Raw genomic sequence first — 72,089 nt, forward strand, 5'->3', positions numbered from 1 at the left:
TTTAATATATAGGAATATATGTTCTCTTCAGCACCTCTCACCTGCCCAGGTGGAGGTAGAAGAATCAGCCTGTCCGTGCCCTCAGGTTATGAAAGTATGAGATTGGAAGTAACGGAAATAGCGACCATTTGACCACAGTCTTCTCTGGTTCCTCATACACCCCCAAGGCCTTCGTCATACAAACGAAATCTATGCCAGCAATGGGACTGCCAACCACTGTTCTCAAAGGGTCAGAGGGTTAAAGAACAGACTGTCACTCCCTCAAATTCAAACAGAAGAATCAAATTGTTAATGAAAGCACTTTACCTGGGAATCTCACAGTGTTCCAGGATTATAGGTGGTAAAACAATATTCATCCTTTGATTAAATGCTATAAATCTCAAATATGATGTATCCCCTTTCTTTCATCTAGGATAAAACAAAGCGAAGGACATTCATATTCAAGGCTTTATGTATAATAGATAGGAGTAGTGGGATTAAGAGTCACATGGCATGTAAAATAAAACTACACAAATATTTAAATTATTCAGTATGTGTGCCTATGGCACATAACATGAGATCCTGCTGAGTCAGGAGAACTTAAACATCTCTCCGTTATTAACATCTTCATTCCCACAGCTGCCTTTCAGGTAGGTGCACAGCTAGGATTCCCTCCTCAACCTGGCCAACAAGAGAAAAATGTCTACCTGACAGAATTACGAAGGAACTTTGCTCCTTCAGGAAGTTGCTTTAGGATATTTTTTCAAAATTAATGTTGGTTATTTTAATTGATTTAATGAGTTTTTTCTTCTAAAAAACTTAAGGTGTGTCCTTTCATTGTTCAAAAGAGAACAAAGACAATAGTAAACAAGTGACTATTGTATCATAAGATATGACAAAACAATGAAAATACCAATTATCCAGATAGAAGACTATCACTGGTTATACCTCCCCTGTCCCGAGACCATTCCTTCCTCTGAAGTCATTGTTCACAGAGATAGTTGTCTTTTCAGAGCCTCATATTAGGCAAATATGCCTAAAGCATTAGAGTGAACCAATCCTATTTCCATACCTAACATAATGCTGCCACAGTACTCCGAAACACGAGTAAAAAAGAAAAGACTTTTATGAATATAAAGACAGATTTCTTAGAGAAGTCTTCTGACTTAGGAGATCACCATTGGGATTTTAATACTGGCATATAAAGTGGAGTCACTGGAGCTTAGATATCAGAGATCTTATTTGCTTATTAACTAGCAAGGAGGCCAGAATTTACTTTGTAATGATAGACACATCCTAGACTGCTGAGAGAGTAGCATAGTGTAGTAAAAACAAACAAACAAGTCTCCTCTTATGTATTAGATACGTGAATAATAAAAAGACTCAGTTACTGACCTCAAGGAGGTCTTTCTAACTCTCATCTTTCTGAAAATACCTGTGAGACAACATTGAGTGCGCCCCTCCGTGTGAGAAAGCTCAGTGCCAAGTTACAGTATGGAAAGAATACTAAGACTTGTTGCCACTCATTCATTACAATGGAGTCACATCTTTTTTAGGACAGGGTTATAGTCCACAGATAAGGAGAGACATTTTTCTAAAAAATTAACCTTAAATATGTTTGGGGAAATTGTGTGGGGCCATTTTGGTCATTTTTTCCTGCATGGCTTGAACAGATCATTGCTTCTTTGGCTAACCACCCAGATTACACTTCAAACATGTCATTTGAAAAACACTTATTGTTAAACAACGTATGTACATTTGGAAATATGGTTTTGTTTTACTTTTTATAAACCATAAATGGGATCCCATTGTACTTATTAGTTTATTTTACCTCCTCAGGGTGCTTAGGAGATCTTAAATACCTATGACAACTTGTGCTTTCTAAAAATGACCGCAGCAATATTTCTGGTCCCACGTGTCCTTTAAAAACCTTGCCTTCCCCCATCAAGAAGTAGGATCTATTTCCCCTCCCCCTGAGCCTGGATGAGGCTGTGTGAGGGCCTGGAGAAATAGAAGACAGCAGAATTGACACTGCATGACTTCTAAGGCAGATAAAAGGTAATATGGTAGAAACCTGGCTCTCCTTTTCTTGGGATACTCACTCTTGGAACCTAGCCATCATGCTGTGAGAAAGCCCCAAACAGTCCATATTAAGAGACCACCTGGAGAGGTCTACATGGAGTTGAACTGAGGTCTCCAGCCTGCAGCCTCCAGCCAGTATCAACCACCAACATGAAAGTGAAAAGTTTTCAGATGCTTCTAATCCTCAGCCTTCCCAGTTGAGGCCCAATGCATAAAGAGAGCAGAGCAAAGTCATTCCTGCTGTGCGGTCTGAATTCCTTACCCACAGAATCCGTTGGCATAATAAATGGTTGTTTTATACCACTGTGTTGTGGGGGTAATTTACAATGCAATCATAGTAACTGCAAGTGTATCAATATATTCTATTATATTCAATCAATTTCAATCTTTCAACAGTAACATAATTAGTTATAATAGTATTTAGGTATCATAAGCTTATTTTAATCATTCCTGTATTGATAGATACTTAGGTGTTTTGGACTTATTTTTTTCCAGTTATAGACAAGACTGAAATAAATAAGCAGCTACATCTCTATTTGTACACAAATATCAATATTTCTATAAAAATCTATAGTTTTTATAAAACCTATAAATGAGTTAATAAACACATGTAAGATACTTAGAGCAGTGCCGGCACATAGTAACACATTTTATTATTGCTATTTTTATCACTATAGATTGAACTTCTAGATAGCAGGTGATAGTTTGTCCTTGCTATCTTTAGTGACAAGGACCCTAACAATTTTATGTAACAGCTATGCTACAATGTATCCCACTTTCTAGAGTTTATCTCATGGCAGAAAGTTGCAAACATAATCAGTCATAGACTTATGTCCCTGAAAACATCCATCTGCTGCTGACATGACTAGCTCTACAAATCAGCTTTTGAAAAACTTAATTTGCTCCGTGTGATGGAGAGTTACAAAAACAGATCTGCTGGAAATCATCATTTGCGGACTAGAGAGGAAAGAGCGAAGCCACATGCTCCAGTGCGTGGGGCTGTTCAATTCCTTTTGCATCCGCTTGGGCAGACCACTTGGTGGAGTGAGTGAGGAGGAGGTTCAGGACATCACTTTCCCCGGGACAGTTTGTGTCACAAGTTTAGGAATGTGCTTTTCTAGCCGTTGTCACTCTAGTCCACCATCTCTAACTCTTCCCCGGACGTGCTTGTACCTGTCCAGCACTTTTAATCACATTTAAATCCAAATTCCTGGGTAGGATAAAGGGGGTAAGGAGAAAGAGGACTACCTGTCCACCTTCTCTTGTCTCGAAGGGGCAGACTAATCAAACTTAACTCACACTGCAAACAACCAGTTTTCAACAGCTTTTAACGTCCTTCCTCTTCCGATTTTCTCTCGTTTTGCTCCATTTTTAAGGGACTCAGGTAACCGCCCCCCCGCCTTACTCCCCCGCCCCTCCCCGCTTCAGGGCAAACGTAGTACAGCTGAGGAAGAGCATTTTTAGGGGACTCGTGTGCGGCCAGGTCGGCAGGCCACCAGCCGGCGGGCTTCGCGGCCGCTCCGTGGGGGCGGCGGGCTTGGAACAGGGAGCGCCGGTCCCGCCCATCTCTCCCCGCCGCAGCGTTCTGAGCTCCTCCGGCTGAGGAGTTCAAAGCCTAGGACGGTGGCCTGGGAGCCGAAGACTCCAAAGCCCTCGGCAACTTCCCCGCCCCATAGCCCCACCCATTAGCACGCGGCCTCCCCTAGAACCCACAGGAGACACCTTCGTCCCCGCCCCTCCACAGGTCACCTCCCTCCACGCCCCTTTCCCTTGGCCCCGGCAGCCGGCAGGCAGGGAAGTGTCGTAAAGCCAGGCCTAGGAAACTTTACCCGGGGTAACAGCCGAGGCGCTTTACGGCGACGGCGGCTGAGTGTGAACCTTGGCGGTGGTGGAGGCGGCCGCGGCGGCGAAGGAGGCGGCGGCGGCGGCTGAGGAGGAAGAGGAGTGGCGGCAGTGGCGGCGGGGACCTGTGCGGGGTGAGCCGCGCGGAGGGGGCAGGGAGGGGCCGCGGGTGACAGGGCCAGTGGATGAGTGCGGGCGGACGGGGACGGTGGCCGGCTGAACAGCTGGGCGGCGCTGAAGAGCGGGGGGGGTGCGGAATTGGGGGGGCTGCTCCGTGAGGGACGGTTTCTGCCTTTGTTCCCCCCCACCTTCGCCCCCCCCCGCCCGCCCGCCGCCCCCTCCGCTGCGCGCTCGTCCGCCGGGTCTCATGGCCTCCCCTCTCGGTCTGTGTCGCCTCTAGGATGGCGGAGGTACCGCCTGGGCCTAGCAGCCTCCTCCCACCACCAGCACCTCCGGCCTCGGCGGCGGCCGAGCCCCGCTGTCCCTTCCCGGCGGGGGCAGCCCTCGCCTGCTGCAGCGAGGACGAGGAGGACGACGAGGAGCACGAAGGCGGCGGCGGCAGGAGCCCGGCGGGCGGCGAGGCGACGGCGGCGGCCAAGGGGCATCCGTGTCTCCGCTGCCCTCAGCCGCCGCAGGAGCAGCAGCAGCTCAACGGATTGATCAGCCCCGAACTGCGGCACCTCCGGGCGGCCGCCTCCCTCAAGAGCAAGGTTTTGAGCGTGGCCGAGGCCGCCACGACCACGGCCACCCCCGACGGGGGGCCCAGAGCGACTGCAACAAAAGGAGCTGGGGTACACTCGGGCGAGAGTCCCCCTCACTGCCTCCCCAATAATGGAAGAACTGCGCTCCCCAGCCCGGCAGAGGCAGTGGCGGCGAGCGATCCTGCGGCGGCGGCCCGCAATGGACTGGCGGAGGGCACCGAGCAGGAGGAGGAGGAGGAAGACGAGCAGGTGCGGCTGCTGTCTTCATCCCTGACCGCCGGCTGCAGTTTGAGAAGCCCCTCAGGCAGGGAGGTTGAGCCTGGGGAGGATCGGACGATACGTTATGTCCGATATGAATCCGAGCTACAAATGCCCGATATCATGAGACTGATCACCAAAGATCTGTCTGAACCCTACTCCATTTATACCTATAGATATTTTATCCACAACTGGCCACAGCTGTGCTTCTTGGTAAGTGGATGGAATGCAAAGAGGGTGAACCCAGCAGAGAGATCCAGGCTGTGCGGGGCAGGGAGTGTGAGGGCTGAGAGTGGCAATGGATGTATACTCCTGCGTTTCATAGTACGTTACATGATGTAAAGTGCGTGTACACACTACTAGTTATTTAATGAAACTGTTTTGAAGGTAAGACATCTTGAGCCGGCTTAACTTGATATGTAAATGCAACAAGCCTGTATGATGCATGTTGGGGGTCTTGGATCCTGTTTATATTAGCTTATAATCATGTTTAACCGTCTTTAATTACCCTCCCTCATCCTCAGAGCACTTTGCAATCATTTAATTTGAACATGGTTCTGTTCGGATACAGGCTTTATTAATCTCTCAATTACAGCCGTAATCAGGGAAGAGTGTATGCATAAACATGTTTTGGTGAACATGATTGTCAGTAAACTTGCTGTGGCCACATTGGAGAATTAAATCTTACAAGCATTTTCTGTAATTATGGAGATTGTCTCCTTTTACTTCAACAGGACAATTAACGGTTGTAGCCAGCCTGTTTTCTGGTGGTAGATTGTAGAAGGCGCTACTGACGCTTCTGGTGGCCGAAAGACTCCTGAAACTTGAACAAAATACCTTTTTGTGGAATACAGGAAACTAAGTGTGAAATTGTTACTAATCTAATTTTTTTCTTTAAGAAACTGGTCATAAATATACCTAAATACTAGTAGTAACACAGGCTTCTGTAAAGCATAGTCGACAGAATTTTTTTACTTATATGTGAGCAAGAAAGATTTGGCTATGAAACAAGCTAAATAGTTTTGTTTTGTTTTTTAATTTTTTTTGAAAATTTATGTAGTGGTGGTACCAGTCGTTTCTTCCCAATAATACTGATCAATTTTAGTCTGTATGAAACCTTTCACTTAAATATTAACTGAAGGTATATGCTTTATATCTGTGTGCTCACAAGCAATTTGTTTCCATTGAATTTCACTGAGGGAAGGCAACATGATTTTAAGAAGTATTTTATGATATGTAAATGGAGAAGCACTACTATTATGTATTGTTTTAGCATTGACTTAGTTGTACTTAGCAAATCCCTGCAAGACGTTTTGACAGTGCTTCAGAAATCCATCTTTTTGATTTTATATGTTGGTAATCTGAAAATATAACTTCAATATTGTAGATAATGGTAGTTCTGCTATTTTCTATGTTCAGTTTGCTAAACTTCAATTTAGTATGTTTGTTTAAATTGTGGGAACTATCTTATATTCTACAAAACTGCTTTTCCAGGATTCTCACCATTGTATCAAAATAGAAGTTCTTAGGCCTTTGCCAATGAATATGGGAAAGTGATTTTATAGCACTATTATACATGTCATATTAAATGCCAGTGTAATTGTTAAAAATTTATGATTGATTTAATTGTAAGTTTACCCACAAAAGCATACAATTGAGGCAAACCTTAAATTGACATATGTATTTTTGTTAATTACCAGAAAATAGATGTATATATAATATTTAGTCAACTTTGGGTTCTGATATTACCTCGACCTCTCTCAACTTGTGTGCCATTTTAGACTCTGATAAACTTAGTAAATTTTAGTTTTGATATTTCATGGACTCCTTCCAATTCACCATCTAATTTATACTTTAGCTTTTTAATAGCCAGTTTGTTTAACATTAAATTCTGAATATCTGGAAATTCAGATATGTACAGGTGGTTGACATCTAAGATTTACTAGTGCAAATATGTATCTGGGGGTATTGAACATAAAACAGTAGTTAATCAGAGGCCTTTATGTTGGCATTTAAAAAATTTGAGTTTCCTCTAAGAACTAATTTAAAACAAATATAAGTGTATGTTGATTTTAAATCCTGTCATTTTAGAACTGTAAAGAATCTTAAATATAACCTAGCTCAACTTTACTTTTTTTTTAATACAAAAAAATTCAGGACCAAAGTGACTTAAAATGTTTAAATCTTCAAATATTTAGGGGTGTCTGGCTGGCTCAGTCAGTGAAACAGCCAGCTCTTGATTCTTAAGGTTGTGAGTTCGAGCCCCAAGTTGGTGTAGAGATTACGTAAAAATAAAATCTTACTAAAAAAAAAAAAAGCTTCAGGTATTTAGTGGCAGAGAGGTAAAGCTAGAACTTAACCTGACCTCTCATTATAGAAGTAAGAACCTGAAAAATTACATACTCTTGACAGTGAAGATCTTTGTGTTACCAAGTTATGCTTCATCGAGGGACAGTTGTCCTTGCAAACATGAGTAATCTGAAGAGATTGAAAACCTCCAAAATGCTTCTGGTTTCCATATAAACTGTAATGGATCAAATGGAATGTATGAGGTTGAACCTTAGAAAACTGCCAATACATGACCATATCTGACTAACAAAAATGTCAGTTTCTTATGATTCTTCCTAATAATTGTAACAGATGTGAAAGTAGAGTACCAGACAAATGGGAGACATTGTGAATTACTCTATTCTTAACTAATTTATCTGTCTTTTGAATTCATGGTATTTTCAGCTGTTGGTGGCTTTTTGAACTTCTTACTCTTATTACTAGTGATGTATTATAGTCTGCTTATTCTAAATTTAACTTTCTGGCTTCCTCTGTTTTCCCATGTATAGCATTCTGGAATTTGGGAATTTCTGTTTCACACAACTTAAATTTTTCAAGTTTTATAGATTGACAAGCATTTGGCCTTGTAGAGTTAAGTCTTAATCTTGCCAGGAATTTTTCAGTTCCCATCCTTGAAAAAAGAACACATTTGATAGTATGAGTTCCAAATATATGTGCAGAGCTTTTATTTGGAAAAACTGACAAGCAGTTTAGTGATTCTTGTAAGTGTATATCCATCAGCAATTTATCAGAAAAAAAAAATTACAGCATAGGCCTTCCTCACTACCAACATATTATTAGTAACAGTATATTGTATATTGGGCTTTTATTTTTTTTACTGATTTGTACCACTTGATTTTTGCCCCTACAGATTCTTCATTAGGAAGAAGTCAATCTAGTCCAAGTGTGAACTGATATAATACTTTGTTTGCCCGTTACTTCCTTGGTCAGAGGACAAAGATTTGTTTGCAATATCTATCCAATTTGAAAGTATTGTCCAATTGTATTGTGTCTGGTGGTTCTGATTTTGAAGAGACTTTTTTTGGATGGTTTACTAACTGTGAAGTGTAGCTGTCCTACAGTTTTGTATCATAGATTTATGTAGGTTTCCATTTTCCCTGACTTACGAGATCAGGTCAAAAAGTTTTTTAATGTAACATTAGTTCAAACATGTACACACAACCACATACATATATTTTGAAGTGAGTTATCTTCAAATCAGAACAATGCTGTCCCAGTTGTTCAGCCAGCCAACTTTTGTGTATTTTTCAGGTCTTATTTCAGAAAGAAATTTTAGTTTTCAAAAGAATTTTGATAGAACCAGATTGATTCATTGTGAATGAAAATGGAAATAGCAGTTTTAGAGGTTTATTGGTTCAAAATAGTTTTAGATTGTGTGATAAAACAGAAATGAATTAGAGTGGATTGTTGAATTTAATATCCCTTCAAAAGGATTTTTCTGACCCAGTTGAGGTTTGTGTGAAATGGATTAGAATTATCTTGCCTACAAGATTTCTCCACAATTAAAAAAGGACTTTTTAATCATTTTACAGAATGATGAACTGAAAAATGTCACATCAAAATTAAGTTAAAATTAAGTATTAAGTATAAACTGAGCTTTTTAATTTCTTAACCTAATTCCTGGTTTTTGTTGTTGAAATAGCTCCTTCTGAAAATTAATTTTATTAAGAGAGAATTTGAAGTTTTCCTATTTTTTTAATGAGTGCTCTTTATAGCAAACACATATTTCTAGCGAGCTGACACATTATTAAACAATTGGGAGTATTGCCCTATTGATATTTACCAGAATACAGCATTAGTAGAACTTTTCATGAGTGACGGAACTTTTGAAAAACATTTTTAATGGTAACACTGGAAATCTTAATGAAAATGGGGGATGATTAGCATTTATGTAACATGTAACCGTTAACACTCTGGAAAGACATACTAAAATAACTATACAATTATATTAAAGCTTTGGCTTTAATATGAAGCTTTAATTTTAAGTTCTAGATATTCTCTGAGCCTAATGATAATGATACTGTCAGGAGAGTCCTAAAAATGAGACCATTGTATATCTAGTCTTCATAGTCCTTCACTAAAAAAACCCCTGGGGTAGGATCCAAGGAATACCTTAAAAACAATCTTTTTTCTGAAAATCATTTACATTTTTTTCCTGATCAGAGTCTAACTCTACTGTTTATGTAAAAATGTTTGTCTTTCACTAAAACTTTATTAGAATTAAGTTTAAATTTACAGTACTTTGATAAGCAAGTTTAATAATATTTTCTTATATCCTGATGAATAGACATTGTCTTAAAAAAATTACTTCACATATTTCCCCCTTCCCAATTCTTAAGCATGGAGGTCTTTATTGCAAATAATTATAAGCACCTCTTATAATGTACTTGAATATTTGCTTTGTGGGAATCTTGCTTTTTTTCCTCCCTAGGCTTTGATCATAAACATAAGCAGTTCATGCCCTAAACAATGTTGAACCATTTTAAACTGGAACATTTGAAGGATTTTTGGGATTTAGATTTCTGAAATTTCTGTGATTGCTCTCTTACTAGAATTCTTACCTCTTCTTCTCAAAAATGTGACCAATGGTTGGTTGCTGTTTCCCTGGGTAATTGTGCAGTACCTGATGGCAATGTATTCTTCATAACTGTTTGTTTATTTTTAAGGCCGTGGTAGGGGAGGAGTGTGTAGGTGCCATCGTTTGCAAGTTGGATATGCACAAAAAGATGTTCCGCAGAGGTTATATAGCCATGCTAGCCGTGGATTCCAAATACAGGAGAAATGGCATTGGTAAGGAGAATATTATGTCACTAAAAGAATACATAAGTTATTTTCATTTCTGTTTTTTGAAGCAAAAGATTTAAATGTAAAGACGTAGAAATGAGAAAGAAGCTAAGGGAAGAATATTAAGACTGTTTTTATTTCAAAATATTTTTAAAATGTTCTTAAAATTAATTGTTTTCTTTATTAATGTTTGGTTTGAGAAATTGTCTTTCTAGCAAGTAACAGGTGATCAGTTTTTACCTCTAAACAGTTTTTTTTTATCCCATTCAAAATGCTTTGTGTTATACTACGTGCTGCAATTTTCAGTAGCATTATTGGGGCACTTGATCACAGCCCTCCAGGAGCTGTCTATGGCTGGGTTAAGTGGGCCTCAAGGCAAAATTATGGAGAAATTGTTACTATTATTTAGTACTAGTCCTCAAACATATTAGCAATTCAGGGAGGACCAGGAGAAAGGAGAATTGTTTCTTAGTATTCCCAATTTCATCTCTTTCTTGGGTCTACTTTTCCTGGCATTTTCAGTTAATCTTATACTTGTGATTTATAATGGTCATTAGAGTCATCTGGGTGTTTTAAAAACAGATGCTTAGGTCCCTCCTCCTGAGAATCTTGTTTGTCCTGTTAGAAGGAGGACTGGGGCTTCCTCAGGTGACTGTGATGTAAGCCTCGTTAAGAGCCACTGTCCTAGTGTCTGAGAGCTACTGGCTCTTTGTTCAGGATGGGGGATCAAGCACTTGTGTGAGCATGTCAAATTCTGGGAACTAATGAAGCTGAGTAAGTATTTGTGAAAGATTTAATGCCTGTACCAGTATTTAATTACTAGCATTTTTTTGTCACTTGAATTTTTTTTTTAATACAATTGTTATTGTCCAATTTAAGAGTGTTTCACACAATCTGAGATGTCATGAGAAATCATGAATAGGATGACTTAATACATTTGGTTTAACCAACCTTTCTTATTAGAGTTAAGAGTTTACTACTAAGGTTTTTAATGGATTGGACTTAACAAGCCAAGTTTAAGTTTTTGACACATTAAAAAGAGCTGATAAGGGCTCATGGCAATCGATAAGCAGTTGTCTGGCTAGTTCACAGGGCAGAACCTGGTGGCTTGAGGGCTGCATCCTAGCCCTCAGACATTTTGTTTGGCCCGTGTAATGTGTTCTTCCTCATGTGCATGGTTGGAAAATTAAGAGAATTCTTACAGAATTTGGATTTCTTAAAATCAGAGTTGGCAGTTGTTTTACCTTTTACGTACCAAATGTAGCTGACCTTAAACTAGGATACGTTTTGCTGGACATTTACAGAGACACCACTGGCATCATTTGGGAATGCTGGACTTCAGTATGCTCAGGCTAGCTATACAGTTTGTAGGAACCAGCCCAGTATCTTGGGCTGTGTCACAGCAGTTTCTGGTGTGATCTTTGGCAAGATTAGCTCAAGAATCTTGTAGTAACTTCTGGCTAGTTCAAGGGTTTCATGGGCTGTTCTCGCCACACCATATCTTGCCTTTTTCTTTTTCCCTTTTCTCTTACCTTCAAACAGAACAGCACAAACTCCTGCTTGGAGCAAGCAATTACACCTAAGAAAAAGGGATACATACGGAGATAGGTCTTTTAAAAGACCTATATTGCTATGTATAGGTTCTGTTGGCCTCTCAGTTTAAATTTTTTCTCACTTAAGATAGTCTGTATCTGTATTCAAGGTAGAACGCAGCATTTGGTATTTCTGTGCTTACTATAAACATGGTAATTTAAGAAACTAAATTTTCCTTCATTAATACTCATGTCTATATTCTAGGTACTAACTTGGTTAAGAAAGCTATATATGCCATGGTTGAAGGAGACTGTGATGAGGTAAGTCTTTCTAAATTTAAAACCTTTTACCTTGGTCTGTATTCTACCAGTTTTTTTTTTTTAAATAAATATCCCATAATAAATTATACTGCAGATTTCATTGCGAACTATTACTATATAATTGTAGCTTGTGGTGAAAATTATATTCCTTTTAAAAACATGTGAATTTTGACCCAAAACAAATTTTAAGATGATAATGAGAGCTAAAATTTGTTCTTTGTCAAAATGTAAAGGTGAAATCTTAGACATTTTTAATAAATAATTGGTATTCAGAGGAATTGGTATTCAGAGGATTTGTTATCAGTTAAAATCATTTAAGGTAGCTTTTATTACAAATCTTACTGCAATTTCCTTACATATTGGCCTTAGTTTCTCTCTAAGTTACATTTTTTTTTTGAACTGTGGGCCAGCTGTCAGCTTATATGAAAGACATTTCGTGTTTGAAAAAAATCTCTCAGCATAAAATAATGAGAAGGCTGAGGAGAAAAAGACAACCATTTTTTAAATGTAGACCTGTCTGCATATTAACCTAAGAGTGTCTTTTCTCGTTAGCTTGTTTGTACAGCCTAACCGCAGCTATAATTTCTTTGTATCCTACAGCACCGTGCTGTACACATAGTGAGTGCTCTGTAACTAATAGTGACGGTTGAAAATGTGGAGGGAAATAACTATAAACTAGAGAAGTATAGGTGTTTTTAATATAGCAATGGCGACTAAGAAGGAACAAAATTGTATTGTGCTAACAATTTTATGAACAGTACAAGTGACAATTGTTTTTATTATTGGAGGGCAACTATGCCTTAGAGAGTTCTCAAAATACTTGAAATTAGGTAATTTTTTCCTCAAAAGGCTGTAACCTGTTTTGACGCTTTTTTTAAGGTGGGTTTTTTTCTGTACAGAATGTACGCAGTCATTAAGCATGATGTGTATGTGTGATTTGGGGGTGCAGAGTCTTTCATTCACCATCCTCACACTCTGCAGCTCTTCAGTCTTCTGTCCACTTATAGCTACTGTTCATCTTCAAATATATATCCTCCCATTTCTAAGCACCCATCTAAGCTGTGTAATACTTTTTCTTTACACAAATGAAGCCATAATTATTATTCTGCAATAATTACTTTTTTTATTTAACAATATCTCATGAACATGTTTCCATGCCAGAATACAGGGATTTACCGTAGAGTAGTCTCACGCTGCTTGTTCACATTAGTTTGTATTCTGACTGATGACACTAAGTAGTGGTTGTACGAGAAGGCCTGCAGGTACGTTGGGCAGCACAGAGGAAATCATCCTGGCATTTCAGGATATTCAGTGTTATTTCAAATAAGATAATTCACACAGAGTGAAGGATCTTATATTGTTCACAGCTTTTAATATAATGTCAAAAAATGAAAGATGCAGTGACCCTGATCATTTAAATGACTGGTAATTAAAATTTGCAGAAGAGAGTTGGACTACATATGTTGATAAGTATGAGTCCCTATGTTTGGACCATAGCCACACTGGTTTAGTTCATCAGGAGGAGAAATCAAGCTTCATGAAAGAGGAGAAATCTTTGGGTTGATAAGACCATGTTTTGATCCTCTACTTGCTACTGAAGAGAGTGGTTTCCAGCGAGCAGGGATGTTATGAATAGAGAGTATTATGTTCCTTATGGTATTACAACTTTTGTGAGTTATCCTAGTCACTACCTGTGAGACAGGGTAGTGTGCTTTACCTTAACAAATGTTTAAATAGTATTGGTTTTCCTTTGAAAGTTCTGGGGATTGATACGGAGATTTGAGTTATATTTTAGTCTCAAAGTTAGATCCTAAATGAGTGACACATTTTATGGTAGAAATACTCTTTTAATTGTGGGCCTAAAAATCTAATTCTGATTTATTTTTCTTACTTTTGAAGCAAAGAGTTTTACCTAATCTTAGTCTGAAATGGGAATAGTTCCATAAACTTCTTACTTTGTATGATTTTTTTTTTTTTTTACCAGTTTGAATAGCTCTGCGTCTGGATTAGAGAACTCTTCTATGTTTAAAGAAAATTGTGCCACATTGCTCATATAACATATAAAGATTTTGCTCTATGAAGGGATAGAACCTTTGTTTACTCTTTATAAGGCTTTCCCTCTCCCTTTCATTTTGTGTTAAACTATGTCAGCCACAATTCTATCCCATTTTCCCTTCTAATTTTTGATAGTTAATTTGTCTTTATTGGTTCCACTTCCTTTATTATCATTTCACCCCATTTGGTTTGGTTTCTTCCTCCTCAACTCCAGGGTAACTACTTCTCAGTCTTTAAGATCCAATACAAATATCAATAACTTTTTAAAGTTTTCCTTAATCCTTCTAGACAGAATCATTTATGTGGCTTCTGTGTTTTTTTTGGCCTCTCTTTTTGTAAAATTTACTTCATTGTTCACAGTCTGTGCCTTAGCCGCTAAGGAGAGCAGAGATTCCTTTTCTTGTTTACTGCTGTTTCTTAGTACTTAGTGTGGTGTTTGTGATAGAGTACAGTGGTTCTTAAATTTGTTGGCTGATTGGTTCAGTGCTTCCAGCGTTGTATTTGTACCTCTTTTTTTTTTTTTTTAATGCAGTTGTGAATTTCAACTTGTGTAATTATTTGTTAACTTGTCTTCCCCTCTGAACTTTCTATAAACTTTCTAGGAATGGCAGTCATCTTACTTATTTAGTACATAGTAAGATTTAAAAAAAGGTACAGAGTTCATCAGTTGTTAATACCTTTTCGGTAAAAACAAAATCATATGTAAAAACAGTCTTGTGTATAATTCATTGTTCTGAGGAAAACTGAAATTTTAATTTCTAAGAATATAGTAACCAATTATAACCAACATGTGATTTTACTTTTATTAAGTTGGGCCAACCTTCTTTTCTCTTTAAAGTGTTAAGGAATTTTGGCAAATTATTGGAAAGTCATTTGAGAAGAGATTTAAATTACATTTTCCACCACTTAGGTTGTACTGCTATTTTTTTTTTTTTTAAAGAGATTTTTAATTCTACATGCCTGTAGAAAGTTCCATTTGGAAATCTCTAGGAGGCCTTACCATGCACATTCAGTCAATTTTTACTTCCTATTCTGTTTGTAGAATTTATATGTGACCTTGAGTCATGTTTATATTGCTCTTGGTTCCTCTTGTCATTTTTAAGATAAATTTACAGCATATTAAACCAAAATTAGTAATCACGGAGTTGAAATGTAGATTATGTTTTTGTTCGAATAATAATGAAATACTCTCCCAATCTAATAGTTATTTTCATTTCGCCTTACTATGACTTTCCTAACTTTTTATGTCAGAATTAGACATGTTAAAACAGCTAACTAAAAGATCTTTTTCATTTTCTGTATATTTGGAGCTGTCTATAAAGTTATAAAAAAAAGAAACAAGTGGATTTGTTGCTTCCTGAATGAGAAATGCATTACCCACATTGCTAACCTGGCTTGACTTTGTCCCCCCCCCCCGGCTGCCAAACATGTAGTAGCTACTAGGACAAGCATCTTGGGTTTGTGTGTTACCTTAGGGGAAATAGTAAGAAAAATACATATAAATAGCATGAATAGTTTTTTAGAATGTGGGATTGCTGGATCATATAGTAGTTCTGGTTTTAATTTTTTGAGGAGTCTCCGTAACTATTCCATGGTGGCTGTACCGATTTACATTCCTGACAATAGTGGCCTAATTTATTATAACCAATAATAAATCTGTTAACATATTAACAAAATACATATATGTTGATATGTACAAATACATCTCATGTATTTTTATGATTTTTTGATATTGTACAAAGAACTTTTATTATAATGTACAAAGATGACTTTTAAACCTTTTATGTTTAACAGTTCTATATTGACTATTTTTAGTTTCACTGGAAACATATTTTGTCTATGAGACAGAGGCTGTAGGTAAAGAACAGAGTAAAATGGAGAGATTTAAGCTGTAAGGACTTTTGGTTGAGTAGTTTGTTCTAATTAAAGAACTGGTTATGAGAAGCCTGGGTGCTAGATCCATCTTCTGTCACTTAGAATTGTGATTGTAGGCAAGTCATTTAACTTGTTATAGTCTGTCTCTTTGTCTATGCAATCTGATGGTAATGCTGATCTTAAAGGAATGTTAAAAAGAGCAATAGTAGTATTCAGTCATTGATGGAAGGTCTGTGAAGTGCCAGACTATAGGCTAGTGCTTAGGTTCTAGCAGTGAACAGCTTGCCCTCCCTCCAGCAGTTCCAACCTGCAGTATTAAAAAAGTCTTTCTAAACTGTAAGTTTGGCTTATCCTGACAATCGTTTGTTGCTAAGTGAGTCTGTGGAACTTCACAGTAATCCTTTTTCTGTTAAGTAGAATTCTACTTTGCCAAATTTCTTTGGGACCAAAGTAGCCTCATTATCCTTTGGCTTCCTATGTAATACTCCCATGATATGGACTGAAAGAATAGTTTTATATTGAGTTTTCACTATAAACCCAGATTCTCTTTTAGTGTATTTATAAGAATTTGAGTGATTATTAAAAAGTAGTTACTTTTTTTCTGACATTTTCTATTTTGTCAAATGATCTCCTTGTTTAGAGAATGTGAGTGTACCGGGAGAATCTGTTCAATTTAACTAAGGTTAGCCCTTTGTGTAATTCCGTTTTTGTGTAATTGGGCTGTATTTCACTAATCTGTTAGGGTGCCAACAAACATGATTAGAGCTCGTTACCACACCTTACATGTGTATTTATGTAGCCATAATTAGCTTCGGATGAGTCTTGAATATTTTCGATTGCCAAATATTAACAAACATAGGCTTAGATCCCCTTTATTGTGTCTTAAGTAGGTTAGAGCTCCCATTTGCTGCTTTCTTTTACTCTGGGAAACAAGCAGGGGGAGGCACATCAGAGTGGATACTATTAAGCTGCAGTTCAGATTTGGAGTCTGGTCTGTTTTTGCAGTACTGGTGGCCTTGAGTTTCATTCTTTTGTAAATTGGAGAAAATCGTATCTATTTCATAGGGTTATTGTGAAAATAACATAATGACAAATGCATGTAAAATGACATAACACATGTAAAACGCTTTACAAAGCATTTAGTAAACCTTCAGTAAATATTAGCTTAAAAAAACCCTTACATTCCTTTTTCTGTGAAATCAGGTTCCAAGTTTTGAGTTGTCGTACCTTTATTGCTTCACATATTAATTGTTTTGATACATTTTAGCTAGCTCTGATTAGGTGGTGGCCTAAAACAGAATTCTAAGAGTTCCCAAGAGAATTGTTCAAAATTGAAAACCTGTATTGATCGGACTGTAGTGTCCCATACTGGAAGATGACATACATTACTTAAAAATAAATTCCATTTTTTTAAGAGCAGAGAAAAGTTGTTGACTTTTATTCTTAAACCAATTTATTTGTTGTACAACATTTATTTAAATGTTCCTTCTTAGTAATATTTTCTCTTGCTACTGAAATATTCATTACTTGTTTTTAGATCTTTTAAAAGTCCAGATTTAGCATTTGATTTGCTTTAATGAGTTGATTGTTTAGTAGTTGCTTTAAGATGATGCTTTCTCTTTCAGTACATAGGTCATTTTAAAAGTTTGGTAATACTTTTGTTTATGTAATGTTTGTAATATAATGAAAGGTGCTTGGGATGTATATAATTTACAAATATTTAAGAGCCTTCTGTGTGTTACGCAGTGTGTTAGGTACATAGGAAACGGCTGTGAAGAAGGTACACATGATCCCTGCCCTTGTTGGGCTCATTAGCTAGGAGAGATGACACAGTCAGTAAATGTTGACTGAGAATGCAGTTGAATAAGGAGCAGTGCAGAGTGCTGTTGGGGTAATGTAAAAAGAAAGGGATACTTCACCCAGTCTGGAAGTGACAAGCTAAGGCCAAAAGCAAGGAGGACAGGAAGAGCATCCTTCCAGACAGAGAAAACAACTTATGTGAAAGGTCTAAGGTGGGAAAGATCATGGTGGGTTCCAGAAACTGAAAGTTCGGTGTTGATCACGGAGAGCTGGGAGAGGCGGGGCGATACCTAAAGTGAAGGTGGCAAGGTAGGTACAGGCCGTGTTTTGATGGGCCTTTTAGGCTTCTTCGGATTATTTTTAGATTGTGGATTTTATCTTGAGGACAAAAGGGAGTCAGTAAATGGTTTTAAGCAGGGTGTTAACAAGAGCATCATTCTACTTAAAGAGAATGGGAGACCTTTGAGTTAGGAGGATCTTATAATTACAGTGAAAGTTGACGGCAGCTTGGGCTAGAATAGTGTCATTAGGGATAGAAAGAAAAGGGTCGATTTGAGAGATTTAAGAGAGAGAGTTGAAATACTCAGTGCTTGGATGTTTGTGGTTAGGGATAGAGAGGAAAAAAGTTCAACGATGACTCTTGGTTTCAGGTTTGAGGCATTGGTAGGTTGGAGATCTTGCTACTAAGATGTGGAATTGTGGAGGAGGAGTTGATCATGAGTTCAGTTTTGGACAGGATGAGTTGACGTATATTCTTTTCCCTATTATTTACATCCGTTTGAATTCTTGTCAAATGTGTCGATAGCTTGACATAGAACAGAGAGACTCGTAGGCTTCGCTTGGGCCTTTGTTTAATTATACTTTGCTCTTTTTGTCCCACTTCAAACACCTGAGGGTTATGACACCCAATAGTAACTGTGGCTCACTGTGTTGGTAATTCTCGATGAGGTAGATTGAGAATCAATAGACAGGCAAATAGAGCCGTGTAGCTAAGAGGTGGGAGGATGGGATAGAGGATGTTTTGGTAGAGGAAGGTAGAAACAAATTTAAAAAAATCACACAATATCAAAAAGTATCTCTTATTCATTGTCATTTTTTTTTTAAAGATTTTATTTATATTTATGTGACAGAGAGACAGCCAGCGAGAGAGGGAACACAGCAGGGGGAGTGGGAGAGGAAGAAGCAGGCTCATAGCGGAGGAGCCCGATGTGGGACTCGATCCCGGCATGCCGGGATCACGCCCTGAGCCGAAGGCAGACGCTTTAACGACTGCGCTACCCAGGCGCCCCTCATTGTCATTTTTAATGAAAATCTTGGTTTTGTTCGAGATAAGAGGCTGTTCAGTAATATTAAAAAAGACTCAAAAGTTAATACTTTATGTGTTCTTCAGTTAAGTGTTGATGTCCATAATGTGTAGTCACTTGTTCTCAGACTCTAATCTCCCAACTAGCAGCATCAGCATCAACTAGCAATTTTTCAAAAACACAGATTCTTGGGCTCCAGCCCAAATCTACTCAGAAACTCTGGATGGGGGGTCTCAGCAATCTGTTTTAACAAGCCCTCCAGTTAACTAATGTTTGGGTACATTTGGTCTAGAATCAGCAAAGGCTCAGAGGAGTAAATATTTTAGACTTTGTAGACTATAGCTCTCTGGTGCAGCTATTCAGTCTGCTCCTTGTATTGAGAAAGCAGTCCTAGACAGCATGTAGACAAATGGGCATGGTTGTGTTCCAATAAAACTTTATTTACAGAAACAGGCAATGGGCACATTTGGCCCAAGGGCTATAATTTGCAGATTCTTGTGTAGACTCTAGACAATATGGTAGTTGTTGCCAGGATAAATGATGACAATGAAAATATAGGAGTCAGAGGTCAATTCGAATAGTTTCAAGTACTGGTCAGTTTTCTTCAAAGTTTTTGTTGTTGATTTTTTTCTTTTCTTCATTTTTTTGTCACGCTATTTTTCTCCACAGGGAAATAATTCATCTTTGTTTTAGTATAAAACATATATTCACATTGCTAGAACTTTCAAACATCACAAAAAATCAATAGAACAGAAAATGTTCACATTCCTACCTCCCCTTGCCCTAAGAGAAAATTACTATCACAATTTCAGTGACCATTTTTCTGGGTACTTTCTGTACATCATTAACATTTATTGTTTCAACATCAATTTTAAAACAGATACAGTATGTTTTTCTTCAATATTTGAAATGTTTATATGTGATTTGTCAAATTATGAAATTATAAAATTAATTTCAAATATATAAAATTGTAACCTCGTTTTCTCATTTTTTTGAAGGTTGTTTTGGAAACAGAAATAACGAATAAGTCTGCTTTGAAACTTTATGAAAATCTTGGTTTTGTTCGAGATAAGAGGCTGTTCAGATACTATTTAAATGGAGTTGATGCACTGCGACTTAAATTGTGGCTGCGTTGAGAAACTGACATCAAGGAACAACTTTCCAACCACGCAGAATCGACCTTTGCATGCAATGCAATTTGTACAGAATTGCTTTGCAGGTGGATTTAGTAATTTCCATGCAGCTCTTACCTGTCAGTGTCTCATTGAGTGTCGCACAATATTTGTTGCACTTTGGCATGGCGCATTTGTTCTGAATTAAAAGAGATTGTTTTAAACTTAAAGAGTTCTTTTGGTACCAGCAAGATGTGCCAGTTGATAGCCAAGATTTGTTTGTTCATTTGCAAAGTCTGCTGACAATGTCATTTACACAGTGATCATTTTGTCACAGAACCAGTAAGTGGAACATGATTTTTGTTCCTTAAAAAAGCCAATGTAGATTGTAAAAATCTCTAAGTATACTAACATTTCACATGAAACCTGCCATAGTTTTCTGAAGGGGGTGGGGGAAAAGCTTCAATTTTAGGTTTTATTTTTTCAATATTAAATTTTTCATTCTTGAATATTGGTACCTCAGTGATTAGTGAATGAAAAAAATGTTCTGTAGGGTTGGGTGTGTCTTACAATGAGTACAGATAACAATGACATTGCGTCTGCCAGTGCCTGTGTAGATAAGTATATTTGTCTTCACCTCTAGTTTTTGAATGCATGCTATCTTTTCCTTTTCTTTAAGGCCTTTGCAAGCAAACTTTTGTTTTTATTTAAATTCTAAATTTGATAATAAATTATTTCAGATTTTTATAATTTGGATACTTTTTTCCAGGTGAGTGACAGTGGTTTACTGTAAAGTCCCTTTTTTCCTTACAGTAAGAAGTTGAATCTATTTGGAAAATCTTTGAGAAATGACTCAAAAGGGATGAGAAAAGTTGATGGAGCCGGGAATTGCTGGGTTTTTGGATGCACTTTTTTTTTGAGAGTGAGGGAATTTTTGGAAAAGAATAGAAAATTAATGTAAATTGGTATGATTTTATTTAATCAAAATTATCGCTAAGCTGTGAAGAACAGCTTTTACAAAGCAGTTGGAACTTTTTTCCCACTTGATTTGGATTTCACATCGCTTCTGTTTCTTAAAATGCTTCACTTTTGGTTCTTAGTCTTGGAAATAAATTTCAAGGTGCATTGTATCCATTTTAAACTGATTTTATTTTCTTTTTCACTTATTTGAGCAAATTCTTGGGGAAGCTTTGCTTAGTTCTCAGAAAAACAAAAGGGAAAATTGTAAAAAATTTTTTGGAATGAGTTCTATGGGTTTTCTTAATAGTTATCACCATGTTCAGTTACATTGTATTTTGGCCAATCTGTGCAGTGTAACAAATTTTCAAGTTAATTTCAATTGAGTCAGGAAACCTGTGATGGATAATTTAACTGGAAAACCTAGGTACCCTAAAAAAAAAAAAAAAAAAAAAAAAAAGATTGATGCTCTGTGAAAAATGTTTTGTAGGATTCTATGTTGTATTTTCTTTAATTTGAATATGCTTTACTTCTGCTCTAGGATTTGGTTTGAATTTTATTTTATGGCTATAATTACTGTATTTTTAAAAACCCTACCTCCATTAACAGTTGGTAAAAGCCCCCTTTCAGGAAAGTTTGTTGCCTTTTTTTTTTTTTTTTTTTTTTTAAGGAAAGCTGCTCCTTGCTCAGTGTCGTGTCTTGAAAGTGAACTGGGTATTAAGTACTTTTAAAATAATGACACACAGATTTGGTGAAAATAAAATCTTCCTATTGGTGGGATCATTTATAGTTCCTTGTTTTTAAAGACAACTTTTTCTTTCCATTTTATGTTGCTCTTGAAAATTTAATGGGGAGAGTACTGATTACATTAAATATATGATGATTACACAATACTCAGCTTTCCAGCTGACGATTTTGAGTCCTTTGCTCAAATGTCATTTGGGCTCTAACAGAGGAATGCCAGTCATAGTGATGCTTCTGTTACTTTTAATATGGAGAGAACTGAGCTAAAACAGTTATCAAATTTTATCTCACCACTTTATTGAGTAATGATAGTTGATGAACGTACAGTTGTTTGACTCACTAATGGGGACAGTTCTAAAGTAGATACATGCTAGATTTTCATTTCAACCATTATGTTTTTGGCACATTATCAATGAAACCATCTCTGCTGACCTTTTCCCCCAGAATTGACCAGGTTTTGCTGAACTGACTGGGTGTTGTAAACATAACCTTAACATGTGGCTAAAAAGTCAGATGGTTGCTGTATTGTTCAGTTGGTGTATGTTGAATATAAATGTCTCCCTTATGTCTTTCATTGGTTATGCAAAAATTGTTTACTTAAATAGACTAAAATTTTAATGTCCAGCATGATAACCCAGCATCAAAACTAAGTCTCCATTCCAGTTGAAGTAGCATCATACATTAATTTACTTTCTGATAGTGGACTTTCATTTTTCTTATATAATCTTAAAACAGTCCTATTTAAAATTGATAGAGTGAGTTCACTTGGCTAAAACTGAGCAAAATTGGTGCAACTTTCTTTTAATGGGGTGCTGCCTCTTTAAGACTGACTGTACTATCCACTGACACTGGTTTGGCAGTTGGTACTGCTGAACATTTTTATACATGCTACCATGAAGCTATATATGTTAGTATTGAAGAAGCTAACGGGTATACTATCATTTTTGATATGTGGGCTGATTGTAATTTCCCTTACATTAGGATGAAACTACTCTAGAGAAGTCCACAGATCAGAAACCAGACAGTAGTTTTTGAAGTTGAAGCCAACAAAATAAAAAAAAAAAAAAAAGAAATTACTATTAAAAAATTGGTTTTAATATTTTCTGACTCTTCCCCAAATTACCCTCCCTACTTGCTTGACAAATCTATGTAAAGGAGTTTGTTTGTCACATGTTTTAATTTTACCTTGCCCTGTGTTTATGGTATTGGCTGACATGTATAAGACTGGATGTGTATATTTATTATGGTGTCTAAAAATCATGAAGTTCATCACTTTCCAGGAGCATAGATAAAAGCAGATTGGTAGTGCATCAGAGTTAACTTTTCAGTGCACCATGACATCACTAAAATGAGTCTATAATGTTACAGGGCTTTCAGGTTTGTAAAAACATAACCATAAATTATATTGACGTCAGATATGAGTTGAGTATCTATAAAATATCACGTGTATCTCAAAATATTGGACTGCTGTTTGATGACTGGATATTGCTGCATAATTTTCTTCTATTGTCCCATATCCTTTTGGAGAGAGAGATTTAATGGGATTTGAAATGTGCAAGCTGTCTAAATAAGATGCAGTCAAATAAAGTTGGTTAAGTTGTGTTTGCATTTTTCTTTTAGATACAGCTGTGTGCATTTTATGATTGAGTTGTTCTGCTTTTACCTACTAAGAAAAAAACCAAGCATTCCATTCAGTTTCCCACTTCCGGCCTCCCATCCAAGAATTATTTGGAAGAAGTAATATATAATTATTATCTACTTTGTGTTCTGACAAAGTAAATTTGAAAATAACAACATGAATTTGATTTTCCTAAAAGTATTCAGAGTTAGTCAACTCAGATATCAGATATCAATACGAATGAGAGCATATTTGAAAGTATAAAACCAAAACTTGGTTTTTTGTCCTTGTGCCATAGCAGTTTATTCCTAAGACTGTTTTCATTTTAATTTACTGCCTTTTTTGTTTGTACTTAAGTAATGTTTTTCCCCCCTTGCTAAGACACCAAAGTAAAATAGAGCAATATCTGGGCTATTTGCCTCATTCTTGTGAGCAGCTTTAAATGGTAGTCATGTATGCTTTTATATTTAAAGATTTGTGGATGTTAGTGGAAGAAAGAGATGTTTTAAATATGAGTAGTAAATTACTTTCATCATCCATGCAGTATTCACTTTGTTCTTTTATAACTAGTAAAAATGTCTGAGTTCATGTTTTACTTGAATCTTATATGGAACTCCTAATACCTCATAAATTGTCTAAATAATGATAAGAAAGTTGATACTGTCCTTTGACACCTATGAACAGAGATCACTATTAATCTGTAGCCCAGAGATACAGTGATATTTTTAAACAACTTTTAAAAAGTAAAAATCTCATGAGCATATAGCACACTGCACTTTCTTCAGAACAGTGCTGTCCAGTAGCACTTTTTACAATAACAATGTTCTTTGTGCTCTCCAATATGGTAGCCACTAGTCACATGTAGCTAGTGAGCCCTTGAAGAGTAGCTAGTATGATTGAAGAACTGAATTTTTAATTTTAATTGAAATTTAAGTAGTCACACGTGATTAGTGGCTACTGCGTTGGACAGCATAGCTTTAGATAACATTTAAGCAGTAGTAACTAAGGAAAGTATGTTTTCAATAGGATTTTTAAGACTACTAATTTATTGAAATACAAAATGGAAGCATCAGGATTAAAAATGATCTCTGAGCAAGGGCACAACCGCACTGTTTATGTTGACCGTCTGTTGCATCCGTACAGTATTTAACACCACCTCTCTCCTGCTTCCGTTGTGATACAGCCCTGAGAAAAGCAGCCCTTTCAGTTTTTATTTGCAAGTATCCTGGGTTGCAGAGATGCACAGATTCAAGTGCCAATAATTAGTTTCTGATGAGACTGTCACGTCTTTTTAGTGTTAAAATATTTCACATAGTTAAACCTAATAATCTCTCATTGTAGATGAATTTGAAGTCATTTCACCTCTAAAAGATTGGTCATTTCTCATTTTACCAGTGGACAAACGAACATGGAAGTATATCATTTATACTTTGTTTAATTCTGGAAGATCATTCATGCTGATGCAAAGGCAAGTGTTTTTTGTTTTTTTTTTCTGAGAGAACAAGATTTTGCTGTGTTCTCTGGCCATGTCATGTGTCATTCTTGATTCTAGCTGGTCGTGGAGTTTGTAATTCATCAAAAGGGCAGGAGTGGGGTTGGAAAACACCTGGCCTAGGGGGGTGCCAGGCTTGGTACAGTTTCTTCCCACTGCTGGGGAAAGAGCTCAAAGCATATGTTTGTTTGATAGCAATCAGTGTTTAATCATCATATGAAAAGACCTAGGGACAACAAAGACCACCAAAGTGCCAAAATCTATCTTCTACTACTTAAAAAAATGTAAACAATGTAGGGGTTATAATGTAAGGTTTTTATAATGCTAAGAAATAAGCTTATTTTTAGTTGTGGATTTTCATTACTACCTCTTTGCTGTATAAATATATCTCAGTTTTCTAATACTTCAATTTCCTGAGAATCTGTATGTATGTTTTTGTAAATAAAAGAATTTACCATATGCTAGGGGAAGGACCTGGCTTTTAAAGAAATTGTATAAAGACCTTTGTTACTGGATTTGTTAAACAGTGAATCGATTTGAAACTTCTTTAAACATTTTATAGCCTTTTCTGGTCCCCTTGACTGAGGTGTTGTTTTTTTTTGTTTTGTTTTGTTTTTTCTTTTCTTTTTTCTCTCTTTTTTTTTTTTTTTTAGTAAACATATTCTTATTTAGTGAGATCTGTGTTCAAGGAAGCGTGTATGCTCATTTGTTAAATTTACAATTGCAAAGATTTGTATGTCTCCTATGTTTTCCTTTCATGCCAAAGAAACACTTTTTTAAAAGCCAGCAGGTTGCACGAGTGGACAAAACTTTTTTGCCCCTTAAACAGGCATTCTTAAGTTTTATTTCCTGGGATTTAGATATTTTCCAGAAGAAAGTCTCTTCAGTTTTTTTAGTTAAAGCTAGTGGTAATCGTCTGTGAAAATACATGTTTTTAGGAATGCCTTACTTCCATTAAGGAAGTAATGACGGTTTTAAGGAACTGTGCTGCATTCAATGCACACTTGCGTGAACCTTTTTAAAGCCAACATGAGCTATAATCGCTTAATTTTATGTGTGTATGTGAACTTCTCAGGAGTCCATGGCCTAACGTGTAGGGGATCGACCGCCGTCACCTTTAGGGCCAGATTTGCCATGATTGCATGCGGCTGTTGATCGTTTTAAGGGGGCTCAACCTGCTGCCTTTAAACTTTGCTGTCTCCCTCCCTCCACCTGTGGCTGTAAACAGTGACTCTGCACAGTCAGCTGGCAGGATACTTGATTCTATTGTGAATGCAAATAAAATTTGTGAAGTCCATCAAGTATTAACTAGGTAAATGTAAACTGATTTCAACCTTGTCTTTGGCCAAGTCTACTTGATAGCTTATGATAATTTGGAAATGAAGTACATCAATATGAATGTGAACATTGTGTTTGAGTTATTGTGGGAATAATTATTCATATTTGGAACTGATAACATTTAAAGTGTTTACTTCCATCCTCCTGGGGCAAGTTTCTTAACTTCTCTGAGCCTTTAGTGATTACTACCTGAAAAGCATATTCTGAAGAATAAATGAGATAATTTATGTAAATTAACTTAACAATTCCTGGTAGCTTAGTGCACAGTAAAGAATAAATGATAATTTATTATTGGTATTTAATATTGGTATATCTATTGTTAATATGCATACCAAATTAGTATATAGTAATTTTGTATTTTGGCATTGGGTTTTGTAGTATCATTTAAACAGTGAAAGTCATCTAAATATTATATTAGATCTTATGAGAGTAGCCCAAACTGTAGCAAGTGAAGAAAAAAAACTTTTTGCCTTTTTAGTGTAGAGAATATTAAACTAGGTAGAAGAATATAACTAGGTCCAACGCCCATGGCCAGTCTGGCCCTATCCATTCCCTACCATCTCTTCTCACATTTTTTTCAAAACAAATCCCAGAGATTATATCTTACCTATAAATATTTCAGTACTTAAATAGTAAGGTCTCATTTTAAATGAAGCCACAATACCATTACACACAGTAATCCTTATTATCGTATAACCAGTATTAATTTTCCAATTTCTAGGAAATTGTTTTTAATAGCAGTATTGAGATGTGTAAAAAGTCGAGGGTAAATACAATGACTACAGAGGAGGCTACTTTTGCAAAGAGCATGAAAGATTTCTGTTACGAGGACAATAGACCCCCAAGGAGGTAAATTTGGAGGTACGGACAAATGATTAAGGGGGAAAAGAGTGGGAAAGTAAGGTTGAAAGCAGGGGCTGTGTCTTGCATCCCCACTACCTAGCGTTTTCCTCTGGGTATAGTAAGATGCAGATGTTTATTGGGGGAAAGATGGAATTGATAAATCTGGTGAAACTGCCAACAGTGACAAAGGAATGACTCTTAGAAGAAGGGTTTGGTTGGGCTTTTGAAACTTAAACCGTGGCAGAAAAGACACTTGGGTGAGCAGGGGAAAAAATGGGTGGTAAAGTAGGCAGAAAATTTTAATGGAGATGGTTCAGCAAGTGAATTCAGGGTGTTTGTTTTCTTTCAGAAGAAGATGAGGTGGGGAAAAGATAAGGATCACCTTATAATCAAACAGCCCAAAACTGTGGTCAAAGGGATCAGTAGAGAAATAATTCAGGGTGAATCTGTCACAGCCATTATCAGAATTTATAAGGAAGTCATAAACTACATGGCTAGAGTTGCCAGAAATGCATCATCGGGAGACTTTTGCTTTTTTGTACTGTAGTTTACACTAAATGCATATAGAGTGTGAATTACATACACAGTTGTGACGCTCATCTCAAACCAGTGAGTCCAATTTTCTTTTTGTTTAAAGAGCATCTGACTGGAGACACAGAAGAACACCTGGATGTGTTTGCACAACCTACTGAGGAGAGGATCTGTGTTCTGGCCTCATACAGGATACTTGGAGCTGCCGGGGTGTGACCCCCTCAGCTCGAGGTGGAGAGACCTATGATTAATGTTCTTTTCTCCAGTGCTGGGAGGGCGGTAGAGTAATAGCAGTAGTAAGTCGGATATCGGCAAGGCTGCCTTCTTGCAGTTTTCAAAGCAGTTTCACCAACTTTTACTCAATCTTTCAAAAGGTCTTTTGAGATGGAAAGATGAAACTGATACTCGAAGTGCTTAAATGACACCTGTGTCCGAGGTCACACAGCAGTGGTGAGACCCGAACCCAGGCCTCCTGAGTCTCCTCTATCTTGTTTTCTTGCCACCACACTCAGTGTTTGATGAAACCCAAAGACGACAGAGTCCAGTATGTTTAATTCTGGTGGATAAAGTTAAAACTTTAATGAATTCTACTAAATTATTTAAATTCATTTGTTGGATTCAGCATAAGCTTTCGATGCTCTCTTAAACTGTTTAATAGGTCCAATTTGTAAAATCCATCGAAGGATTTAGGATCAAGTGATTCTTAATATCTAATTGGTTTCTAATAATTAGGTGTATCGTATCCTTCAAGAGGACTGAAATTGGTTTCTTTTTTAAAACAAATCTTCCTTATGCATTGTCTCATTCTGTGAAGGTTGAAATGAATACTCATATTTAATTTTAAATTTTCCAAATGTGCTTTAGCCTGTGACTCTCTTGCCATATTTCCAGTAAATTTTTACTTGTCAAATTTCAAATAAGCCCATGGAAATACTTTTTCTTAAAGGAAAGAATGAAGTTCATAGAAAAACTACCTTGATTATTAACCAAGTTGGAAGTCTAAATAAAGTATGTAAAAATAGTTAAAAACATCGTGCAAAATCAGGGTCCTGCTAATATTCTCTTTATAGTGCTAAGCCTATGTTAATGCAAACATTAGGAAATTATTTTTGTATATATATGTATGTGTGTGTATGTATCTGTGTGTATGTGTATGTATGTGTGAACATATTTTTTAAATAGACCCTTTTCCTGGTGCTAAAAACTTGCTTGAATTAGAGTTATCAACTGCTGGCTATCCAATGTGAAGTGACTGGGTTTGCCTAAAAAGCTGCCTTCAAACACAGTAGGACCGCTAATTCGGCAAATCGGTGCCACTTGATAACACGGGGCAGGTCAGGGATAGCAAGCATAGGGTGAAAGAAGAACTTTGTCATCTCCCTACTCATAAAAATGGGGTTATCAATATTTGCCTTTCAGGTTGGTGCTGTGGGTTCCACTGGAGTGTAACTCCCGGACAGTAGGGAATTTGTTCATGGCTGTATGTTTTCACTGCCTAGAACAGTGCCTGGAACATATGAGGCATAAACTAGTTTGTTACATAAATGTATTAATGGATGCAGATCGCTCTTTATGGTACACAACAGAAAGTTTTCAGACTTAAAATCATCAGAGGTATCAAAGGTGTTAACTGGCTTGACAATCAGTCTTTATGTATTTGCTTCCCTCCCTTTCTCTCCCCTTCCTACATTCTTCAAGGGAAGTATACATCCTCTCCTGACGTTCTTTACCTCTACAGCATAAGGTCATGAGAGCTTGTGTTCTGCCAGGAGGCAATAGCTCTCTTCCGTTATCTATTAATTACCAAGGACCTGCGCTGAGCCAGGCATCATGCTAGGCACTGAGATGACAGAGTCCATTGAATGGCTCCTGAGAGGTTCCCAGGCCAACCTGCTCTGTGTGACACGCAGAGGTGATCACCAAGTTATTATGATTGCAGAGATGCTGACAAGGCAACAACTCTGGAGAATCAGTGAGATCCCAGGTATTTTTCTTTCTGGATTATTTTCCTGCACTTTTTAAAAGTGTGTGAATATAAAGTATAAAGAAACCTATTGTGAATATAAAGATTTTTTTTATCATGTCAGACATTCAAATCCTCAGACACATAAATCCAAATACAATTAACCCTGAATCATAAATTAGACCTAAGAATTTGAACAAGAAAGTTTTATGGAAATTGAGATATCTGATTTATATATTTTATCCCGAATGAACTAACTTTTCACAAACCTAATGCAGTTGGACACTTATTTATTTTAAAGTTATTCATACATAACCAGTTATGAGGAATAACTTCAGTGCTTTTATAACTAACAGTGCTTATTAAAAACTTACAGTGTGCATGTTCAAGTTTGTCTAATGTGTAACCTAAATTTTCCCATTCCTTGGCCACCTGATATTGCTGCTTCTGTCTCCCCCACCCAAAGAACCTTGTCAAATCAGTTCTCTACTCCAGTTGCTGGTGAAGCCAAGAACAGGAACATACATACCTTTCTAGCAAGCAGCCTACTGACAGCAAGGAGAATCAAGGCCAAAAAACAGGGTCATTTTTATATATAGAAAAATAGATGGAAGCAAAAGGGACCCAGTCAGCTCGGGCCAACAGTCCGGTTACCTATATAGGCAGAAGAAGGGGAGAGAATAGTAGTAGAGATTTTGTGGATTCAAGTAGAGTGTTCTGAGTCTTAATACAGAATGATTTTACAAAAAGACATTTAAAAATATTGTAAGGATATAATTTTTGTCCAAATGAATGTCAGCAAAAATCATTACATCTACTTTGAAAGGTAGGCAGCCTTTTTGCTTCGTTTGCCTTAACCAGGGAAAAATATGATTGACTTCTCTGTGTGTGTGTGTCAACCATATTTTCTTTTCTTTTCTTTTTTAAGATTTTATTTATTTGACAGAGAGACAGCCCATACGTAGGGGGAGTGGGAGAGGGAGTAGCAGGCTCCCCGCCGAGCAGAGAGCCTCATTCCAGCTGGATCCCACACCTTGAGATCTTGACCTGAGCCGAAGGCAGAGGCTTAATGGACTGAGTCACCCAGGCACCCCGTCAACCATATTTTTGACTTGGTTGGGAAGTACTGAATTCTCTGAATGGTCCATAACTATTGTGTGAGCCTAACTTTTTTTTTTTTAAACCTTAGGGATTTGATTGAATTAACTACTAGCTTATGTATTTCGATACATAGGTAGAGGGATACCTGGGAAGTAATTTTAATCCTTTCGGTCCCACGTCTGAACATGGAAAATGAATCCACATTGGGCAGACAGTGGAAAACCATGCAGCACAAACACGGAAGGAGCTGTGGGTTGTTGCCGGCATTAGAAGAGATGTTTCAATTCCCAACTGGAACACATCATTTAGTCATCTGACTTTTACTGATCAGGTACTATGTGCCAGACATTGAGCCTGGCCCTGTAGAAGAAAACCTCCATTCTTTTCACATCAAACCATCTGTGAGGTCCAAGGCGGCAGAAGTCCAGGGAAGGGAAGATGAAGTGCTAATGGAAGGCCTGGGGGTCCTGCAGTTTCTTGTATTCTCCAAGCAGACAGTCCCTATATTCTAATGGAAAGCTCGGGAACACTTCAATAAAGGTTGGGATGTGTGGTGAGTCAGAGCTCTGCAAGACAAATTTTGAAAGATTAATTAGGAAACAAGGGAGAAGTCCTCTTCCCTGTAAGCAGTTTCAGACTGGGCGTTACAAGTAGTGCAATTTGGCTGGATCTGTGCAGCAGTTTAATTTCCTCTTTTCAGGTCGTAACCAGCGTGATGGAGCCTCTCTCTGTCCCTCCTCTTCAAGGCAAAATTCCAGAAGGCACCTGCGAGTACCTTGTGTGTGTGGTCCACCTCCAGCAGCGAAGACCTTCAGCTGCCCGCCCCCTTCCAGAAGCGTCTCGGCCACAGAGCGCTGCTGGGCCCCATGGTAGGCGTCGTCCTAGAGCTGCGCGACTCCGAAGGCTGAGGCTTGTGGCCAGTNNNGGCCCAGCGGCCCTGCCCCGGGCCCCGGCGCCGAGGGGGGGCACGCCGGCTGCCCTCTGAGCTCAAGCCGGCTTGCTCCGGGTCCCTGCAGACGAGCGCCCCGAGGGCTGGTCTACAGGGCACATCTGCTTCCCTAGGAACCCCGCTGGCAACGCTGCTCCGCGTGTCCGGAGGGCTCGGAGGCTGGTGTAGCCACCGAGGCCCTTTCCGAAAACAGCGTCCGGACTAACCATCTTTGTGTTTCTGCCCATCACGGACGACGGGCTATTGGAGGCCTGGGGCAGGAAACCCAGAGCCGCCTCCAGGGCTGTGGTTTAAGGGAAGGATCGTGGAAAGGCTCAGCCTGATCCGAATGAAGTCAGGGTGAAAAGCCCTGCTGGGAGTCAGAGAGCTTTGGATTCAAATCATGACTGTGTTTGAATTTGGATGAGTTATTTAGATACTTGAAGCCTCCATTTTCTCATCTGGAAAATAGAAATAATTAAAGTGCATATATTTGTGGTGATGATTGAATGTTAGCAACAGCGGTGACGTGGTAGACTCAAATGTATCAGCACCCTCGTTTAATGCTGAAGTATTCAGAGCCTGTTTCACGCAAGGCAGTCCCAGGACACAGCATCAACTTGTCCAGCTCTCCGGGGTGTGAGGATATAAGGGTAGAACCCATAAGACCACACAAGTGGTGGCTGCCACCTGGGCTGAAGAACCCATCCTCTGATCCTTTTGGACCTTTGGGACAAATGGGACCAAAGTCAGGCCACCAAGGCCTGGATGATAGTGTTCTACAGCCAGAGGAGTCCTGTGTGTGGGAACTACCGAAAGACAAATACTGCACGGTCTCACTTATACAAGGCAACTAACAGAGTGAAGCCCGGAGAAGCAGTGTGTAGAATGACGGGTGCCAGAAGCTGGGGCGGAGGATGGGGAACGGGAAGAGGTTGGTCAAGGGGTATAAAGCTTCACTTCTGCTGGATGAATGAGTTCCAAAGATCTAACATACTGCAAAATGTTTACAGCTAACAATACTGTATTGTATACTTGAAACTTGCTAAGAAAATAGATCTTAAGTGTTCTCACCATACACACACAAAAGGGAAAAAGGAAATACTAACTCTATGAGGTGATGGATATGTTATTTATCTTGATTGTAGTGATCATTTTGCAATGATATGTATATCAAAACACCCAACGGTACACCTTAAATATATACAGTTTTCATTTGTCAGTCATACCTCAATAAAGCTGTGGTGGGAGAGAGGGAGAGAGAGAGAGAGTCCGAGCTCTGCTTTCCATATCCCAGTCCTCGCTCTCCTTGTCTCCCAGCTGAGGATGGAGAGATCCAGACTTGACGAGTATGCATTCTTGGGCAGGAGCAATTTCTTTCTTTCTTTTTTCTTTTTTTATTAAAGATTGTATTTATTTTTTTGGCAGAGAGAGAGAGAGGCAGCCAGCGAGAGAGGGGACACCAGCAGGGGGAGTGGGAGAGGAAGAAGCAGGCTCCCAGCGCAGGAGCCCAATGTGGAGCTGGATTCCAGGACCTTGGGATCACGCCCTGAGCCGAAGGCAGACGCTTAACGACTGAGCCACCCAGGTGCCCCAGGCAGGAGCAATTTCTAACAGACTTCGTGCTTCCACTATACTTCCCTCCAATCTGCTACGGTACTGTGGTGGTGATCTAGGTAAGATGAAATAATTGCAAAAGAAGTGGGGATAGGAAGCAATAAATTTCATCTAGAATAACTACAAATAATATATATCACATCCATAGCTATTTGCGACTTATTCCTGACAGTAGTTAACACATATATCTTTGCAAAAGGTGTTCTTTTTCATAGAGTTAATGGCATCCCTATAATGATGTTCCTTGAGCTTACGTGAGTGATTCTGATAGCCTTCCTTGAACGGAAGAGAAATGAGTCGGGTTCCTCCAGGAGACATGGAAGGAGGTGTGTCACACTTTCAATATCATCCATTGTGTATGGGAGCAGGAAAAAAGGTTTGAGAGCCGCTAGGACTGAACTAGGAGTTGGGGATCATGATTTTCTTCCAGTTTGGTCCCAGCTCTTGGATGCTCCCGTTTTATCTTAGTAAATACTGTCCAGGAGTAGCTATCTGACATATGTGACACTCAGCTGGGGAAGAAAGGATGTTGAGTCAGGAGTCTCTAATTAAGAATATAGAGGAAAATGAATTAAAAATGGCAATAAGTATTTTTTAGTATCTTTTATTAACAACCTCTTCCGTCTGCCTTTTAACCAAAGTCAACTAAAGATAGCTAAACACTTACCAGTTGGCCAGTGAGGCAACCAGAGCCACTGGCAGAACGGGAATCAGCTCTGACCTAAGGTGGCTCTTATTTGCAGAGCGCTACCCCTCTTGCTTGGGTTTGGGTTGAGATGGTTTCCTTGAATTGGTTTCCACTGGGGCACCTCAGGATTTCCCTTCACTGAGATGGTATATCTGTCACAGAATTTTGACCCTGAGTTATTAGCATAAGCTGGAGGCTAGAGAGAACCAGAGAATGCTGAGGCATAGTGCACAGCATCTTGTATTGTGGTTAACTATACGGGCTTTGAGATCAGAAAGTCTGGATTCAAACCCAGATGTAGCTGCTTATCAGCTCTGTGATCCCGGACAGGTTAATCGCTCAGAGCATCTGGTTTCCTTTTCTGTAACATGAAGAGCATAATGATAATCCTTATTTCACAGGAAAATAGGCAGGATCAAATAAAACAACGTAGGTGATGTATTTGGGAGAGGGCCTGCCGCAGAGTAAGTATGTAATACACACGCGGTGCTTGCATTATTGTTATTAGTGGAAAATATCAGGACTTGGCGTTTTGCAAAATAAAAAACAAGTACCCATTGTAGCAGTGAAGATCTGAACATTATGTGAGTTTCGAAGACGGGACTTGGGGCAAGAGAATCAGACTGTGGACACAAGGGCCATTTTTGCAATGGGTTATGTCCCAGGAAGCTGTCGGCAGAGCCTTCAGCTACGTGGTTGTCCCACACTCAGCCGAGATCCGTCGTCTGACGGGCGGGGCTGCGTTTCTTACTGCAGAGCGCTGAGCATCCTGGGCAATACCTCCTTCCACCTGGATTGGGTTACGAGTGTTCCTTACAGGGCTCTCTTCCCCAAGGGTAGATGGGTACTACTCACTTATTTATGGAAATTAAATCTTTCCTTTTATATTTAATCCACCCTTCAGAGTTGGCACTTGGGATGCCTTTTTTTTTTTTTTAATGAAATTTCCAATTTCTGAGATTAGGGTATGCACACTTAAAAAACTTTTTATTTTAAAATAATCTCAAATTTACAGAAAATTTGCCACAGATAATACAAAGGACTCCTATATATCGTTCATCATGATTTCCCAACTGTTAATGTAGAGAACGATTCAGAACCTTAGAGTTGGTGTAAAGATTATTTTAAGCTGAAGATATTTGAGTATCAAGTGATGCAGGAAGAAACCTTCTTGGGGCTTTCCTTATCTGACTAAATGCAGCAATTTCTGGAAAGTAAAGCTACCATAAATTCCTTCTTTTGGGAAGATCTACTGGGAAAACATGAATAAAGGCTTCCCCAAATTCCTTCCTTGAGGAGTTTTATGGCCCTGGGGGAGACAAAAAGACCATTCCTACCTCTGTAGACTAACACTATCACTTTCTTATCTCAATTGTTCTCCTAAAAACCCATTTGTTTTTCCTAAAGAAAACTATTTATTCTTCCCAGAAAAGCCTTTCTCTCTCCTTTCCATCAAGTTCGGTGTATAAGCCTCTCAGTGAAACCATTTAAGAAGCCAGCTACTTCTTTGGCTTGTTGCCAAGTGTACACGAATAAATCTTTTTCTTCTGTTAATCTGTCTTTTGTCAGCTTAATATGCAGGCCCCAGGGAAGGAACCTCACAGGACAGATGACAAGTTTGCTTCCTTTACAATTAACATCTTACCACGTTTCCCGTATCATTTCCTCTCTCATGGATATTCCCTAATTTTTTCTAAACCATTTGAGAGTTGTAGGTATAAGCCTCCTTTGTCCCTTAATACTTCAACGTGTATTTCCTAAAAAATAAAGGCTCTCTTTTATATAACCACAACAAATTGATGTTAAACAATACTATCATCTAATCCTCAGACCTCACTGAAAATTTGCCGATTGTCCCAGTAACGACCCAGTGATACCCTTTATAGGCCCAGGATCCAGTCTAGGATCATGTGTTGTATGTAGCTGTCATTTCTTTTAATCTTCCTCAATCCAGAACAGTTCCCAAGTCTTTCCTTCTCTCTTAAGACATCGACAGTTTTAAAATTTTACTCTGTAAAATATTTCTCAATTTGGTTTTCTTTGGTGTTTCCCCATGACTGGATTCAGATTATACACTTCTGGCAGGAAGACTACCAAAGTGATGTGTCCTCAGTGTATAAAATCAGGAGGCACATAGTATTTATTTGTCCAATTACTGTTGTTGCTTCCTTTTGTCATGTGATTAAGAAGGTATCTGCCTGTTTACTTTATTATAAAGTTAGTAACTATTACTCACTGATCTATTAGTAAGCAATGAATAAGCATTTTGTGGAGAGATGCTCTGAGATTATCTAAATATTACACTCCTCATCAAATTTTCACTCATTATTTTCACATCCATTGACGATTCATGATTAAATCAATTAGTACCATGACAGTTGCCAAATGGTGATTCTCTTATTCCATTATTCCTCTGTATTTGGTATTTAGAATCCTCTTATAAGGTAGAGTTTTTCATTTCCTTTCATTTATTATATATATAATATATATAATATTTATTTATTTATTTATTTATTTATTTATTTATTTATTTATATCCATATGGACTCATGGACTTCTATTTTGTGCAGTGTGTTATAACCTGTTCCTATTATTATTTGTTAGCCCCTCAAGCTGGCTCCTGGGTCCTTTTGCCATGACCCATTGTTCTTTGAGCATTTCTTCATTTCTGGCATAACAGGGTGTTCTAGGCTTACCTACTATTTCCCTGCAACAGCCCTGGAATCAGTCATTTCTTTAAAGAGTTCTGGATTCTTTTAGTGGAGAATGGAATTTAGAAATCATGAACCTGGTGCTCATTGGTACTGGAATATCACTGCTCTTAGGTCTTCTCAGCAGACTAGGAAATATGACACACTCACATGTATACACACATCCATCTGTCCGTCCATCCATCCACCCATTCATCTCTCTATCTATCTGTACATCCTAAAAACTGTGAATTTACACTGATACCTTCAATTCCAACCCAACAACACAGGGTTTATCCTTTGTTCTCTAACCTATTTGTAACTCCCTTCTCCATCACTGAAAAACCTGGCTCCCATTAGCCACAATACATTTACTTAGTTGGTCAATTCTCCTTTGTGTAACCAGTGTCCTAACCACACAGCCAACCTCTTTGGCTCCAGCCCCACTGACCAAATTTTTACCTTAACTACAGGAAATGGAAGGGGAAGAGACGGTGTATTTATCTTCTTTAATGAAGCCTGAAGTGGAAGTTCTGCTACTTAGCGTAACGTAAAATGTTCTTCCTACTTAAACCCAATTCTAAGTTCAAAGCAGACAAGTAAAAGCCTGAAGTGAAGGTTCACATTCAATTCTTACAGCTAGTGGTTGACTGGGAGAGTGGTTATGTCCTGTGCTTATTCTTATCATCAGAGGCTGATGTAACACCCCACTGAAACCATTAGTCAATCATTTTTATTACCTTATAGACAGATCTGCCCATCTTAGTGCAACCAGTGTGTTTGATTAATGTAGGAAAATACCCAAAATCAGATTTTGCCACCAGTTTACACATCTCAGATTGCACTCATTTCGAAAATTATAACCACAGTTTTGGAATTCAGCACTTCAATATACTTAAACACTGTTCTGGCTTAAAGTATTATCTACGATATACAGCCCGTGAAGCCTTAGTAGTTTGATGAGTTTGCTTAACCAGTCCTCAAACTTTAACGAGCACCCAAACGCCTGTGGTGGTGGTTAGCAGTGCAGGTTCCTGAGCCCACACCCAGAGAGTCTGACTCAGTAGCGCTGGGGATTGCCTCCATTTTCCTGAGATTCCCAGAAGTTTCAGGAGCAAGTGGCCCAGGGACCACACCTGGAGAAACATCGAATTAGCACGTTTTCACTCAAGTTCAGGAGAATTCTAGTTTAGAAGCGGTAGTTGATCACAGGTAGTCACGTGCAAGGTAGAATCGGTCATTAGTGTAGCTGAGCGGCAGGTTGCAAGAACACCTGGCTCCGAGGACCCCAACCAGACCGGGTTCGGCCACTTGTCTGCTGACAAAATCCAAAGACAGAGACACGAGTGGTGGTAAAACAAAAAAGGGATTTATTTCAGTGAGGCCAGCACCGGGAAGACAACAGACTAGCGTCTCAAAGCCTGTCTCCAAAGTGCCAAAAATACTTGCAGGTTTCTATGAGGAAAATGTGGGACAAAGGTCAGTGGGTACGTGCAGGTGAGCAGTGAAAGTCAAGTCGATCGTTGTCTTGGGCTCAGTCACACAGGGTCTTGCTGGTTCAGCACAGTCCTTATTACGTGAGGGGGTAGTTTCAGGTCCCATCAGGATATGCTTTGCCTGAAGAGACTTTTGCCTGAGTTAAGAGATAGGCTGGAAGAAAGAACTTAATCAGTTAGAAAGTTTGGGGTCAAGATGGAGGTGGTTGAAGTCCTTTTTCACGAGGACCCATGGAAGTTTTTGTAGTCAACAAGCGTTATCAGTGGGATGCCACTTGGCTTCTAGCGTGTACAATTACAGGATGGGTGTATCAGTGTGTTCTTCAACGTTCATGTGTCAAGGCTGTGCTAGTGTTGGTCTGACAAGGGTGGCGTCTAAGCTGGCCTTGGTCGACCAGGCAGAGCTGCAGCATGCCGTCCCCCAGGGGGCGGACCCGAAGGGCCAGGCTTCCAGGCCTTTGGGTTTGGCTGACTAGTGTTCTTATTAACTAAGACGCAGAAGTGACTGGAGACAGACTGAGTACACATGTCACATGATCCTGGTTACAGTCTGTTTCCTTTCTTTGGTTTTCCCCGTGGCACAAGGACAGATGACTGAAAAAAAGATTGTCTTCAGCAGAAAGAAAGCAACTATCAATCAGCACGTAGTTAATCATTTATGCTGAGCGCTTTTACAAGAGTGTTGCGTTCATCGTCATAAATTACCTGGTGAGGAGGTGACTTTACTATCGCAGTTCCACAGATGACGAAAGGGAGGTGCAGAGAATATGAAGTTTGCACGTGATCACACGGCTAGTAAGTGGGCATAAAGAGCTTTGACTCTTGGTCTTCTGTCTTTAAATCCAGTGCTTTGTGCAATGAACACCACATCGGGCAACCTCTTGTATTTTGATTTTGCTTTTCCTTTCCAAAGGCTGCTATTCAGGAAAACAGACACTGTCATGGATGAAAGTAAGCCTAACAGTAGGACTTGTGCGTACTAGGAGCATCCACCCTAGCCTACTTCTCTCCTCTACATGTCTATAATCATTAGAGAAAACAGTAGATTCTTGTCTGCTACAATCCTGGGTCTTGCCTTCTCATGGTGGAGTGGGAACCAGGCTTTGGTTATGCAAAGTGAAAGCAAAGATCCTCTTCTGAAGTGGAAATATTTCATAGAGGGTTTTTTCCTTTACATTTGTACAATAAAAAGGACCACTTGCATGATTTCACAAGAAAAAACCAGCTCGGCCTCCAAGGAATACTATGGAGCTCATCACTTCCAGATCTAAAGTGCTGCTTTGGATACCTCCCACCTCCACCAACTTCTTCCTCTCAACATTTCAGTTCGGTGCCCATTATAGGAGTCAAGGGTCCCATGGTCCTTAGACTTCAATGGCAGCACTTGAGTTCATGACCCAGAAACTTGAACTGACCAACATCCCCCTGCTTGTAAGAGCCAGAACCAGAGCTTAAGCCAGATCTCCTGACGTCAAGAGAATCCTCTTTCCTCAGAGCCTGTCAGTGGGTGTGAATGTGTGTGAGTGTGGTGGGTGGGGCTGTTGGGAGGCTAGACAGTAGTCCCCAGCTCTCTCCTAATAGTCTCCCAGAGTTTGTGTAAAATACTTGGATCAGTTCAATTCATGGTCCCTTTTCCTGGCACCTGACAACTCAACCCACGCAGTGGTATACCAGCACAGCAGCCCCTGAAACTCAGTGCTTTGTGGGGTACCACAGAAATAATACCAAGAGTATAATATGAAACATCTATACCCATCATCAGATCTAATCCATCATTAAGTTGGACTAATTTTACTCCATAAATATCTGCCCAATGAGTCCACTTCTCTCCATCTCCATTGCCACTATTCCATCATAAACCACCATTGTTTCTAGTGGGGCTGCTGCAAGAGTCTCCTTCGGTCTCCCTCCTTTGTATACTCTGGTGCTCCCTGAATTGTATTCTCCTACCTGCATCCCAAGGTCAAGGGCTTCTCCCTTGACTATCCTAAACAGCTTTCCCCTAACCGTTTTGTCTGTGTAATACCCACTTATTCTTCAGATCTCAGCACCAGCAAGAGTCACTTCCTTAGGGAGGGTGGGTGTCCTTGCCTCGCAAGTTCTTGTGCTGTTTGCTGTTATAGAAATTTCCTCTTTAACTTCACGGCATTTACCTCCATTGATGATTAAACAGTCATCTGCATGAGTATTGCGTTAATGGATGGTTCCTCTACTAGCCTATGAAATCCACAAGAAACAGGGATACATCTGTATCATTCTCTTTCTCTCCTTTCCCTCCTCTATTTCTCCCTACTTCCCTTCTCCCACCTCACTTGTTTTTTTCCCCTATAGGAATTCTGTCTTCTCAATGAGCAAAAGGTATGAAGTATTCAAACTATTCTATGTTGAAAAGGAAAAGATGGAAGTTATTCTCTTGAAGGGCAGGCTTCCAAAGAAAGATCTGAGATGTTCCACTAAAGTCTAAGCCAAAGCAATTCTGCCAGGGCCCCCAACCACCTTTTATGCTTACAACTCATTTCTCTCACTTTTGTTTTTGTTTTTGCTTTTTTCACTCTTCCACAGTTTTATTTATTAAATTTTCAATGGAAAATTTCAAAATTAAATAGGCGAAAATAGTGTTATGAACTTTCATCTTCTGTCACCAGCTTTAACAATTAACCACGTCTTGCCAAGCTTGCTCCATCCTTCTCCTTCCATTTTTGTTGGTGGTGGTGGTGGCGGCGAAGTAATTTAAAGCAAATGTGGACATCATATCATTTTGTCCGCAAATAGCTCAGTAATTAACACATAAGGATTTTAAAAAACATGACCCCTAACAATAATAATACTTTCATGTAATTTTAATAATATATAATTCCCCATCCGTGCTCAAAGCTTTACCATTTTCTAAAAAGGGCTCTACAATTGGTTAATTTAGGTTAGGATCAAATAAGGTCCGTACGTGGCATCGTTTCCTAAGTCTCTTTTAACCCATAACTATTCCCTCTCCTCCCATCTTTTAGAATTCCACTTATTTGTTGAAGACATTGGGTTGTTTATTATGTACAATTTCCCATCTTCTAGATTTGGCTGGTTGCCTCCTCGTCCAACTTGGTCTTTTACCGCCTAGTTCTTCTATTACTTTCAAACTAGCACTGAGATCTCTAGACTTGATCAGGTTCAGATACACCCTCTTCGGCAAGCAGAGCTCCTAGGTGGTGCTGCGTACCTCTTGCATCACATCAGCAGACATATGATGTCCCATTTTTAGTGATGTTAAGATTGATCTGGAGATTAGACTAACAGGAGACAATTCTCCATGGGGCTCTTGCATTTCCCTAGGTTTTGCAAGACAGGATTTTAACTGCCTTTTGTCTACATTATTTTTTCAAGGATGTTTGCATATGAAGAAAGAGATAGTGTCCGCTGGTGGAACAAAGGACAGACAAGCTTGCTATACAGCATCAAATACAGAGTTCCCTGCGCTTGGGATTCCTTTCCTGCAAAGCAACCCACTGCGTGTACAAGGTCATCTGACCCTTTTCCTGTTGCTCTATTAGAATTGAGGCTCAGGGAACCCGTGTAAAAATGATGATACTAAAAATAGCTGCGGCTCTTGCTGTGAGTAATTGATGGTCCTTGGTCTCTTTATTAGACTGGATTCTGCAGAGAAACACACACACACACACACACACACACACACACACACACACACACAGCAGGAGGTGGGCAGGGAGAGAGACAGAGACAGAGACAGAGGTGTACTGTGAGGAATTAGCTCACATGATTATGGAGGCTGAGAAGGCCGAGACTGCAGTCACGCAGCTGCGAGACAGAGGAGAATCACTGGTGTAAGTTTCAGCCCAAGCCCAAAGGCCTGAGCAGCAGGAGAGCCCACAGTGGGATAGTGGGAAGTTTCAGTCTGATCCAGGTCTGAAGGCAGGAGAAGGCTGCAATGTTTCAGCTTGAATACAGAAATAATTTTTTTGTTTCTCACCTTTTTGTTCTATTCAGGCCGTGGGTGGAGCGGATGAGGACCCCCAAGAGGGGAGGGCAATCTGCTTTACTCAGTCTACCCATTCAAATGTTAATCTTATCCAGAAGCACCCTCCCAGACACACCCAAAAATAATGTGTAAGCAAATATTTGGATACCCCATAGCCCAGTCAAGCTAACACATAAAATTAACCCTCATACTCTTTAACCCAGAGTCTATACTTTTAATCAGTTTCCATGAAATTTGGCAGTTTCATCTGTAAGTTTGTAAACAGAGTAAAATCTCAGACCCTTCACAGCTCTTGATGCATACTTGAATAAAAAATAAAAAGATTGGTCAGTGGGTTCAGTTTATATCAGCCTGATCGCTCCATGATGAAACTTCCATCACCTTTTCATCTCAAGATTTAGTGTCCATTGATTTTCATTGCTTAGATTCGTAATTTTATTAAGGGCTGCAAAGTCGTGTCCATCTAATTCTCTATCATTCTGTTTGCATTTATTTAGTAGGAATGTTTCTACAAAGAAGAATTTTCTTTCACGCTATTTGGTTATGCTGAAATCCAATTTATTCAGGAAAGGCAGGATTAATTGCTAGTTCTTTCCCGTTATTTACTAATTTTAGGAATAATGAGTTGGTGTGGTAGAAATCTCCAAAGTGATCATTATGTTTGTCTTTATTATCAACAAATGGATTTCTTTATATTTCATGTTTTTAATTCATTGCAGTTATTTTCTTTGGCCATTTGGAACCCCTTTGGATGGCTACTGTCACTTTTAAATATGATCGCAATAGCACTTGACAATTTCTTTACTTTCTTGCACAACAAAGTGGCCCAGGTCATCTTGCACCCTCCGGCTGTTTACTGGAATTAGTCATTTCTCCAAGCAGTACAATTTCTTTTGGTAGGACATGGTCTTTAAAAGACATGATTTGGGTGGAAGGGGTGCTCAAAACTACTGGCTTGTTATTGTTTCCAGGGCTTTTTAGTGGCTAGAGCTGGGAAAGATACATTTTTTAAAAAGATAAAAAGAACCATGCATTCATATTGAAATTTCCAATTCCAATTTTGGAGTATAGAGTTGTACTGAACTTCTTCTTACTGAACTTAAATTTGTCTTTTATGCTGAAAAACTTGGTTCATAATTATTTACATGTTTTAGTCTATAACAAACACATGATCATTTCAAATATTACTACTATCAGTAAGATAACCAGGATGATTCATTTTCCTTATGGTTCTTTTACCTACTTAGGATTTTATCTTATATCCCGCTCAGGATATGGAGTTAAAATGCTGTGTTTCAGACTTACTTGAAACAATTATTCTGTGTGTGGTTATGCCACCAATTTGATATACTTAGGTTTATTTGTTTTCAATATTTAGACAATGCTTTTTAATTTTTGATTTAATTTTATTTTTGCTTATATGAAATATTGATACTATTCCAAATCCTTTACCTATTCTGTTCAGCTGCATCAAAACTTGAGGTGGTCTTTTCCGACCACCTATTCATTCATTCATTTATTCAGTCAACAGACACCTGTGAAGCATCCGTGCTGGGTTAGTGCAGGGTTTTTTAGTAGGGAACAAACCAGATGGCAATCCTTAGCCCCGCGGAGTTTGCATCTTAGTGTGAAGTTTGGAGAAACCACTCTCCAAACAGACAATCTCTGCAGTTCTCCCTTACACCTTCTCTTCCTGTCCCCCTTTGTTTCTCTCCTCTTCTCCAGGGACTCCGCATGAAGCAGAAGTTGCAAGTGGTCTTGGGCGGTGAAGGAAAAAGAAAATTTCCCTCTGTGCCTTTTTCGGTTTTCTCTCAATTCACATGATATTACCAAGTTACTTAATATTGCTGAGGCTGAATTTATACATATGAAAAATGTATTCCCCATACTCTTGAATCTGGGTTAGGCCTCTGACTGCTTTGACTAACTGAATATGACAAAAGTAACACCATGCCAGTTTCAAGTCCAGCCTTTAGGAGGACTGATAGTTTCCATTTCCTTCTTGGAAGCAGTTGCCATGTCATAAGGAAGCCCAAGCAGCCACATGGAGAGACTCTGATTGAAAAGAGGGAAAAGAATGGAAGTCTTGGGCTGACAGTTCCCAGCTGGTAGCCATCAACAATTTGCCAACATGTGAGTGAGCCATCTTGGGCGTGAATCTTCTAGTACCAGAAGTGCCCCAACTGTCATACGGTACAGAGATAAGCTGCCCTAGCAAGCCCCATCCAAATTGCAAAATTTGAGCAATAAATAATGATTTGAAGCCACTAAATTTTGAAGTGGTTTGTTGGGCAGCATTAGAGAAGTAACCTAGTAGGTACTCATTGGGAAGTAGTCCTATTCTAGAATATTTAAAAGTATTTACAAGGCTTAGATGAAGCTTAAATCTCTGGCCCAAAACCACGAGTTTCTGCTCAGGGTCTGATGCAACTGTGTGACATCAAGGATTTCTGTTACTATCTTACCATTTAGATTAAGAAACTGTGACAAAGACTGTCACCTACAGTTCAAAGATTTCTAGCACTGGCAATACTTTTTCTTGTCTGTATTTGCTACAATCTCCCTATTCCTTGTCTTTGCACCTCCATGTTGATTTGCTGATGACAAGTTTAATTATCATTAGTATGGTGACTAACATAACCTAATAAAAAATTTAAAAAAAAGTTTTATTATCATTATAATCATAGCCCTTTACAAGTCATAGTTCTTATAGGTCAGTCCTCATTAATTAGTTTTCATTTATTGAAAAAACTTGCAACTCATTTATGTCTATATGAGTATTTTTAAAAATTAATTTATTTGAGACAGAGAGTGAGAGTGTGAGTATGTGTGAGCAGGGGAGAGGCAGAGGGAGAGGGAGAAGGAGAGGGAAAGAATCTCAAGCAGACTCTGAGCCAAGCACAGAGCAGAGGCGGGGCTCCATCTCACGACCCCACGACCACGACCTGAGCTGAAACCAAGATTTGGAAGCTCAACCAAATGATCCATCCAGGTGCCCCAATATTAGCATGTGGGAAATCAGATCTGCAGCGGATTGATTGATCACCAGAGAATCAGACGACCACAAGGGATTTCAAAACCCCTCTGGCTTAGCTTTCCCTCACCTGTAGACAAATAGACAGATAGTTCACCTCCTAATATTTCCAGGCAGATGTCAGCCTGCAGGGTAAAGAAAAGAGATGGAGAGTAGCCCAACAGATTCTGAAGAGGAGATAGAGATGGGGAAAAAACAAAAAAATGGGAGTAGGGAAGGCAGACTAAGTAGCGGGAGGACTCTGCCCTCAGAATTCAGTGGGTGATGCACTTTGTCCTGACGTGGCCGCAGCCTGGTCTGCGGGGCTTCACAGCACCTGGGAATGGGGTAGCACCTGGGAATGGCTCTGTGTGTCGGCCTCCGAGAGCTCCCAGCTTACTGGCCATTAGATATTATTTTCAACACTGGGTATGTCCTACATAGCCTATATTTAGGAATACCTCGGAAACACAACGTCAGGAAAGAAGCCATCAGCTAGATAACATGGACTTTGCAAAGAGTAATGGGAAAACCGAAGCCAGCTCAGTACAAAGCTGAAGGTCAGGGACAGATCCACTGACCCGTTTTCCAGAAAAGGGGATAAGGAATGCCTGGCAGCTGACTCAAGCCCCAGAGAGGAAAACAAGCAGGGAAAGAAATGCTGGAGTGGGTGAGAGGACCGAAAGATGGTAGAAAACAGTCTCACTGTTTCAACCTTTTGTGATTACTTTCCTTTTTTTCCCTCTTAAACGAAGAAGAAATGTAATGAGGGTGGCCAGCAGAGGGCCTTCAGATGAACATTAGCACTGAACATTTTCAGAGCTGTGTGAGATCGTCGAGCTTTTGGTTCTCTTCCCTATAGGATTTTAGTTCAAGAAAATGAAAAAAAAAAAAAAGCCTCTTCACATTTTATTGGAAAGTGTTTGTAAAAGACTACAGACCTCGATGCATGTTGCTGGTATTGAATTATGACTGCAGGATTTCAAGTAGAACCAGGTACTTCAGCAAAAGGTCAGTAGGTGGCAAACTCCTACAATCCTTAGACTGAAGGCCTGTATTGAGTAGATCCCATCCTAGAGAAATACTGGGGGTTCTTGCTTCATTTTGGGGGGGATGGGTGGTGGTTGGTGTGTCTGTGTGTGTGTGTGTGTGTGTGTGTGTGTGTGTCTGGGTTATGTTGTAAAATACACTGAGTGAAAAATAAGTCCCTTCAAATAGTTATTAAGACATTTACCAATTAAACGAAATCGGCATGTGTCAACATCAGTCACCCAGTCTCTCCTGAAGGTCACCTCTGAGTGCTTGGTTATCTCAACCCCTGTGGGAGAGAGGGTGGAATAGAAGGTCCCTAAATTCTCCTTCATTTAGAGACTGTGGGGTGAGGTGTTCCACTTGATCCTAAGTCTTACCTGCCCTTAAGAATCCTCCCTGTGTCTTATGAGCCCGAGGTTGATGGAGAGAGTACCCAAAGTTACATGGTGAGATAAAGCTTGGATTATATTTTTGGAGGAAATTATTTTTGGGCAATGCTGAAGGATGACAGGAACATCTGAATAAGTCCATTGGCGTACAAAAAAAAAAAAACACAACAGGACATTGTCAAATAACATTGTGTTTCTTTCCTGAAAACCTGGATTAAACGTTAACACCTTCTTTCATTCCTGGAATCTCCAAATTTAGAGTTTGTGCTAATGAATTCTGAAGAGGAATTATTTCTTTATTGTTCTCTCAGAGGGGCATTTCCTGGTAAAAGGCTGTTTCAGAACTCCCTCTATCTCCTCCATCACTGACGTGTTGTTCTTGGATGGGATGGTGCCACTGCTTTGCTTTACACCTGCGTGATGTGTTAGGGACATAGCAGTCCCTAAGCATCCATTTGTCGTGGGCATCTGCTGTTTTATTCCGTGTCCTTGAATGCCTTCTTGGGGAAACCGTGCATCCCAACTCCATGTGGTTCTGCAAGGCTCTCAATCACCTGGACCTGCCCTCCCAAGGGAGGGGAGGTGCTGCAGCATGGCCATCAGATTCCTTTCGGGGATTTGATTTTTCATGCTGGGAGGGCAAGCAATAGGATATTTTATTTCCATCCTTGCTAAACTTGAAGGATATGTAACTTTGGCTGCTAATGGTGATGATGCCTGTTCTGCACTCTAAAGTCTACTTTGTCTAATACTAATGTGGCCACTCCAGGCTTCCTTGGATGAGTGTTGGCATGGTACACCTTGTTCGTCCTTTTACTTTTAACCTACTCGTGACATTATAGTTAAAGTTTGTTTCTTGCAGAGAGCACAGAGTCAGTTCTTACTCTTTCATTCAATCTGGCCATCTCTGTGTTTAAACTGTGTTGTTGGGGCACCTGGGGGGGCCCAATGAGTTAAGTGTGTGCCTTTGGCTCAGGTCATGATCCCAGAGTCCTGGGATCGAGCCCCGTGTCGGGTTCTTTGCTCAGCAGGGAGCCTCCCTCTCCCTCTGCCTGCCATTCCACCTGCTTGTGCTCTCTTTCTGTCAAACAAAAAAAAAAATCTTAAAAAAAACAACAACCCAAAACTGTGTTGTTGACCATTTACATTTTAACATGATCATTGAGGGATCATGTAGAGATTACAGATAGATTCTTACTCAGTAAGTCTTATCTAGAGAACCGGGCTAGAGCCATACTGATTGATTTCTGCCTGGGCTCTCTGAGTATAGTTAAATATTTTGACTATTACTGCTGCCCTTAGGAAGATTTGTTGGTCTAAAAGCATAACAGCTATGTCTCTGTCTGCAGGGTAGATAGAAACATATATTTTGAGGGGGGATTTTAAAAAAATAAAAATCGCGGACCTTCTCTGTAGCTACATCTGGGGGCTGCAGCCGGGTGACAATGGCAACAAAGCATGTTTCTGCAGACAGGGTCTTCCCAGCTGCACCCCCTAAGCCTTGACTCCTGCAGGTTACAGACAGAATATCGGAAAAGGTTTTCCAAGGCCTCCAAAGAGGGATGGGAGGGGGATGAAGACTGAGAGCCATGGGGACTCCGTACAGCACGTGGGAGGGACAGCGTGGAAAACGGAGTTGATTCTTGGAGGATGAATAGCAGTGTCCAAAGTGAGGTGGGCCCCAAGTCAGCAGGACAGAATCACGGATCTTGCACATGAGCCATCATCCCACAGGCCCGTGCCGAGAATATGGTGGGAAGTAACATCAACCAGGGAGGCTGGGGTGAGTCCTAAGGACAGGGAGGTCGATGCCCAATGTCATCAAGATGAATATTTCTCAGTTGAAGCCAGAGAGGACAAGGTCACCCCTCACAGGGACAGGGTCATCAGCAAGGCCTGTCCTTCTTACCTGACATGGACCCTGGCTGGGGAGAGAACAGGGGGAGCCGGGGAGAATCCTAACAGAATGCATTTCCAGCTAGAAATGCTTGAAGTACTTTGAAGTGGTAAGAGAACAGACTCGACCAGTAATGGAAATGAGAACTTGAGAGCTGGGGTTACAGAGAAAGAACATTCCAAGAAAGTATGCTCTGACACATTTTCCTTAGTAACCCCACTATTTATCCTTGAACATTTATCTTGGCACATTGGTATTTTGATTTCTGTTGGGTAAATTCTGAGAAATGATTTGCAAAGGCTGTTGACTTTAAACTATACCTCTTTTATCCAGACACCGATTTAATTCCATGATTAATTTTAAAAGTTTTCCAGTTGATTCCTAGGGCCGTGTAGGCATATAATCACCTCATCTGTGAACCATGATACATTTCTTTTCACAGTTCCATCCATGATTATGTACTTCTAGCTTCTGTTTCATGTCTTGGTGAACAGACCAGACTTCTAGAACCACAGAACATTCTAACTGTGTTTCTAATTTCAATGGGAATAATACAGCTACCTAACTAACAGGTACTGAGCAGTCATTATGCGTCCGGTACTGCCCCGAGCACCTTCTAGGTCTGATCTTATTTCGCTGTCACTATCCTAATTCCATTTTTCAGTGAGGAGACTGTGGCCAGCGAGGTTAAATAGCTTACCTAAGATGACAGTGGCTGAGTTGGGATGTGAACTCTGAGTCTAGGGCCTGTTGGTCTTTACTTGAGATGGGGGTGCTGCTAAAAGTTTAACACCCAGCTTCTGAAGAAAAGCACTGACTTAGAACATTTGCCATTTTTCGGTGACATAAATACTCCCTCTGTGGCGGACATGACATCACCGAACCTGGATTTGGAAAGAGAGGTTCCTAATTCCACTGGCGAGCTAAGACTGGGCACTGTAGTGAAATCCAGCAACCACAGCCTCTAGTGCGACGCCATAAGGCAAAGAGGTGGTGTTGTGTAAACGTATCTCTTAGTTGGATTCTTCGGTTTTAAGAAACAGAAAATCAAGTGAAGCTGGCCCAAGCAGAAGGTGGAATTTACTAGAAGGATACAGTGTTAGAATGAAGAGCAAGAGGGGCGCCTGGGTGGCACAGCGGTTAAGCGTCTGCCTTCGGCTCAGGGCGTGATCCTGGCGTTATGGGATCAAGCCCCACATCAGGCTCCTCCGCTATGAGCCTGCTTCTTCCTCTCCCACTCCCCCTGCTTGTGTTCCCTCTCTCGTTGGCTGTCTCTATCTCTGTCGAATAAATAAATAAAATCTTTAAAAAAAAAAAAAAGAATGAAGAGCAAGAGGCAACAGCCCTCTCAGGAGGGCTGGGAATGAAGACCAGATGTGCTAGGGGGCCTTGAGGGGTCCCTCGTGCCTCAGTCTCGGTTTACTGCAGGGCAGTGCTCCCGTATCTCTGGCCCACAGGGCAGAACCCTACCATCCATTGCTCCTGGACTTACTCGCTGAGGTTCCTGCCACCAGCAGAGACCAAGGTCCTCTCTGATGGGCTCAGCTGTGTCAAGAGTCAGCCCCAGGTCAGTCAGCTATGGCCATGTGGCTTTAGTGGGTCTCTGTGCCTCTGTTCATGATCATTGGGGATGTCAGTCTAGATTAGGACCAGGTCCTTCTGCCTTTGAAATTCCGTTACACTTAAAACTCATCATCACACTGTGGTCCTCCGGGCTCCCCTTCACCTGGGCCCCGATGACCTCTCTGACTGCTGTCATCCCTGTCAATCTCCCCTATGCTCCCTCTGCCATCCTGGCCTTCCTGTTGGCCCTTGGGCGTTACAAGCTTGTTCTCATCTCAGGGCCTTTGTACTTGCTCTCCCCCCGGGCTTCTCATGGCTCACACCCTTCCTCCATTCAGAGCATCCCTCCCTGAGCACTTGCTTGCAACAGCCCATTCTATTCATGCCACCCTCCTACCTGCTTCATTTTTCTTCAAAACGCTTAAGATGACCTGAAACTGTATCGTGGATTCGACTATCTGCTCCCCACTTGAACATGATTCATGGGCATCAGAACTTTGTCCTGCTTATGGTTTGTATTTTCTGCATCTGGAATGGTGCGTGGCATGTAGTAGATACTCAAAACCTATTTGTTGAATGCATGATTCAATGAATGAATGAATGTATGAATGAGTTGTAGACTTACTATGAAATATACACTTAAAAATAAACCTTAACTATTATCTTAGTTTTCAAATGTGTTTTTGCTTATTCTGTACTTGAATAAAACAGTGTTTCTTTAAAAATGAGATGTAATTCAGATTTTTAGTGGTCTGACCTTTCCTAATCTATCCCTTAGCCCACCTTCTCCCAGCCTTTGCTAGAGTATTCTAAATTAGTGACATTTTGCAGTAATATGTGGAAATAGACTTTCTTTGTTCATTCAAGGCAGAAAATAGTTGATATTAATAATGATTTGATGATAGGTATGCTGTCCTGGTAAGAAAGGGAGTGGCTTGGAGAGCTGGTGTTTTGTTTTCCTTTTTGAAAGGCTCCGAGCAAGCAGAAAACAGTATCTATTTGTTTACATGACTATCTCACAGATGATTTTGGCAAGAGTCATCTTGAGTTAAATCCCAGCATAGTAACCCAGAATTATCTTCCAAAGAGACAGGAAAAATGGCCTCCTACCTGAAAAAAAAATTGAAAAAAAGCACATTTCCAAAAAGATGCAAAAAATAAAGGAGAGACATTTCTCTTTCTCATAAAAATTCAGAGCAAGAAGGACAATATTATTTTCACAAGGGAAAGCATGCATTAGGCCATAGAGAAACCTTCCTCCCGCCCCCCAGCAGGAGATTTTCAGTTGAAGAAAATTGACAACTTTGCCTCCAGGCTGAATTTTATAGTTTTCACCAGCAGCAGCTGTGTTTACTGATGGCCCTACATTGCCCCCGAACAAATTCAAGATTAAGTAAAAGACTGGTGTTCTCAGACAATCACCAGTAAAGCAGACGTTCTCTCACCGTTTGTGGAGCTCCAGGCTTCATGTCCTTACCTTTGAACAATTACGTCAAGTGTGGTTGCTTTTAAAGATAGAAGTTGATATATCCGACAAAATAGAATGTTCGTACCGCTCAAGCTGTCGTTTTCAACCTTAGCTGCACCCTAGCTTCACCTGGGAACTTAAAAAGGTGGTGTTTTGATAGGGATTGCATTGAATGTGCAGATTGCGTTGGGTAGTATAGGCATTTTCACAATGTTTGTTCTTCCAGTCCATGAGCATGGAATGTTTTTCCATTTCTTTTTTTTAAATTATTTTTTTAAATATTTTATTTATCTATTTGAGAGAGAGCGTGAGCAGGGGCAGGAGTAGAAGCAGACTCCCCGCTCAGCGGGAAGCCAAGGCAGGGCTCCATCCGGGAGCTCTGGGATCATGACCTGAGCTGAGGGCAGACGCTTAACCACCTGAGCCACCCAGGTGCCCTGCTTTTCCATTTCTTTGCGTCTTTTCAGTTTCTTTCCTAAGTGTTCTATAGTTTTCAGAGTACAGATCTTTTACCTCTTTTGTTAGCTTTTGAGAACTTAAAAAGGAAACACCAACCCAATGCCAGAGCGCTACCCCAGCCCAGGTAAATGGGAAGAGCCCATTGATCGGAACTGCTGTTGGTTTTCCGGTTATCCGTCACGTGATTCTAACCGGTGGCTGCATCTGGAAGCATTGTCCTCCGGCCCTGGCCCTGGGGTGCAACTGAATCCCATCCTGGATGGGGCTTCTGGGGGGGTTGCGGACGACTCTGCTCCCGCCAAACCGTGAAGTAAGTTTTTCCTGGCTGTGCTCTCCTCTGCGCTTGCGTGGCCCTCTCCGCATTCCTGGAAACTCTCTCCTGAGCTGTGGCGCTATTTCTCAGCCATCCTCATCCCGTGCTCTGACCACGGTGAAGCTCTCAGGCTCCCGGGAAACTCTTTCTTGCTAAGAAATAATCCCACAGAGCTCTCCCCCTTTTCGGTGTAGTATTATCCCTCTCAAAAACAAACAACAGAAAAACACCCTAAGAGCCAAAAAATCCACCACATAATAGAAAAAAATTGTGAAATGCCACATAATGTAGCGGGTGAGTTGGAAACAAAATGGAGGAGAGGGGGAAGGTGCGCCTGGCTCCCATCGGGTCCCTTCTGGTCGGCAACAGTCTACTCCAGAGGGCCGTTCTGGGGGGTGACTCTGGCAAGTTACTTAACCTCTCTGTGCCTCAGTTTCCTCATCTGTAAAATGGAGATGATGTTAACACTGACACACAGAGTTGTCGTGAGCACTACAAATGGAAAGCATTTGGGGAGTATTGGCCACGATAAGCACTCAATGCCCATTAGCAGTTATTACTATCATCAGTATTATCATCATTTCAAATTCTTGAATTTATAATTAAGTGAGGGGGAGTTCCACATGGAGTGAGCAAATACATTCAAACACAGAAAGTGTTTCTCGGGGAGAGTGTTGAAAAATATTTTGAGCTGTGACATCCTCACTGGCATATGTGTCTAGCTCCAATATCCCAAGGCAATGTTTAATTTATGCCCTCCATTTAGATGTATAATTTCCAAAAGCTTTTGAAAAAATCCCCCCCTTTTTTAACTGTATCATCAACCTTGTATGTCTGTGAGTCTTGGGGAGTGATAGAGATGAGAATGAACAAGGGCATAGCTGGGCAGAAACAAGCGCCTCTCTAATTGCCTGGTTAACTCAACACAGAAATTAACGAATTCAAGAAACATTTAATAATCAACTCTGTGCCAGATGTCGTGCTTAAGAAGTGGGGGTGCCACAGGGAGGAGATGCGGCCCGCGCCCTGATGGCGCTCACAGTCCAGGAAGCCGAGAGAAGGGGTGTCCTCCAATCTCAAGTCAGCCCAGAGCAATGGAGACCTGCTTAGGCTCCCCCTGTCGTCAGCATTTGTTCTAAGCCTTCCAGATAAACCGTAATGTGTGAGGACATGATGAATAGGTTGGACTCGTTTCTCCTCTCAGAGATCTTGCTTTTTCAAGAAGGCTGGCTGGTCAAGCAACTTATGTATTCCTTTGCAGGAAATCTGCTTCTCACCAACCACAGAAAAGTCGGAAGTGGGAGCAGAAATGCCCAGCGATGACCCACGTGCCTTCTGCCCTCACAAGAACATGAAGGTTTGTCCCCTGACACAGCAGGCTTCTTGGTGTCTGATCTGAATGCACTGAATGTCAAATTTGGGTGGTGTTTCCCTATTTTTTTCTTTTGAGACATTTCCTACAGAAGGCTTAAACGGATGTTTTCATTTTACTTTGTTTTTAAGTTTCCCCAAATTCTTAGAAGCTTCTGAATGGCTTAAAAGTATTTTTAGATTATGCTAAGAGTGGATCCTAATTTTACACAAAAGAAGCTCTTAAAATTACCTAAAAATCTGATTTTTGTTAATAGAGTCACTTTGGGACTGAACATTTTTAAGATTCCTTTTAGTTTTAAAGAGTCCTAAGATCTACATCATAATCTAAGAGATCTTTATTTACTTTTGAAATTTCATTCGCCATGACCTTCCACACCTGACCTTACTCCACCTCTTTCCTGCAGCCTCTGTGTTATAACAAGCGGCTAACTCCCAAGGAGAGACTTCTGTAGGCTTAGTGTCTAATGGAGTATTACTGTGACTTTTCTTTGAAAACTCATTTTTATTTGTATCAAATCTACTTTCCCATCTATTTGTTTTATAAACTCCAATTTGCTTTTTAAAAGTATGGTGTGGTGGCAAGTCTCAAAGATGAACCCCAATAGACCACGCTTTGCGATTCGTGCCCTATGCAGCCCTCTCTTTCATGGACAGGGACCTGGCCTGTGACTTGCTTTAACCAACTGGATGTGGTGAGAGTGTTGGGGAGCCCATTCTGTTTCGAGGGTTTAAGAGGACTGGCAGGTCTGTTTCCTCCTCTCAGAACATTTGTTGTGGGGAGTCCTGGGCTGACATAAAAGTAAATTCACTACTCTGATGGAGGGACCACTTGGAGAAACCATGTAAAGAGGCTCTGAGACTACAGGGGGAAGGAGTCAGATCCAGCTGCCTCTACGTCCTGGCTGAACCTAGCTGCCATCTGACTTTAACTACATAAAAGATGCCGTGAGAGGCCAACAGAAGAACCACCCAGCTGAGCCCTGCAAGCCACAGAAAAGAGGGACAATCAAATGCCCTAAGTCTGGAGGCAGTTATGCAGCATAGTTAATAATATAGGACAAACCTGTTAACTGTAAGACTCCAAATGAAAAGACAGTGAGTGGGTGTCCTCCAAATAATTCATACAAGTAATCTGAAGAATTTTTACAGGGAAGCGAGCTTTCAATGCACTCAGTTTCTAGGTTAGTGAATAGCATTCAGTTTCTAGGTTAGTGAATAGCATTTTTATTCTCGGTCAAAAAACTCATCAAAAAGTGGGATTCTCTCTGTCCTGGTCCTCACCAGTGCTTGTGGTTTCCTCTCACTTTTTCTCAACTCCTCTGAGTCAGAGCTAGAACTGTCCCAGAGAAGCTGACCCCGGGCCTCTTGTTCACGGAGCCACGTTTCCATTTTTCCAGTTTTCCGGGGACAGTAGTCATTCCTTGCTTGATGTTCCCCCAAATCTTCATTCTGTGAATTTCCTACAAAAAATTTAAAGTTTAATTAATTTAATTTAATTTAATTAATTTTTTTCTCCTAACAGTAAATATATATCATATTATATATGATATATATGTATACATATATATATATGAGTTCAACTTTATATATGTATAAAGCTCTGTAAGCATTAAAAATGTTTTTTTGTTATTTAAAAATTTTTTTAAATCTTCTGAAAGCCACAAGAATAATACAATACATACCTATATATCCCAACTCATTGACAACATTTTGTCACAATATTGCTTTCATTTTATACACGCACACATACACGCATGCTTTTCAGCCGAGCTATTTGAGAATTAGTTGCAGTTACATCCCCCCAAATCCATCACCACAAATCTAACAGCAAGGGCGCTTTTCCACCTTAACTACAATACAACTGTTATACTTAGGAAATTTAACATTGATATATTACTGTTTTCTAATATATGGTCCACTTTCTAATATTCATGCTTGTCCCAGTAATGCTCTTTATAGCTGTTTTTGTTTGCCTGTTTGTGTTTTATCTTTTAGATCCATGATCCAATCTAGGATTACGTATTGCATAATCTTCCCTGTTTCTTTTCTTCTCTTCTTTCTCTCCCTCCTGCCTCCTCCTTCTTTTCTCTCTCCCTCATTCTCATTCTTGATCCCTCCCTTCCTCTTCCTTCAACCTCCCTTCCCTGTCTTCTTCTTTTTCCCTAACACTGACATTCTTAAAGAATCCAGATCGATTGTTTTGCAGAATGGCCCTAAATTTGGGTTTGTCTGTTTCCTTGTGATTAAATTAAGGTGAAGCATTTTTGGCAAGAATATTGCACAGGCGATGTTACCTAGTGCTATTTATTGGACAACTGCTATGTGCTAGGTGCATGATACACGTTTTTCCTGACCTTCACATGCACTCTCACCTCATATAGAATCGCACACGAGGCCGTCTAGAAACACGAATACTGGGCTGCACCCCAGACCTATAGAACTAGGGAGCTCCAAGGGTCATGCATTTTATTTTACTTTCTGTACTTTCTAGAAGAGATTTAGTACTTGATTTTTGGCATAGGATTTTATGTATGGATGTATGTATGTAGCTTTTTATTTAAGCTCTACCTAGTGCCCTTTTAAAACGCACTTCAGGGCGCACCTGCGTGGCTCAGTGGGTTAAGCGTCCAACTCTTGATTTCAGCTCAGGTTATGATCTCGGGGGTGTGGGATCAAGTCCTGAGGCAGGCTCTGTGCTCAGTGGGGAGTCTGCTTGAGATATTCTCTCTCTCTCTCTCTCTCTTCCTCTCTCTCTCTGCTCCCCGCCCCCCTACTCATGTTCTCTCTCTCTTTCTCCCCCTCAAATAAATAAATACATCTTTTAAAAAAATAAAAAGTAAAATGTACTTTAGAACAACAGGTGCTTTATTCAAGCAAGGCTGGCTTCTAAGAAAACAAAAGCAATGACCACTTCTGAGCTAGGAAAATCATCCTGGGCCAAACCCAGAATGTCTCCTCCATCTGGGTGAACCAGCCATAACGTTTGGATGTCCTCTTAAGGATAATTGTTTATCAAATTGTACAGAATATTTTATTTAAGCCCGTGATAGCTGACGTTGCATACTGCTTCACGAGGAAGTCAAGCATTTCAATGCCAGCGTTTGTGCCTTGTGATTCATCAGTTTCCTTTCTGCCTCAGTGAGGGGCTACCCTGTTCCCCACCTTGGATGTTATTATAATTATTGCTATTGTCTATACATGTAGTAGTGACAAAGACCATAGTTAATCCATGTCTGTGGCCCCAATCTCTCTCCTGAGCTACAATACACTTTTTTTTTTCTGTATATATAATTGGATGCCTCCATTTTTGTCTCCTGGCAACCTGTCAGACTCACCTTCTCTTTCTTTTTCAAACCCACGTCTTCTCCCGTTACCGTAATTCAGCAAATTACCCCACCTTTGCCCCATTGTCTGCCTAGTTCTTCAAGAGGAACCCAAGAAACCTCCTGGTCTTCTTGCTCTCTCCACACACTCACATCTGATCCATCACCAGGTTCTGCCAATTCTAGCTCCTAAATATCTCACATCTGGCTCCTTCTCTTCTGTCACCCTGCTCTCCTGGTCCAAGCACCATCTCTCACTTGCACTTCTGCTATGTCCTTATCACTTGTCTCCCCACATCCTCTTGCATTCTCCTCCCATTCACCCTCCACAGGGTAGACAGAGTGATGCTTAAAAATGTAAGCCTGGTTATGCGGCTCCCCTGACCTTTCGATGGCTTCCTGTTGATCTTAATCTCAAGTTCAAAGTCCTTATTTGACACAACTTGCAAGACCCTGTGTGCTCCGGAGACATCTCTGATGGCTACCTGAATCTTTCTTTCCCACCCCGGGTCTAGAATCTGCCAGGTTCCTTCCCACTCAAGAGCTTTTGCATGTACCGTGACCGTTAACAGTTCTGAATGTGCCAGCACCGTGGTCCTCACACGTACATGGATTCCTATCGCCTTTGTCCAGCTACTTCCTGTCTCAGCCTAAATATCACTCCCTCATGGAAACCTTCTGACTCTCTCGGATTGTGAGGTCTCCCAGTTATACTGTCATCGGACTTCTCCTTGTTTGTTGTATGTACTATCACAAAGCCAGAAACCACATGTAGGAATAGACGAGTGAACGAGTGAGCCATCAGAGAACTTGGGGAGGCGAGAAGTACTGTGGGACTGGGAAAGACTTCATTCTTTGGGGCCAGGGGGTGTAATCGTCTCTGCTCTGCAAGCGAGCCAAGAACTACTAGAGGCATCATTCAGACTTTGGCAATTTTCTGCTGACTAAGGCAGGAGCTTTGAAACAGAAAGAGAATGTTTGTTCATGGTGGGATCTAATGCAATATTAATAATAGCTATAATCCCACACCACTCTCGAGGTTATGATAATGCAGGCCTAAAGTTAGTGCATGAGGCCAAATTCACATGTTCAATTTTATCCTTGAATATCTCTTAAATCATTCATAAAGTATTATATACATAGTTTTGTATACATAACATTAAAGTTTAAGAACTTCTCAGGTAGATGTCTTTTTACTTGTTACATTTTCATAAATCCCTGCTTGATTCTCTGGGGTTGCTAAACTTAAGGAAAAACAAAAAGAAAAATACGTTTAAAAACCTAAATGGGTTTTGGGTGAGCAGAACAGAGGAGCATGTGTCCAACTTCAAAATTAATTTGGGAAGAGAGAAAAGCAACAGAGGCCAGTGGAGGGAAAATAGGGAGTGATTTTAGGTGGTACACGGATTCTCTAAAGCATTAAAAATGTTTGATGGTTATGTATTTTATAATACATATATGTTTTAGCAAAATGTATCACCATGGCATCAAACCCATAATTTCACAGTTATTTCACAGACAAGGCTAAATTTAAAACATACACACAAAAACCCTCAGGATACTTTAAAGAAAAATACTAAGTAGATAATGGTGCCGGTGGCCTGAGAAGACCAGAATTGTGAAGATGACAGTGTTTTGAAGGTGCTGCTTCCCCTGAAGTAAACGGCTATTTTCACTATAAGACCTCAGTTCTATCTTTCTTCAGTTGTATGTATTTCCATGCATGGGTCTGGCACTTTACATTTAAATGTGCTTTTACACCTATTGGATTAATTTTCCCATAAACCCTACATGGCAGACAAGGCTTTATTCCTATTTTACAGATGTGGAGACTGAGGCTCAGAGAGGTTAAGTAACTAGAGTTAGCTATAACCTCTGTCTATATGTAGAATAAAGCTATCTAGACAAATATATAGCTAACGTTTATTGAGAGGCTACTATGTACGAGGCACCATTCTAGAAACAAAAAGAGGCCCCTGCTCTCAGGGAGTTTATTGAGAAATGTATTGCTTGGGGCTCAAATGAAGAACTTTGATTTCAAATTCACTGCTTTTTCTATCCACTACCTTACACTAGATTATGGTTTCTGGAAAAGGCAGGAGCCACATAAACGTGATAAATCTCATGAAACTGTACACCCAAAGAACAATGTTTGCTTTGTGTAAGTTAGGGACAAGTGAGCCATCATCTACGTTATAAGTAATGTATTGTATGACTTATATGTAATTATTATACAATTATACAAGTCATGAGTAATTCATTGTATAAATAGATACAAAATGTATTTAAAGAGTGTAAATGTAAGATATATGTAAAATTTCATTTTAAAGAGGCAGCCGAAAACAAAGAGTGACTTCTATCTTATAAGAAACCTTTCATTCTCATCCCACCTTCTCAAAGAGGGAACAAGAATGGGCAAATATAACATTAAATAGAGGAGGTGGGTACAGCAGAATTAATGACCAGAACTGGACGAGCAGAGAGCTCCTGTAAATCTATGATCTTGACTTTGCTCCGCTTTTAGGAGAAAGCACAATGAATTGCTTTCAGTAGACAGAGAGAGAAAGCAAAGACGCTACCTGGGAATAAGTAAAACGGAATTATTGCTCAGCACAGGCCTATCTCGGGGGGTGAAACCAGTAGGCTTAGCGGAGGGGCAGCCTGCTCTGGACAGATAAGGTTAGGAGTCACTCCCCTGTGTTTGCAGACTTTGCCAAGGTTGTCCTGGGCAGAGCTCCAAGACCCTGGATTCGTGATGAGGGTGTATGAGGGGGTGGGGGTGGCGGAGTGAGCCTTTGGAGTCAGAGAGACCTGGCCTTGAATCTGGCTCGTCACATGAGAGCTCGCACTGACTCCTTCTGCACAGGCCGCGTGAGGATTAGGGCAGCAGTGCTTGTCGCAGGTGGACGACAGCACCGGCTTTATAGCGAGCACTCAACAAACCTTAACTAGAGGGGCGCCTGGGTGGCGCAGTCAGTTAGGCGTCTGACGCTTGGTTTCGGCTCAGGTCATGATCTCCGGGTGGTGAGATCAAGCCCCACGTCTGGCTCCCCACTCAGCACGGAGTCTGCTTGAGATTCTCTCTCTCCCTCTACCCCTCCCCCCACTCAATGCTCTCTCTCTCTTCCTCTTTCTCTAAAATAAATAAGCAAATAAATTTTTAAACCCTAACTAGAACAAGATGAAGCAGCTTTGAAAAGCATCAGGAATGCAGAGAAACCCCCTTCTGTGTGCCGCCATCCTTCCTGGGCCCCTCCAGATCTGGGGCATCTTCCAAAGATTCTACCAACGTTGGTTTTTCTTGGCTTGCCCTCAAGCAACGACTAAGGATCTAACTTCAGCGGAGACCTTTTTGGGGTTGTTCTGGCAATATGTTTTATTTTTTTAATTAATTAATTAATTAATTATTTTTTAAGATTTTATTTATTTATTTGACAGAGGTAGAGACAGCCAGGGAGAGAGGGAGCACAAGCAGGGGGAGTGGGAGAGGAAGAAGCAGGCTCCCAGCGGAGGAGCCTGATGTGGGCCTCGATCCCAGAACGCCGGGATCACACCCTGAGCCAAAGGCAGACGGGTAGCATAACGACTGCGCCACCCAGGCGCCCCTGGCAATATGTTTTAAATCATAAAAGTTGTTTATCTCTGTGCCTCCTGAGCATACTTCATCCTGGCACCGGGAGTATAGGTTGAATAGATTCCCCAAGTAGTAAGTAGATTTTCAATTATTCTGCCTTTTCTTATTTAATTAACTTATTGATGAAGCATCCTGTCCCTCTGAGCAGGAGCAGCATCTCTTTCAGCTGGCAGCCTTGCATCTGAGAAGCTCCAGATCTCCAGAGACATGGCCAGCATCTCTGTAGATGTCTCAGTGGTCAGTCCCACTGATGTGGGGATTTGGCTCACAGCATAGCCTGCTGTATGTGGGACCAGTGTTATATATTCAAAGGGTGGCTTTGCCCTGGGTGATATGGACAGAACAAACTTAATGGGGCTGTAACTGGTGAGACCACACAGCACAGAGGGTATGAAGATGATGCCTGTTGGAAATCACTGAGCGGTCTGCCCTGGTTGGAGGCGAAGTTGGGCACAAGAATGGCAGCAGAGACAGCCACAAAGGGAGGCAACCAGTAGATCCTGAAGGCTCAGAGTACCAGGGTAGAGAGTTCATTTTTTAAATTTTTATTTATTTATTGTTTTTTAGAAAGGGGTGGGCCAAGGGAGAGGGAGAATCTAAAGCAGTCTCCATGTCCCGTGGGAGCCCTACATGGGGCTGCATCTCAGGACCCTGAGATCATGACCCGAGCAGAAGTCAAGAGTCAGATGCTTAACAGACCAAGCCACCGAGGCGCCACCAGGGTAAAGAGTTTAGACTGTGTCCTCAGGCAGATGGAGGCTCACTGAAGATTTTTTTCAAAAGATTTTATTTATTTGAGAGAGAGAGAGAGAGAGAGAGAAAGAGAGCATGAGCAGGGGGAGGGGCAGAGGGAGAAGCAGATTCCCCGCTGAGCAGGGATTCCTGACATGGGACTCAATCCCAGGACCCTGGGATCATGACCTGGGCCAAAGGCAGATGCTTAACCCACTGAGCCACCCAGGCACCCCTCACTGAGGATTGTTTTTAAGCAAGAGAATGATATGGTCAGATTGCCATTTTATAAGATTACTTGGCTATTAGCGCTGTGCTTCTGAAACAATCATGCTTGAGAATCACCTTGGCATCTGGATAAAATGCATACCCTGGTTCAGTAGGTCCAGCGTATGGCTTGAAATCCTGCATTTCTAATAAGCTCCCAGGTGATGCGGATGCTGCCGGTCTGTGGCCAATACTTCGATTACCCAGCAGAGCAGGGGTTCTTAAACTTTAGGGGTATCAGAATCACCTAAGGGGGTGTTAAACCCAGATGGCTGGCCTCTGCCCTTACATTTTCTGATTCAGTCACTCTGGCTGGGGCCCAGCCACTCCCCGGGGTGATGCTCGTGCTGGGGGCCTGGGGACTGTAACGAGAACCATCAAGACAGAGGGCTGATGGAGGAAGGGGAAGACTTGAGGAAGGAACACAGTCAGGAGGCTGGAACAATAGCCCTGGTGTGACACGGTGCCCTGCGGGTGGCACTGGGAATGTGGGAAAGGTGAGAGTTTGGTGCCAGGACTTTGTGACTGACCAGCTGCGAGGAGAAGGGCTGGAAAGGCCCCAGGTCTCTGCCTTGAGAGCGTGGAGGCCTCACCCATACCTGCTGGTGCAGCAGGAACAAGCCTGGGGTGGTCCGTGATGTTGGCTTCAGTTTTAGATGGTCCGAATGAGCCTTGGAGGGCTGCCGAGGGGTTGGGGAGGAGAAGGGAGGGTGTCTGCAGATGGCAGCAGACTGGCTGATACCGGTTTGCTACCTAATAGAATCCCCCGTGCTTCATTCTCTTTAACTACAAGTTGAAGCTCTTGGCCCCTTCTCTCCCTGGGGATGGAGCAAGGATGGCGGATGCCCGCGTAGCCCCAGAAACCTCAAAAAAGAGACCCCTTCCTACAGTGTTTGAGTTTCTGTCCTTTCCTCCCAGCTGCCCCAAATTACATGACAGTGTGATCCCTACTTTCCAGGAAGTACAGTATCAGCAGAAACCCAAGGCTACTTGCTGTCCCTCCACCCCCCTACCCCCCACCAGAAGTTTATTTGATAAAGTTTTAACAACACTTGAAATATTTTATTTTGCTAAACAAATTTACAGGACTGACCTGGACTTCTTCTGTTCAAGGTCTCATCCGGCAACAAGGTTGGAAGATCCCTGTCATCATTTCTTGGGATGCTTTGAAGGATTTTCTTGGCTTTGTGGTCCCTTGGTTTTTGCTGATTAATTCTTGCCTCCCTGTGAAGACTTTTCTTCTGAAAATGATCAGCTATAATGGATTAGCGTTCTCCCCCTGAGCTCCTGTCACCAGAATAGGTCACCAGATCAACCACTTCGCAAGTGTGTGCTTATGTGTACTCTGGTCCCCTAACCAGGACACAGTTTTCTTTTTCCTGTTAGAAGGTACAGAAACTTTCTCTAGGCACAGGCTTGTTAGGAGAGAGGAGAGCATGCCCACAGATTCAAAAAGGTTTGGGTTGATTTAAGAGGAGGACTTCTGTAAAAACATTTGTTGGTAGGCCACCAATATACTTGGAATTGCAAAAGGCAGTGACTTTGGCTTAAATACCAGAGTGAGGAATGGAATATGACAAGTACAGCAGACATTATGGTAAAGGGGTTTGTTACAAGAGATGGTTCTTGTAGGATGATCCCATGGGGTGCGTTATAGAGGATGCCTAGTTATCAAAATAAAGACCGACTCACCCCTCTCTGTTTTCCTAAACCAAGACAAGTGATCTAACCTCATTTTCCTGCTAGAGCCAGAATGTCATGCGAGCAATTTGTGAAGGAAAAAAAAAAAAGGAAAGAAAGAAAAAACAGAGAGCCTTGGGACACAGATCCATCCTTGTGACTGAAAACAAAGAAAAGGCTCAACAGGGTCGGTAACAGAAGGGATCCTGCTGATGCTTCCCAGCTCCGGAAGTTGGGGCCCCTAACAAGGACCAAATTTAAAATGCTAAGTAAAGCCTGGGGACGGATGCTAAACCATTCAGGGGCGAGGGCAGTGATTATGTGGAGTAAACGTGGTAAATACGACACTCTTCCCTTTTCTCATACTTACCTCTTGTCTGTTCCGGTTCATTTCCAGCATTTGCATCTTATGTAAATATTGTCTTTTCCCAGGAGTGTACCCTGGAGTTTGCATCTTCTTTTCCAGTTCCTGCTGTGAACAATGACACACTCATTAGAATGGGGTAATTTGTTACTGACTCTGCAATCCACAACTTGCAATTTTTTTTTGAACAGAGTGAGATCTTAATCAGCCATCAGTTATAATCCGCAGAGCTCTCTTGTGATGTCAAAGATGGATCGTTGTAGTTCCCCCACCCAGTCCTTCGTGTAGCTGTCAGTGAACAGAGATTTGCTGTGTGTATAATGTAGTGTTTAAGGCTCCGGTGGAGTTTTGCAAACCTTAAATGTAACTATGTTTCCACATCTCATTTTGATGAAATATCGCTTACCCTGTCAATAGATGCTTATCGCTATCTCCCCAGAAATGTGTTCTGGTTGGATAATATTGTCTTCTTTCTTCCCACCTCTTCTGCATGGCATTGTCTGGCTATGAGATCAGAGGGGAGCCACCGAATGGCTAAATGGAATCCATTTCTATAGCCTGTACTCCCATATACCAATACGAGCCCTGGTATATTAGAAAGTTGATTATTTGTGACTTTGGTAATCTCCCCTGGTGCATCAGAAACCCAGTGGGACAGTGTAGACAGTAAGGGCACCCAGGGGTGAAAACACCCTTGTCCGTTACTTGCTGTGGCCAGGAGAGGGAAGATGGATATGCAGTCAGATGTGCTCAGTGATACCTTTTTTTGCTGCCTTGTGGACAGGGACTGTGTTGGCTGTTGCGAGCCTCCTGAGGGGATCATCTCTACAGTGCCGTCTGCACTGCAAACCTGGCCTTGACATCTGACCAAATTAGCCATCCGAGCAACAGCACCTAGCCGGCTCCAAAATGAATCAGGGGTGGAAAGGGTGGAAAATCTACTACCTCCCAATTTTCACAGCTACACGAGGAGAGTTTTCTCAGCAGAATCTGATGAATGAATAAAAGGAGAAAGCTCTTCAGAAGCCCTTTTCCAAGGACTCCTTTTTGGTGAGGTGATGGTAAAAGTTAGGAACACCTCATAGAGATAATTTCCCCTAAAAACTGAGAATGAAGAGAAAGTTTCACCTGAGGGGAAGAATAAAAGGAAAGAGTTATGCTAGATTTTGCACAAATTTGAACACTTCTAGAATTACCAATGTCCAAGTAAAATTCCTCTTTCTTATCTGCAACTTCCTGTCTTCACCAGGAAGTGGAGAAGGGCCCAGAGTTTACCTCAGAGACAAGAGTCTTTGCCACTTGGAGGCAGGCCCAGGAGGGAATGGATAGCTTTGGAAGGTCCTAACTCTGAACGACTTCCTGGTTTGATTTGTCTTTGAGGTCTTCTGTGCAGGAGTGTATGTAACGGAGAGTCCCCTCCTCCCCCGCCCCCTCCAGTGAGCGCTGCAGTTCACCTTTGCTCTGTGAGTTGTTCTGGCTTCGTGCTGGCTCAGGAGCGTTTCAGAAGTAATTACTCGTGGCAGGTCAATGGGTTCAAGCTTCTAGAAGTCCAACATTTAGAACATTCAGCATTCCTCATGCCATGAGATGATGAAACATAAAAGCCAGACATTAAACTATCTTAACACTTTGCAAAAGCAGCACTTACTCCTGAGAGCACGTAGGGAAGGCGATTTCAACAGGATTACGGTTGTATCCGTGCAAAAGACTTTTCAACTTATCTGGGTTCTTTATTGTTCTATTGCCCTGCTGCCAGTGACGTACTGATCTAAATATTGGTCAGAGAGTCAAAACGCGAAGAACCTTTTTCTGTCTGCATCGAGGGACCAAGTTCAAAGTTATCAAGCAACATGGGTCTTGGAGTCTTACAGATGAAAGAGGCACAGGAATTTGTTTTATTCATTCCTTAACCACCCAGCTGAACTCTTCCAGTGCTTAGGGACGTGACCTGTATTTAAGATCTCCAGAGAAGCTCCCTCAGCCTCCCTCCAGAATAATCACTGGCAGCCACGAGGCACATTTAAAATGAAAGTGCAGCTTACAATCTTAGACTTACGAGTCTTAGACTTATGAATCTTAGACATGGGATTTTTTTTTCTAGAAGGGGCTTGTCTTTATGGGGAGATCATGTTGGAGTTTCAAGGGGTCACTAAGCCTGGGAAGCCAGTGATGAACCGGTGGACCTGCCTTCAGCCCTACTTGCCTCGGATGACTTAATGCTCTGGAAGTGGTTGAGCAGGCCTGGAGACAAAGGTGGGTGTCTCCACACTGACATGTGGGCAGGGACCTCGGAGGGCTGTAGAATTTATTTATTTACTCAGCAAGTACATACTGAACAAACTAGTGTGTGCCAGGCACAGAAGTGTGATGGACAACAAACATAGCATGGTCCCTATGGAGCTTACAATCTGTGGGGGAACAAATACATTTTGCTTGTATGATTATTCACTAACAATCATGAACTGTGATCAGAGCTATGGGGCTATGACGATAGACAACTAGAGGACTCCACCTGGGAAATGGGGGGTGCTATGAGCTGAATTGTGCCCCCCACCCCAATTCATATGTTGAGGTCTTAACCACCAACATCTCAGAATGTGACCTTATTTGGAAATAGGGTGCTTGCAGGTGTAATTAGTTAAGATGAGGTCATACTGGAGCAGGGTGACCCTTCATCCAATATGTCTGGTGTCCTCATTAAAAAAGAAATTTGGGGGCACCTGGGTGGCACAGCGGTTGAGTGTCTGCCTTCGGCTCAGGGCGTGATCCCGGCGTTATGGGATCGAGCCCCACATCAGGCGCCTCCGCTATGAGCCTGCTTCTTCCTCTCCCACTCCCCCTGCTTGTGTTCCCTCTCTCGCTGGCTGTCTCTATCTCTGTCGAATAAATAAATAAAATCTTAAAAAAAAAAAAGAAATTTGGACATACACCCACATGCATGAAGGGACAGCGCCATGTGAAGATGAAGGTGGAGATCGGCATGATGCTTCTACAAGCCAAGGAGTGGCAAAGATGGCTAGGAAACCACCAGAAGTAAAGAGAGAGACACATGGAACAGATTCTTCCTTTCAGCTCTCAAAAGGAACCAGCCCTGCACACATCCTGATCGTGGACTTCCTGCACCTAGAACTGTGATTAATGCATTTCTATTGTGTTAATCCCCACAGTTTGTTGTACTTTGTTACAGCAGCCCTAGAAAATTAATGCAAGGTGGGGAGGAGTAAGGGGGCAGTCCAAGAAAGTTTCCTGGGGCAGTAATTTTTAGCAGAAGTTGGACATCTAGGAAATTTTAGGGAACTAAGGTGTTCCAGGTAGGGGAACAACATACACAATAACCCTAAGGTAGGAAAGAGCAGGATATGTTGAGGAAACTACAGGAAGTCAGTTGACTACAGTTCCGAGTGAGGGGAAGAACTGCTCAAATGAGGCTGCAGAGGTGGTAGGCAGGGGCCAGGTCTTGCAGTGCCCAATGGAGCATTCAAAAAATCTAAACATTCTTAAGAGCAATGGGAAGCCACTGACATATATCAAGCAAAGTAGTGACATGATTACATTTGCTTTTAAAAAATGATCACTCTAGCTGCACTGTGTAAACTAGAGAAGAGCAATCACAGACGCAGGAAAGGCAGTTAGGAAGACAACGGTGATGGGCTTGGGGCTCATGGAGGGACATCGATGGGCTCTACAAATAGTTAAAACTGCCCAAACAAGATTTGTTATAGTTGCTGAGGAAGAGTGAAGGGTCCAAATGGCCTCCAAATACAAAAGATGGATGGTGTTATCATTCACTGAGATGGGAACCCTAGGGAAGACAAGGTGTGAATGGGATATAACAGGAGGATACAAATTCAGTTAGAGCAGGTTGAGTTTGAGGTGCCTTTGAGGCATACCAGTGTAGATGTTGAGTAGATAATGAGCTATACGAGCGTGGAGCTCACAGGGGAGGTCTGTGCTAGAGCTGCATATTTGGGGATCATCCCCGGGTAGAGAATACTTGAAACCATAATCATGGATAAGACCATCTTGACCGTAAGGTCAAGAGTGAGAAGAGCAGAGCCAAGGACTGAAGACTGGAGGAGCTCCAACACTGAGAAGCTAGTGGATGGGGACAAGCTGGCCAAGGACATGGAGGAGAGATGGCTCGAGAAGTAGGAGAAAAACGAGGACACCATATTGCGGCAGTGTGAGCACCATTCCCACCTTAGTCCAACACGAAAGGCAAACGATGACTTAGTTTGACATTATTTTTCATTTTAGTCTGATTGGTCGCATTATCAAGGGGTAGACCTGGAAGCCAGCTTGGCTGTCAAGGTGACCAGAGTGGAAAGAGTGGGGGAGGCTGGAAATGGATGCTGAGCAGCCAGCATTCATGGCCAGCATGACCTGTGCCTCCTGCTACTTCTCTGTAGAACAATTTCCTGGTTTCTGGGCTGGGCCTGAGCTGTTCTGGGGTAAACAGCCTGCACTCCTTTCTGCCGGCACAGCCCAAACTCACCTGGCAAGGAAGAAAACGAGGGCAAAGGATTTGGCGACAGGGAGGAGAGACAAAGGGCAAGAGCTCATCTTTAGGTTAGACATGTGCCTGTGCCACACAATTTGCATTTGTGGTAGGAAGTGGCTCCCTGTTCCATTCTCACCTTGGTGGAGTAAGTGGGGGTTTTAACATAAGAACTGCGCAAGGGTGTAATGAGAGTCTGCTTCTCTGTTTCTCTCTTGGCCTCTTGCCCTGCTCATTCTTTCTCTCTCTCTCTCAAATAAATAAATAAGTTTTAAATTTTCTCCATATATTTTCATAGCTTGGGAGTTAATTTCTTTTTAGTGCTGAATAATATTCCATTTTATGGCTGTACCACGGTTTCTTCATCCATTCATCTCCTAAGGACATCTTGGTTACATCCACATTTTGGAAATTGTGACTAAAGCGGCCATACACATCCCTGTGCAGGTTTTTGTGTGGACATCAGTTTTCAATTCATTTGGGCAAATACTAAGGCTCGGAATTGCTGGACTGTGTGGGAAGAGGATGTTTAGTTTTATAAGTTCTTGTTGCTCCCCATGCTTGACAGCGTTTGGTGTTGTCAGTGTTTTGGATTTTGGTTATTCTAATATGTGTATAGTGGTATCTCATTGTGGCTTTAATTTCCATTTCCCTGATGACATGGTGTTGAACATATTTTCATATGCCTACTTGCCCTCTTTTATCCTCTCTACTTGCCTTCTTATTCTCTTGACAATGTCAAGAGCAGAGCAGAAGGTTTGAATTTCAATGAAGTTCAGCTTCTCAGTTGTTTCTTTGGAATATATCTCCAGGGGATTCTGATGATTTTCTAGGTTGGGGTCCACTGGCTCCCGTACCGCCTCAAGTGAATAAAGGGACTACAGCAGAGTAGACCACAGAGGATTGTTTGTGATGCATTATTGAAAAATTGAGTCTGAAGACTCCAGCTATTTAAATATTTTCAGCTATTTAAAATAACCTATCCATAAATTCTTAGGGCCAGCTTTTTCTTCGAAAATGTAAGTATATATTCTTCTATTTTCAGCCTCATTTTGTTTAAACCCATAATTCTGATAAGAGTTAAAGGCTGTCTTTAAGAACTCTCTCCAGGCAATCACTTTCTTCCTGGCCTTTGAAAAGAACTGAAGCGTCACACTCTTCCTCCACAAAGGGCACTAGATGGCAGCAACCAACACTGCAAATAGGATCCCTCCCACAAGTATTTGCGCTTGGCCTGAGAAGCACTGCAGAAAAAAATTGTTGGAAAATTGGCTTCTCTAGACAAACCAGTCAAATGAAATTGCCCCAGAATTCTGAGTTCATATCAATGTTCCTTTTCCCTGCTTGGGAAGCAAACTGCCTCACTTCATCATCTTCACAGAGAATACAAGGAAAGGAATTACTGGAGAATTGGTATGGTAGAATGAAACTTTCTTTTTTTTTTTAATCTCATGTTATAAAAAATGTATTATCTGTCTAAGGGTTTCTAGGTTATTTGGTTTCTCAAGTGAAACAAATGGTCAGGCGAATCAGTTGAAGTGTCAGCTGGGAAACTCCGAAATGGAGATTAAATCCAGCAGAAGTCACTGAGCTTGGTGACATACTAACCTGAGATGGTTGCATCTGTGTAGTAACAGGAAGAAAAAGATGGGCAGGAGAAGCTCAAAGAAACTGTAAAATTTGTTTGGCACCAAGACTTAAGAATGTATGTCCTTTAAGGTTCTCAGAAGAAGGTAAAGGTGTCCAGGGCAGCCTTGAAGCAAGAAATCATGAGCCCAAGGAGGAATGTCTGGTCAAGACATTGCAACGAGTTCACATATCAATAACTTTCTTTGTCCCAAACATCTAGCAATGGAAAATAAAACATAAAGCCAAAAAGATGTGGCTGGGCTTGAATACAAGATATATATCTCCAGGGCCCAGAAAACAAACCGAAATACATACCTAGAGGAGGCTGATCCATAAGGTGTTTGGGGCTCCTGATGGCTGTGAGTTATTTCTAGAGATTAAAGGGGACCTAAAAATGCTCCATGTAAGATGGCAAACTAGAGCCAGGATCACAGCTTGACATCAAGGGCTGCGTTGTTCTCTATGCTTCTACCCAGTACAAGAGAGCTGCATCACAATGTAAGTTGGAAGATTTGTTTTCCAAGTGTTATCAAAACATTGAACGTGAAGAATATTAAGTAGCCATGAAAAAGGATGAGATCTTGCCATTTGCTCCAACGTAGATGGACCTAGAGAGTATAGTGTCAAGTGAAATAAGCCAGACTGAGAAAGCAAATACCATGATTTCACTCAAGATATTCCTAACAGGAGGGAAAACCCCCCATAATGTTATTTTGATGGTCAACATTGATTTGCCTAGGCTACAACTCCAAGTTATTCAAACACTAACCTAGGTGTTGCTGTGACATTATTTTGTAGAGATGATTAAAGTCCATAAGCATATGACTTTTATTTTTAAAGATTTTATCTATTTTGAGAGAAAGAGAGATTGTGAAAGCAGGGGGAGGGGCAGAGACAGAGGGAGAGAGAAAACCTCAAGAGGACTCCATGCTGAGTGTGGAGCCTGATTCCGGGCTCGATCTCAGGACCCTGAGGTCACTATCCAAGTCAAAATCAAGAGTTGGACACTTAACTGATTGGGCCACCTGGGTGCCCCCATAATCATTTGACTTTAAGTAAGGAAGATTATTTTAGGTAATCTGGGTGGGCCTGATTCAATCAGTTGAAAGGTCTTAAGAGCAAAGCTGAGGCTTCCCTGAAGAATAGAAATTCTACTTATGGACAACAGCTTCAGCTCAGGCCCTGCATTTGCAGCCTGACCTCCCCGATGGCCTGCCCTATGGATTTCAGACTTGCCCTGCCAGTCTCCACAATCAGGTAAGCCAATTCCTTGCAATATATATATATATATATATAAAATCTTCTACTGGTTTTGTTTCTCTGGTTGAACGCTGACTGATATAGGTACCTAGAAACAAACCTAAAAAAAAAACCAAAACCTCACACAAAACCCCCATGGAGAAATTATGAAACATTATTAAAAGATCTAAAAGAAATATCAGAGTAAATGGGGATTTATGCAATGTGTGTGGTTTAGAAGACTCAGTATTGTGGTCAATTTTTCCCCAATTAATCTATGAATGCATTTCAATCAAAACGTTAGCAAGGTTTTTAATGGACTTGATAAAAAGCTCCAAACTTCCCATGGAATAGCAAGCACCATAAATAATAACGATAATTCTGAAAAGGACTTGCTGTATTAGATATTAAGACTTAAAGATAAGTAATTAAGACAGTGCAGGGGCGCCTGGGTGGCACAGCGGTTAAGCGTCTGCCTTCAGCTCAGGGCGTGATCCCGGCGTTCTGGGATCGAGCCCCACATCAGGCTTCTCTGCTAAGAGCCTGCTTCTTCCTCTCCCACTCCCCCTGCTTGTGTTCCCTCTCTCTCTGGCTGTCTCTCTCTGTTAAATAAATAAAATCTTTAAAAAAAAAAAAAAGACAGTGCAGAATTCCTATGGAGATACACAAATAGGCCAATGCAACAGAAGAGAGCCTGAAAGCAGACTCATGAAGCTCTGGAAACTGACTATAGGGCAGAAGTAGCTTTTTAAGTGAATGGTCAAAGAAGGATGACTCCATAAAGAGTGTTGGGACAATAGAATATTCAAATGAAAAAAAAAAGTAAAATTAAATTCCAAATTCACATCTGCACACAAATGAATTTCAGACAGATTAAGACCTAAATGTGAAATGGTAAATATCATAAATTTCACAAAGAAATAAAGAAGAGAAGCACCTGGGTGGCTCAGTTGGTTAAGCGTCTGCTTTCAGCTCAGGTCATGGTACCCGGGTCCTGGGGTCAAGCCCCGAGTCAGGCTCCCTGCTCAGTGGGGAGTCTGTTTCTCCCTCTGCTCCTCCGCATGCTTATGCTCGCTCTCTCTTACTCTCAATCTCTCAAATAAATAAAAAAAATCTTAAAAAAAGAAAAAAAAAGTATATCTTTATGAACTCGAGAGAAACAAAACTTTCTTAGACAAAATGCAAGAAATACAAAACATTGGGGCTCCAGGGTGGCTTAGTCGTTAAGTG

The 72,089-nt window shown here is 40.8% G+C and overlaps 2 protein-coding genes and 1 long non-coding RNA gene across 4 annotated transcripts in view; 2 read left to right on the forward strand and 1 right to left on the reverse strand.

Annotated features, from left to right (window-relative positions):
* The first annotated feature begins 3,914 nt into the window (after positions 1–3,914).
* NAA30 (N-alpha-acetyltransferase 30, NatC catalytic subunit) lies at positions 3,915–23,295 on the forward strand. Its single transcript, XM_040641881.1, has 5 exons — positions 3,915–4,037; positions 4,304–5,075; positions 9,878–10,001; positions 11,793–11,848; positions 19,881–23,295. The coding sequence occupies exons 2-5, from the start codon at positions 4,305–4,307 to the stop codon at positions 20,016–20,018; spliced, it is 1,089 nt and encodes a 362-aa protein (XP_040497815.1). The 5' UTR covers positions 3,915–4,037; position 4,304; the 3' UTR covers positions 20,019–23,295.
* Positions 23,296–30,183: 6,888 nt separating this feature from the next.
* On the forward strand, positions 30,184–32,991 carry LOC103673283. The gene is made up of 3 exons (XR_571363.2): positions 30,184–30,912; positions 31,282–31,450; positions 32,938–32,991. It is a non-coding gene; the product is annotated as an uncharacterized LOC103673283 (long non-coding RNA).
* A 21,726-nt stretch (positions 32,992–54,717) lies between these two features.
* CCDC198 (coiled-coil domain containing 198) overlaps positions 54,718–72,089 on the reverse strand; it is a 23,590-nt gene continuing 6,218 nt past the window's right edge. The window contains exons 3-6 of one of the 2 annotated variants that reach the window (XM_008702059.2): positions 64,948–65,034; positions 63,473–63,598; positions 62,543–62,690; positions 54,718–54,953 (exon numbers count right to left, since the gene is read on the reverse strand). In XM_008702059.2, the coding sequence (XP_008700281.1) occupies positions 54,718–54,953; positions 62,543–62,690; positions 63,473–63,598; positions 64,948–65,034 (597 nt within the window). Of the gene's footprint in view, positions 54,954–62,542; positions 62,691–63,472; positions 63,602–64,947; positions 65,035–72,089 lie in introns of both variants that reach the window. The other variant, XM_008702051.2, reaches the window with a different exon arrangement.

The sequence above is a fragment of the Ursus maritimus genome, unplaced genomic scaffold (assembly GCF_017311325.1).
Source record: "Ursus maritimus isolate PB19 unplaced genomic scaffold, ASM1731132v1 scaffold_25, whole genome shotgun sequence".
NCBI lineage: Eukaryota > Metazoa > Chordata > Mammalia > Carnivora > Ursidae > Ursus > Ursus maritimus.

Coding starts and splice junctions, on each gene's coding strand:
- NAA30 (XM_040641881.1), top strand. CDS start 4,305: ATGGCGGAGGTACCGCCTGGGCCTAGCAGCCTCCTCCCACCACCAGCA. Junction 10,002..11,792: donor ATACAGGAGAAATGGCATTG/GTAAGGAGAATA, acceptor TCTATATTCTAG/GTACTAACTTGGTTAAGAAA. Junction 11,849..19,880: donor TTGAAGGAGACTGTGATGAG/GTAAGTCTTTCT, acceptor ATTTTTTTGAAG/GTTGTTTTGGAAACAGAAAT.